General features: G+C 44.0%; 1 protein-coding gene across 3 annotated transcripts; it reads left to right on the top strand.

The window, feature by feature from the left end:
- Positions 1–3,566: 3,566 nt before the first annotated feature.
- Positions 3,567–57,932, top strand: IGSF5 (immunoglobulin superfamily, member 5). 3 transcript variants are annotated; one of them, XM_010834945.1, is made up of 9 exons: positions 3,567–4,047; positions 7,838–7,917; positions 17,081–17,398; positions 23,449–23,748; positions 39,444–39,581; positions 43,001–43,025; positions 44,565–44,665; positions 45,791–45,864; positions 55,767–57,932. In XM_010834945.1, exons 2-9 carry the CDS (start codon positions 7,857–7,859, stop codon positions 55,860–55,862), a joined length of 1,113 nt encoding a protein of 370 aa, XP_010833247.1. In that variant the 5' UTR covers positions 3,567–4,047; positions 7,838–7,856; the 3' UTR covers positions 55,863–57,932. The 3 variants fall into 3 exon arrangements, with proteins under 3 accessions (XP_010833247.1, XP_010833248.1, XP_010833249.1); XM_010834946.1 differs by lacking the exon at positions 39,444–39,581 and having other exon boundaries at positions 3,574–4,047; positions 55,767–57,926; XM_010834947.1 differs by lacking the exons at positions 23,449–23,748; positions 39,444–39,581 and having other exon boundaries at positions 3,582–4,047.
- Positions 57,933–62,228: the final 4,296 nt, after the last annotated feature.

Here is a 62,228-nt window from a genome sequence, read left to right as displayed (position 1 = left end):
TAATCTTTGTGTTATACTGTTTTTGTTAAAAATTGATCACTAAAAGAATTTTACCTATAGACTGAAACATATAGGATAGTCCATTCTCAAGGCTCTGACCTTTAAAGGTATAACATTTTTTGAAAAATTCCTATAGAGATAAAACAATGTGAGAGACCTGGGTTCGATCCCTGGGTTGGGAAGATTCCCTGGAGAAGGAAATGGCAACCCACTCCAGTACTCTTGCCTTGAAAATCCGATGGATGGAGGAGCTTGGAGCAGGCTACTCTCCGTGGGGTCTCAAAGAGTCGGGCATGACTGAGCGACTTCACTTTCACTTTCACTTTATAGAGATAAAAAGTTGCAGAACAGAGAAAAACATTTATCTTGTTACATTGTGGCCAGACCTTTGTATACAGGGGCAATAACAAAGGATTCCTGCACCAAGAAGTTTACAACAACCCCACCCCCACCAGCCCTGCCTTTAGTATAAAAGATGCCTGAATTCTCACTTGGGTAAGATGGTTCTTTGGGACACTAGTCCATCATAGTCCCAGTCTGCTGGCTTTCTGAATAAAGTTGCTTGCCACAACAACTCATCTGATTTTTTGACCTGTTGTATGGTAAGCGGTATGAGTTTAGACTCAGTAAAACTTTAATGATTTGACCTGTTACTTTTAATATTTTAAAAATATTCTACAGAGATCATGCCACCAGTTCACTTAATTTCTCAAAGGGCTGTTAAAGGGTCTAAAACCATAGCTCTCATATGAATCGAAAAGAAACATATGTCTCAGATTTTATTTAACTCATTAATTAATGAGGGAACCAGCAAGACATTAACAACAGATTCAAAGGATGATTCAAGGGACACACATCTATGTGCCATCATGAATGTTAAAAAAAAATTTACAAATAGATGCAGAACTGGTCAGTAGCTTCAGGGCAAAAATCAATTGCATCTGTGGTCGAAGTTCATTTGCATTTCTAAATACTAGAATCATTTATATTACTTTCAGTTTCTTACAACTTTTTATTAGTCAGTGCCCTACAAAAACAGCACCAATAAGTTATTTATTCGTTAATCAATTATGAGAAATTGGTCCACGTGATTACAGAGGCTGAAGAATTCCTTGACCGTCTGTCTGTAGGATGGAGACCTGGGAGGGCTGGTGGTGTGGTTCAGTCCACATCTGAAACCCTGAGAACTAAAGGACTGATGGTCTAACTTCCAGTTTGAGTCTGAAGGTCTGAGACCAAAGAGGGCCAGTCTCTGAGATCAGAAGAAGACTGATGTCCAAGCTGAATAGTCAGACAGAGAGGAAATTCATCCTTCCTCCACTTTGTGTTCTTTTTAAGCACTCGACCCTGATGCTGGGAAAGATTGAAGGCAGGAGAAGAAGGGAGAGACAGAGGATGAGATGGTTGGATGGCATCACCAACTCAATATACATGAATTTGAGCAAACTCTGGGAGATAGTGAAAGACAGAGGAACCTCGTGTGCTGCAGTCCATGGGGTCACAGAGAGTCAGACATGACTTAATGACTAAACAAGAACAGCAACAACAAGGTTAGATGAAGCTCAAATCTGCCTGCAATATGGGAGACCCAGGTTCAATTCCTGGGTCAAGAAGATCCTTTGGAGAAGGAACTGGCAACCAACTCCAATATTCTTGCCTGGAGAATCCCATGGACAGAGGAGCCTCATGGACCATGGAGTTGCAAAGAGTCAGACACCACTGAGTGACTAGATGATGTGACCCACAGTGGGAAGGAATCTGCTTTCCTCAAGTCTACTGATTCAAATGCCAACATCTTCCGGAGGTGCCTTCCCAGACACACTGAAAAAGATGTCTAACCAACTATCTATGTGCTTCCATCCAGTTGACACATAAAATTAAGAAACTTAGAGTTTCCAGAAGCTCAGAGACAGCTCAGGTCCTATTAAATCAGATAATCCCATAATCTTTTTTCCCCATTTCAAAGTTTTCACCACTCTTCTTGATGTTTCTTTCTGTATTAGAGTTAAAGACAAACCTCTTGTCTGAATCCTCGGTCTGGACCCTGCCTCTCCTCTGCATCCAAGGCCACCCCCCCACACCCTCCCCCGACCCCACACCTATTTGCATTCAGGTCCCATAAGGCTCTTCAATGTCTTCAGGGTACCAGGTCTCCTGCCATTCATCCTGCTGCCAGCAACCATGAGTTCATTTCTCTAAGTCTGTGAATCACTTTCTGTTTTGTAAGTAAGTTCATTTGTATCATTTCTTTTTGGATGCCACATATAAAGGATGCCTGGTGACTGATATTCTAAATGTCAGGATGGAATGAAGCCAAGAAAACAAAAAAGCACATTGGGCAAAATGAGTTATGTTGGCCTTTGATTTTTTGGTTCCTGTGACTCATTGCCTTGGAATCATTTGAGTTTTGAATTATCTCAGTCCTTCAGGGTCACAGCTCCTAAATAAGATGCTTTAATCCTGTGTATATTTGTGAGATATTTGACAAATATATTGACTCTCCAGGTCTACCTGCTTGTTTACCATTTTTCTGACCAGCTCCTAGCCCCAAAGCCTGGTTGAGAAGCAAAAAAAAAAAAAATCTTTTCCTCTATCCTCTTAGGTTCTGAGCCTGAGGCCTGTGAATTAAACTGACTATAGCTGGATTAAGAGGAGAAATGTTTATTTTGTATGCATATGGGAGCCAACAAAGGAGGTAACTGTCTCATTGAATGGTTAAAGACTTGCATAGCTAACTTACTAGGAGAAAGGAAGCGGTTGAGAAAAGTCATCTTAGGCAAAAAACACAGTTTTTTTAGGATAGATGGGATTTAAGAAGTTTGTGGTGACATTTGTCTACACAGGCATGAGTGGTCTTTCTGTCTTCCTTAGCATCATAAACTCCCCTGGAGACAGGACTTGGAGTAGGTCATTTGTGTTTTCTCTTCTGGGAGTAGACCTACCCTGGAGAGAAATTTATGGCAACCTAATTTCCCAGAAGGTGCTGTTTTCAATCAGAAAAGGAAAGCTCTGAGAAGGTTATTTTTCCCTTTTTCTTTTTTTTGCATCTGTTGCATCTCAATCTTCAGCTTAAAAATAATCTTTATGCCAAAGTGGCATGTTTTGGGGTGGTGTGTTCCGAATCCCTTCATCTGGAAGGCACAGTGTTTCTCCCATATTCATTGCTTTCCAGGGTCTTACTCTCAGTATAAGATCCACACCTTTGCCCTGAGTTCCGTGACTGGATTAGAAGGTGATGGAGAGCAGCCAGAAACTCAGAAAGAACCGTAAGAGAGTAGACAATTTGGTACGATGTTGCTTCATGATTTGGGGGGATGACATTTTTTTAGGAATTATCAGTGCTCCGAAAAGCGAAGTTCCTTGATTCGCTTCCAAGGGGCTGGGGTCTGGGACGTCTGTAGAAAACCTTTTAGCAGTTCTCCAGCGAACCCTCCATGGGAAACAGGACTTGACTTTTAAAGCTGGCTCTACTCCAGAGGACTTCACCCTCAGGACTTTGTTTTTTTTCTTTCACAAAAGAACCTGTTCTTGTGGACGTGGAGGAACCTGGCTGGGAGCAGGAACCGGCTTTGCCAGCCCCAAGCCTGTGCCAGAGCCCAGGGAGCAAGGCTGGCTGGCGGCCGGCCGGGTCCGCGTCCACATCTATATCCACAACCATGCGCAGAAAGGGGCTGCTGTCCTCCCGCTGGGGCAGGAGGGCTCGGGCCTGGCTCTGCTGGATGTGAGAAAGCTCGTGGGCGGGAACCAGGGGTGGAGGCCAGGTGGAAGGGCAGCCGTGGCCCTGAGGCGGGGCGTTGTCCGTCTGACCGGCCCTCGGGCTGGCTGATGGTTAACTGATAGTCTGCTGCTCTGGGCCCGAGGCGGGAGGCCACCTCTGTGTGCTCGGCCTGTGACGTGAGCCACTTCCTGGTAACAGCTGAGCACCGTCCAGATTCTCTAGTGGCCGACAGATTTGCTCCTGCGTTTGTGTGGGGAGAGCTCGGAGGCAGGAAAGAGGGGACCGAGAACCTTCGCTGAAGGCCTGAGGGCCAGATCCACCTGCCACAGGTGAGACACCCCGTGGGCCTGGTGTGTGGCCAGTGGACTCCCCGCAGGTACCGGCTTCCTCCGGGGAGCTGGTGCTTAGCTCCTGGAGGCCCGCTAGCTGGCCTTGGGGGAAAGAGCAATCTGAGGCATATCTGTTTCCCAAATTCCACAGAGTTAAAATGAAAACACCGGGATGCCCTGTGAGTGTAGGAATTTTAGACTGTTTCTCAATTCTAGCTTCATTGGGAGCTGTTCTTGGGTTGCGTTGAAAGCTGAGACTCCGCTGGAAAATTCCTGGCATGCCTGTTATTCATTGGACAGACTTTAAATGCCGTTTATTCTTCCCCAAGTCTTCCCCAGTGGCTCAGCAGTAAAGAATTCTTCTGCAATGCAGGAGATGCAGCAGACTCAGGTTTGATCCCTTGGTTGGGAAGATCCCCTGGAGGAGGAAATGGCAATTCACCCCATATTCTTGCCTGGAGAATACCACAGATAGAGGAACCTGGCAGGCTCCAGTCCATGGGGTCGCAAAGAGTTGGACACGACTGAGTGACTGAGCATACACACATATCTTTCCCCAGTGAGAGGGTTGATGGAAGGGAAATTGCTCTAAATCTCTGGAAGTTCTAAGACTCCCCACATCTGGCTGGCAGAGTAAGCGCCCCTCTGAATATGGGGGCACCCTGAGCTGAGGTACTGGGTGGAGGAGGCGCCTTGGTGCCTTTGTATGTGCACAGAGGTTTGCAGAGAGCCCCTTGTGTGCATTTAAATTCTCACTGTCTTCCTTGTTTTGGGGTTTAGAATTTATGTTGATGCCTAAAGACAGGATGTCTGCAGCCCCTGAATTTTGTGGTATCAGGCTGTTTCTAAGAACCCAGCCAAAAGGGTGTGTGTGTGTGTGTTATGGGTAAATAAATCAGATGATCAAATTCAACAATTTCCTTCCTGAGATGACGAGCTTGCTGGGTGCAGATGGGTCTGCTCAGTGTTTCTGCCTTGTCTGGGCAGTAAAGAGTGGTTGGTATTTAAATCCTGTCCTGATGCAGTTTAATAAGATTTGAGACTTTTAACATTGCAGTTCTTCAACTAAAAGCAGGTAATGCAAGTCTTCTGTAATAAAATGAATAAGAAGTGAAATCTCAAATTACTCCACCAAGATATGAACTTGCAAATTACCTGGCAGAGATTTCCTTTAATTAAAGGGACTTGTCTGAGCTCAGTTACAACTTGAAATCAACCTGATGACAGTTCTTCTCTATACCCACCCTTTGAATAGGGTCTGCTCACAAATCCACATCTGGGTTCCTGTAGCACTTGGGGTGTTCCCATACCCCAGCCAGGGGGCTGATGCTGAGCTTTTAGGAATGGCCTCATTCTGTCACACAGAGAATAAGTGAATTGTCATCTGGTCCTAGTTGGCAGCTCAAGTGACCCTGACCATCAGTGATTAGAAATACTTCATGGTGGACCTTAAGCTCTTGCTGCAGTTTCAGTGATGCTGGGTCCACACTTCACATTTATTGCTTTTGGTAAAATGTGTGACTTTTATAACTCGGCAGCTCAATTTCTCCTCCATCCTCTGCTCTGGCCTAGATTCTAGGTGACTCGCCTAGCAACTGACTTGTCCACTTGTGTTCATCGAACCTTGAAAAAATTAGTAAATGATTTATTTGGTGCTTGGTAATTTGGGATCTTGGATCAATCTGGGAAGCCTATGATTTTAGTTTGTGTTCAGCTGCTGGACAGCTTGGTGAAAGTGAAAGTGTTAGTTCTTCAGTCATGTCTGACTCTGGGACCACCAGGGATTGTAGACCTGCCAGGCTCCTCTGTCCATGGAATTCTCCAGGCAAGAACACTGGAGTGGGTAGCCATGCCCTTCTCCGGAAGCTTGGAATCAAAGCATATTTGCAGGGATTTGCTGAGTCTGTTTTCGATGATGGAAGAGGCTGAGGTGGGATGCTCCTGCTGCACAGGTACCATGACCCCTTACACGACACAATTGCACACAAGTGGACATGGTTTCCTACACAGGCTGAAATTTACTTTCCAAAGTCATCAGAAAACAAAGAGGGGGAAATCCCACATTCCTTCTCGTGATCTCGTGAGCAACCAGTGACATGCTACCATGTAAAGAGGGGGTCACAGGCCCAGGGGTCCTCAATCCTTCCCACCCCAACTCTGATTCAGCAGCTTGTATGTGGCGCCTTTCACAGGTGGAGGTGATGCAGTTATTACCTGTGTCTATTTCAGTTCTCGTATTTCTGCTTATGCGTTGTTGTGGGGCCTGCCTCCTACGTCCTGTAAAAGAAGACAGGATGGATCCCAGGGTGGGTGGGTCAGTTCATCACAGAACCCTGTGCAGGGTCTCTGATGGAACCTGTTGCCCCCCAATTTGGGGGGATGGGTTGTATCCCCCAAGTGGAGGTTTGAAATTTGTGTGGATGCCAAAGCCAGAGTGAAAACTCCTGGCAGGTCAGGTCACTGTGCTAAGGATGGGTGAAATAAAGAGCCCCTTCCCTGGGGCTGAGGAGCAGGTGTTTCTAGAGACAATTCAGAATACATTCAGTGGACGACTAAAATGCTCCAAGCAGTGCTGGTGACAGTCTTGGACAGGCCTGTCCCAGGGAGAAGGAAAGAATAAAACTAAAAATGAGGGGACAGGGAGTGAGCAAGAGGGTTATCACAGAAAAAAGGATGGGCTGAGATATGTGCATGACAAGACCGCCTTGTGCTGCAAGGGGCCAGCAAGGCCTCACCTGGTCTATGCTGACCGCTCCCCTTCCACTCACCTTCATTCTCTGCCCAGGCCCCAGAGTCTCTCTGTAGTTCCGCAAACAAACACAGAGGCACAGTTTCACCCCAGGGCCTTTGCACCTGCTGTTCAGCCTGGGAGGCCCTTCTGCACTTACCCACCTGCCTGTCACCTCACCACCTTCCCTACTCATGGGACACCTTCTTGGGAGCCTTTCTCCGATCTCTCCTCTGAACCATCAGCCAGCACATCCCCCACACTCCCTCACACACACTCCTCTCCACTGTTTGTCTTCATACCTCTTAACACCTTCTAATAAGCTTATGATCTAGGTCTTCATTTTGCTATTTTTATTCTGATAATGTAAACTTGTGGGTAGGATTGTTTTTTCTCAGTGATTAGAGCATCCATTCCCATCCATATAATGGAAGGGAATAACAGTAAACCCACACTCAGACCTCTCAGTCAGTGATTCTGTGGTCATTGTAGAGCATAGTAGGTGTTTCCATGATTTATGCATGGGCTTGGGAGCAAGATCACTTAATACAGTGATTCTCAGACATGAGTATGTACCAGAATTGGTCCCATGCTTAACTTTGGGCAGAATTCTTCCTGCTCACCCCCTAGACCTAATCCAGTAGGTCCAGGGTAGGCCTGAGAATCTGCTTTTCTAAGAAGTTCCTTGGTGGCTCAGCAGTAAAGAATCCACCTGCAATGCAGGAGACTCCCTGCGAGGCAGGAGGTGTGGGTTTGATCCCTGGGCCAGGAAGATCCCCTGGAGAAGGAAATGGCAACCCACTCCAGTATTCTTGAGAATCCCACGGATAGAGGAGCATGGTGGGTTACAGCCCATGGGGCAAAGTCTCGGACACGACTGAGTAACTAAACCACCACCACCAGGTAATCAAACCACCGACAAGTTCCCAGATGAGGCTGGTGCCCCTGCTGATCAGGCTGAGAAGTGCTGATTCATCTCTCCAGGGACACATGCGCACTGGGAGGGTCCCCTTGGGTCTCTGCAAGGGGACCAACTGTGACCTGCCTATTTTGCTTTCCCAGGTGAGGAGGAACATGTGAGATGGAGGGAGCTGCCGAGAGAGGCGTCCTGGCCGTGCTGGTGGTCCTGGCCGTGCTGGCAGGTAGGGACCACGGAGCTTGGTGGGATGTTCTGGGGTATCCTCCTGGAGTGGGCAGAAGGCACCTGGAGTGGGCCACTGGGGAGCATGGCTGCCCAAAGATTCTTTGTTGAGCTCTTCGCAATGGGTCCCCGTCCTCCCTCCACTTCCTCCTGCCTGTGCCTGCGTGTGCTCAGTTGTGCCCGAGTCTTTGTGACCCCAGGGACTGTAGCCCACCAGGCTGCTCTGTCCATGGAAGTCTCCAGGCAAGAATACTGGAGGGGGTTGCCATTCCCTCCTCCAGGGCATCTTCCTGACCCAAGCAATGAACCCAGTCCCCTGCATCGCAGGCAGATTATTTACCACTCAGAGGGGTCCATTGCCTGCCATGCCAGCCCTACTCCAGAAAGGTCCTTCATGTGCCTGTGAGCCCACAAATCCTCCACTGCGGGGTCCTCGCCTTGGGAGTCTTGCTGTGGTCCCTTCCCAAAGTCACTGCTCTTGTTAGAGCATTACATTCTCCTGCCTGAACTTTCTCCTCTGATTCTACCTGGTCTTCAAGGAAGACCTGACTCAGGCATCACTTCCTCTCTGAAGCCTTCCTGACCTTGCAGTTTTCAGGACAATCATCCTATTTCCCATTAATGACAGAGTAAGGGGCCCATCGCCTGTGAGACCTCCTGGTCCTCCCAACAGCTCCTTCTCAGCCTGGAACTTTCCCAGGGTGTCAATCAGAATGAATTCCAGGTGTCCCAGACCAGGGTCTCCCAGTCAGATTCTGCATCGCAATAGATGGAGAGTGCAGATCCTGGGGTGCTTAAAGTAACCAGTTTATACTTCAGCTTTTTTTTGACTATGTCTTGTGCTGATTTCATTGCTTCTGGTGTGTTTTTCATGTTTTCCTAGCTAGTTCTAAACTCCTCAGGGTATTCTTACTGCAGTGATCTTAAGGTGCTGTATTGAAGAATACAGAAAATTGTGCAAGTCGTAAAGGTATAGCTTGATGAAATTTTACAAACTGAGCACTTTTGTGTATCAACAAGGAGCCCAAGAACGTTTCACAAATGTTTCCTTTAGCCCCTCCCCTACCCCTTCCCTAGAGAAACTGTTATTCTGACTTCTAGCTGTGTAGATATTTTGCTTGCTTTGTACCAAACACACCTATGGGCTTCCCTGGTGGCTCAGGCTGTAAAGAATCTGCCTGAAATATGGGAGACCCAGGTTCTATCCCTGGGTTGGGAAGACCCCCCTGGAGGAGGAAATGGCTAGCCAATCCAGTATTCTTGCCTGGGGAATCCCATGGACAGAGGCACATGGGGGGCTTCAGTCCATGGGGTTGCAAAGAATCAGACATGACTGGGTGACTAATGCTTTGACTTTGATATACACCTATAAACTCTGTTTCAGAGGGCTAGATAATGTTGTTGTGTTTTAAACTCTGTCTATGACAGCAGTGAAAACATAACTAAAACAGAAATAAAATAGTACAGGGACGATCAGAGTGTGTGAGGTGCAGTCAGGACTATTCCATAAATGTTGGTTTCGGGTGTGTTTACACATTAAGACAAGGGAAGCTGGCTCTGGGGTGTTAACACGTATTTGGGGACAGGGATGTTTGGACGGCCTCTGTCTTGTGCAGGGTGTTAAGCATTTTTTTAGGTGCTTGATGTGCATTTGTCTGTAGGCTGGAAAGAAGACATTTTCTCTGCTTGTGCAGAACTTAGGGACTCATGGGGTGCAGAGCTTAAGGACTCGTGGGAGTAGCAAACCAGGCTCAACCATATTTCCAGGATATGGCTCCCACATGACTTTCTCAGTCACAGTGGCAAAAACCTCTTCCAATGGCTTAGCAGGAAATTGTTAAATTCCATATCTACAATTCTTCTGAGCCATTTACCCTGGTGGCTCAGATGGTAAAGCGTCTGTCTACAATGTGGGAGACCCGGGTTCAATCCCTGGGTTGGGGAGATCCCCTGGAGGAGGAAATGGCAATCCACTCCAGTACTATTGCCTGGAAAATCCCATGGACAGAGGAGCCTAGTAGGCTACAGTCCATGGAGTCGCAAAGAGTTGGACACGACTGAGCGACTTCACTCACTCACTCACTCTGTTTTGAAGGCAGGATTGGCTTGGGTTGAGGCTTGGGTGTGGCTATTCCAAGAGGGCAGAAGTTGTTGTTCAGTCGCTAAGTCGAGTCTGTTTGCGATCCCATGAACTACAGCATGCCAAGCTCCTCTGTCCTCCACTGTCTCCCAGAGTTTAATTTATTCATGTCCATTGAGTCAGTGATGCTATATAACCGTCTCATCCTCTGTAGCCCCCTTCTCCTCTTGCCTTCAATCTTTCCCAGAATCAGGGTCTTTTCCAATGAGTTGGCTCTTCACATCAGGTGGCCAAAATATTGGAGCTTCAGCTTCAGCGTCAACCCTTCCAGTGAGGATTATGGGTAAATTCTAGAGCCCCATGGTGGGTGGGGATCCATTGCAAAATTCTGACCCCCTAGGAGGCTTGAAAAGTTTTGGGTAAAGACTCCTTCTTTTTTAGACTTAGCTTTGAGTAGCTAAGGGCAGCCTCCATGTGTACGCAGAGGGCTCCTGCCAGCCCTCTCCTCTCCACCTTACACCCAGCATGGCGGATTATACAGAACTTGACCATCCTGTTTCTTCACTTGGTGAATATTCACTTGGGGCTCTTATGTGCCATTTAGTTGCAGGCACAGGGATGTGCAAAATCGGGCAGAGTCCCTGCTAACCAAGAGCTTAGACATCAACTAATAGAAAAATCAATACGAAATCACCGCCGTGACAAGTGCTTCACTGATTCAAAATCCTGTTCTGGATAATTTGACTTGTGTAAAGTGGTCTGGGAAGGCTTCCTGAGGGGGAGACTACTTGGCTGGGAGCAGAGGTGTAAATGAGACTGGCTCTCCAGGCAGTCTCTGCCTGTGCAAAGGGAGCCAGAAAGAGCTGGTAAGTTTGATAGATGAAAGATGATCTGGTGGTCAGAGGGTGGAGTTGGGGAAAAATGAAATGGATGTGAAACTAAGCAGGGTTTTAAGATATGATAATGTTAAGGATGATCTGGTCTATATTCTAAAGGGTGGAAATATTTTAAACAAAGTCTGGGATGGGGGTAGGGAAGGGTACCCGATCATATTGGCGTGTTGAGATCTGTCTGGCTGCCACGTGGAGAGCAGTCTTGGGTGACGGTGGCGACAGTGATGCTGGCACCCCCTGCTGTGGTCAGCAGGATGCGGCGGGCAGCTCAGATCCACCTCCGGACCCCTTCCTCACTCCTCAGTCTCCTTCTGATGGCCCAACCCTCCTTTTGGTTTTCTTTTTTTTGAAAGTCTTTCTGACGTGGACTGTTTTTAAGGTCTTTATTGAATTTGTTACAACATTGCCTCTGTTTTATGTTTTGTTTTTTGGCTGCAAGGGATGTGGGATCCTAGGGGCTTCCCTGCTCAGGTGGTAAAGAATCTACTACAATGCAGGAGACGGGGGTTCGATCCCCATGTGGGGAAGATCCCCTGGAGAAGGGAATGGTAACCCACTCTAGTATTCTTGCCTGGAGAACCCTATGGACAGAGGATCCTGGTGGGCTACAGTCCATGGGGTTGCAAAGGGTCGGACACGACTGAGCGACTAACACTTTCTTTCATGTGGGGTCTTAGCTCTCCAACGAGGGATCAAACCCATACTCCCTGCATTGGAGGGCAGAGTCTCAACCACTGGAACAGTAGGCAAGTCCCCTGCCTTGATATGCTTTGACTTCCATTTTCACCTTTGGAGCTGCCTCACCAGGGCCCTTCCCTTCCACCCCCTCCACTTTATTTACCTTGCTCCATTCTGTCTTTTTTTCCTCTTTATTTATTTATCATTATTATTATTTTTTATTTGGCTATGTCTTGGTTGTGTCATGTGGGATCAAGTTGTCCAGGGATTGAACCTGAGCCCCTTGCATTGGGTGGATCCCTGCACTGGGTGGACCCCTGCATTGGGTGGACTGAGTCTTAGCCACTGGACTGCCAGGGAAATCCCTCCCTTCTGCTTTTAACTGTCTGCTTTTCTATTCATTTCCAATGTTAAATAACAGATGGGAGCAGGTTAGAGGTCTACAGGTACAGGAGGGAAGCTTGAGAAGAGGTGAGTGGAAGACTAGAGGGGTCGGTTTGGGCAGACCCGCTGTCCCCCCATGCTTGGGAGACACCAGCTGCTACCCTAGGGGGCTGAGAAGAAATCACTGTAGAAGAATGGCACTCATGTTCAGGATCTATCCATGGAGGACTGGAAGGGGCCAGGCAGCTGGCCACATGTTCCTGTGTGAGTGATTTTAGTTTTGCAGATGTTAGTGTGGTGGCAGTTCAAGCATGGGTTGGAAAAGAGTTTCCAGACACAGGCAATTTCAGAAGGGAGCGAGTTTATTAAGAACAAAGAGCAGAGATAATGTGGATATCACGAGTACAGTGAGGCGACCTCTTGACAGACCAGGGATAGTCAACAGTTTTGTGGGTTAGTAGCCAATTTTTATAACCTCAAGACAAAGAAAATTCCTGCTGGAAGGTTGGTGTTAGGTGAGTAGTAGGGTACGATAGGTGAGCACTGGGTGGGTACTTTTGCCTAACGTGGGGTCAGGGAGCTGGTTGGTGATGATCAAGGGGGTTTTGGGCAATGGTTACAAAAGGGTTCAATCAGTTTTGGAGGTGACCTTGGTTCTGGTTCCACTTCTGTGGCCTTGGGGCAGGACTCCACAGTTAGGACACAATTAGTTGGAAGGGGAACTTCTCAATTCTGAGGGGCAGCCAGTCATTTACATGGAGATGCTTGGTGGAGCGGGATTTGCAAAGCAGGAGGAGAGAAAGGGTCGGGGTGGGGGCAGGGCAGGAGCCCTGGATTTGGAGTTGAAGGCTGTAGACGTGACAAGCCTCAAACAAGTGGGTCAACTCTGGCAGGGGAGGACTCGGTGTTGGGTGACCCCCAGAGCTGGTCACTTCAGCGAGCGAGGTGGGTGGGGACACTGATGGTTGGTTCCCATGGCTCTGCCTGTGGTTTGGTCCTTTGCTCTACAAACTGAAAGAGCAAAGGGGAAGGTGAGGTTTTGCATCGAGATGGGGACTGTTTGATGACAATTTTCTCATGTTTGTCATGTGCGGGGCAGGTTACACAAACCACAGCTGATAGGATGCAGGTGAAGAGCAGTGAGAATTCAGGGCCTCATGTCACCTAAAATAGAGCTTCTGAGTCACAGGGCAGAGCTGGGGGGAGTCAGTTTGTGGTGGTAGCAAAGATCACTGGCAATGATGTCAGAGGGGTCTAGTGATTAGGGTTCGGTGCCTCCTGTTTAGCTTAAAGGCCAAGTTCAAATGCGAAGTCTCCGTTTGGCCCAGGTCCCTCCCTCACTCTTGCTTCCCTGCACAGTAAGGTCTGGACCCTCATGCGTTCTTATTCCCACCTGCAGTCCGCAGGGAATTTAAAGACTGTTTTGGAGTGAGCATGGTTTTAGAGTAAGCGCGGTTTTGGAGTGAATAACCTCCCTGGTGCCGGGCAGTGATGGGACCAGGGTTTCAGACGCTTTGCTTAATCCTGTTGGAGTGGCCTGGACTGAGATGCTGGCAGGGCGAGCCTGGGTCTCACCCCCTGCCCTCCCACAGCCAGCCCCACAGGCTGTCTTCCAATCTGCTTGCACGGACTTGAGTCTGAATGGGGAAGGATGGTGTTATCGTAGTATGGAGTATGACAGTGTGTCTAGTCTTTCTTTCCTCGCAGTATAGATTTGGCCCTTTCTTTTCTTTTGTGCTTCTTCCTAAGATGAGATTCAGGGCTCATGGAAAGATCCAAGTTGGCACAGTGGCTGTGGCTTCCCTGGGGAATAATCTCTGACTTTCCTTCCTCGGGCTTTCCCCGCCCCTCCCCCCCTTAAAAAAAAAATATCCCATATCAGAGGGATCCTCGGATCAGAGAAATACGCCCACGGTTAAGGGAGAAGACCCACTCTGAGTGGTTATTTAGGATCTTACTTTTTCTCTTTTTATTATGCCCAGAGGCAAAATAAAGAATAGTGATCATGTTTATCCCTATCTGGGATTAGTTTAGTTAATTTTGATCTTCTTTTATTTCTGCCTCTTTGAAGCCTGGGGGCCCCCTCCTTGACTCTACCTCGCAGGCATCTGGGTCCCTGTCTCCTATCCTCTCCAATGGACCTGGCCCTGCAGTGGGCACATCCCCTGCAGTGCATTTTGGGTACTTCAGTGAGTGATGGGCAGGGAGGTTCCTCCCCAGAAATCTTTCATACAGTAATCAGATTCCTTTAGAATCTTCCTTACAACTTGACCTTGTAAGATTGGAAGGGGGGAGCCTACAGTTCCAGAAGGTGATAGGAACATGTAGTCTTTACTGATGGTGGCAGGCGTGGCTGAGAAGAAACCAAGGGTGTGGGCTGCCAGGGCTCTGTTTGCCATAAACTCTGAGATCAGAGAGGAAAGAGTGGGAAGAGGGAAACTTCAGAGTGCAAAGAACTGAGTTTATGTCCCAGCAACATCCCTGTGCTCACAAATCCCGAGATGTTGCTGGTCTTCATTTCTTCACTATTAAAACATAAGAGGGGTGTTTTCTCGGTGGTCCAGTGGTTGAGAGTCTGCCTCCTAATGAGGGGGACATGGGTTCAATCCCTGGTCCAGGAAGATCCCATGTGCCTCGGAGCAACTAAGCCTGAGAGCTGCATCTACTGAGTCCCAATGCTGCAACTACCAAAGCCCACGTGCCTAAAGCCTGTGCTCTGCAACGAGATAAGCCACTGCAACGAGAAGCAAATTCACCGCAGTGAAGAGCAGTCCCTGCTTGCAGCAGTGAAGACCAGTGCATCCAAAAAAACAAAGGAAAACAAACAAGCACACACTAGAGGCAGAAGATGAGAAATCACGAAGACTCTTGGTTGCTATGCAAGTTCTACTTTGAATTATTACTACATACATGGGAAAGTCTAGGAAAACTCTGGCCACCACCTTGCTTTTCCTGGTGATAAGAAAATCAACTAAATGACTGAAAGATTCTTGAGTTCTTCAGGAGCAGAACACACTCCGTGTTGAGTGATTCTGCCCGAGTTCCTGTTAGCTAGAGTGGTCTTGGTCCCCTCCCTGGGGAAGGCCAGTTAGAAGTTGTCATTTCAGTTAAAGCCAGTGTCAGAATGCATCTGGTGAGGGAAAAGTACAATGCTGTGAAAAGTGTGAAGGAAATAATTTTACTTTCCTCTATGATTTTCTTGGTTTTCTTGCAAGTCACATAATAGTGACTGCTTCCTGAATGCTTGAGTGTCATTGTAAAGGCTTTGCATGGGTTGTCTCATTTGGTTCTTAAAACTAATTGCTGCGGTACTGTAAATCAATCTTGGGTCTGCTCGCCCAGCACATAGCCAAACCAGACTGCTGACACCAGGTTGTGGTGAAGGAAAATACAGCATTTATCGCAGGTGCTGAACGAGGCAAACAGGCAGCTAATGCTCAAAAGACCCAAACTCCCTGATGGCTAAAAGGCAGTTGAAGCGGGGAGGTCACAGAGTACATGAGCAGCTCATGGACATTCTTCTGATTGGTAAGAAAACAGGGTGGTATTTCAGATATCAATTTTATCAGCCTTTTGGTTCCAACTGGTCTGTGGTCTCTGTGCTTGTGAGCAGCAAGCAGCAAACTTCTTTCACCTGGTGGGGGTTTTGGACTCTGCAGAACAACTCAAGAATTTGGCTCAGAACATTATCTAGAAGACTCTTGAGAGTTCCTTGGACTGCAAGGAGATTAAACCAGTCAATCCTAAAGGAAATCACTGAATATTCAATGGAAGGAAAGTTGTTGAAGCTGAAGTTACAATACTCTGGCTACCTGACATGAAGAGCCGACTCATTGGAAAAGACCCTGATGCTGGGAAAGATTAAGGACAGGAGGAGAAGGGGGCAACAGAGGATGAGATGGTTGGATGGCATCACCCACTCAGTGGACATGAATTTGAGCACACTCTAGAAGATAGTGAAGGACAGGGAAGCCTGGCATGTTGCAGTCCATGGGGTGGCAAAGAGTCAGACATGACTTGGTGACTGAACGACAACAACAAATGATCAATAGCCCTGGAGGAGGAGCTAAGGGTCCTTGACTTTGTTTTATGGCTAAACTATTAATATTTTGTCTTGTTTGACTGTTTTCGTGTGTGTGTGTTTTCACTTCTCTGATTAAATCTGTTCTTTGGGACTTGGGCAAGGCCTAGAAGGCTAAAGCTTTTCTACAAACAAGGAGGAGGAGGGGGTGGGGGAGGGGAGGACCTGTACCTGGGGAGACCCTGCAGCACCCTTCTGGGTTTCAGTACCAGTGACCCCCCCTGGTTTACAGTGAGAGGAGTGGTCAAGGAGAAGTGTGATAACTTGCCCAGTGGGCCAGGACTCGCTCCGGAGTCCACAGTCTTATGCCCTGGAACTACATGCTCACGTGTGGGAGTTTTAAACCGGACACTAGATGCTGTGAGACTCTATGAGGCTGTAAATGCCTCCCTCGAGTGTTCTTGCTGAGGGATCCTGCTCTCCAACATCCTTCTATGGATTTTCCCTCTCTGTGTCTCCCACATGGGTCTCTTCTCATCTTTGGAAAAGACCTGCCTCAGTGACAGGTCTGTCCTAAAGGTGCTGGGGGGGTGTGGTGGACCATGATCATGGCAAGCTAGGGTTTCCATTCTCTGTGCAAAGAGACACTTCCTTCCACTCCCCGCTTTGAGCCTTGAAATCTCAGAGGTGGAAATCATCTGTCTTCCCCATTTCAATGGGAGGAAAATTCCCACTTCATAGTGAGGCTGAAGAACTTACCTGAAGTAACAGAATTGGGCTAGTGGTGGCTCTCTGGACAGGCTGGGGTCAGATACTTCAGGGAATGTTCCCTCTGGAGGAGGGGCATTGCTCCCCCCATCCCCAATCTTGCTGGGATTTCCCATAGACTGTGGAGTTGGGGGTGTGAAAGGAGGGCTGTGGTTTCCTGTCCCCATGGCTTCCTGTCCACTGGCATCTCCTGATCTACTGGGAGCCCTGGTGTTGGGACCAGCAGGACATGGAGTCTGAGCCATTGGATGGTCCCGACTGGTACACAGAAGGGCTACAGTGTACAGCTGACCTCTGTAGAGTCATCCCCTCACCACCTGCAAACCTGGTTGTCTTTCAGCCTGTGGATCCAGCAGTGAAATCATAGAGGGTCCCAAGAATGTCACAGCCCTGAAGGGCTCGGAGGCTCGCTTCAACTGCACCATCTCCCAGGGCTGGAAGCTCGTCATGTGGGCTCTGAGAGGCACAGTGGTGCTGAGCATGACACCTAATGAGACCATCATCACCAGTGACCGCTTCACCTCGGCAAGCTACCAAGAGGGCGGGAACTTCATCTCTGAGATGATAATTCATGACGTGCAACTCAGCGATGCCGGGCAAGTCAAATGCAGCCTTCAGAACAGCAATCGGGATGGAGCCGCCTTCCTTTCTGTTCAAGGTGTGTATGCAGGCAACTCTGATGAGGAGCACTTGCAGTCCTCTGGATAAAACATCAGGTTGCAAAGAAGCTTCTGAAGCTCATGTCATGTGGGGACATCTAGGGTCAGCCTTCTGTTGGTACCATGCTTGGAATTATTCTGAACTGATGGATATTTTGCTGTTTATTTATCATCTCTCCCTCTCTCTCCCTTCTTCCCTGCCTTCCTTCTTCCATGTGTGGACTTGCCTTTGGCTGATATTATGCTTCTAATTTCTCTGAACTAACTAGTGTTTGTTGTTTTCTCATGTGTTTATTTCTCTCCTCCCTTCCTCACTGTCTTTCTACTTTCTTTCTTCCTGCTTCTCTTCCCCTCCCCTTCCATCTTTCCATTCCTTTATTTTCCATTTTCTCTTATTAAGGCTATGAAAGACAGGTGTTTTTTTTTTTTTTTTTAATCACTTTCCCATCTGACCAATTTCAGTTTGAACAGCTTTTCTGGAAGTGTATCCTGGAATTCTAAGGCCAGTTGTGGTCGTTCGTCTTTGACTTAGAGAGAGAGTTGACAATCATTGCCCTTTTCCTAGTTTTTCATATCCTGGCTCTGTTTCTTTACCTGAAATCATGTATCAACTTTGAATCATGCTTTAACTTTTTCCTCTTTCTGGCTGAATTTTCCTAATCTCTTTCCTGCCCCTAGTGAGTCTTACAATCAATGGTGCGTGTTCACTCAACCCTACCATGTCTCTTAGAGAAAATAAAACAGTAACAAAATTTATAACAATGGACAACTTACTTTTCCTTTTATCGTTCATTTTCATTATAGGGAAGTTGTGGCATCAAAGGTAATTTTGAGGTGCTGAAGATTATGCTACATAGTGAACAAAATAAAAGGATACTTTACAAAGATTCAGAATATCTTTATCAAAGTTTAATCATTTTGCATTCCTTGAAAATGTAACTATGTAATATTTGTAGATGTATTGGAGCTTTTAGAGTTCCTGATTTCTATGGCAGCATCTCTTTTAACAGACTACATTGTGGCTTTGAAATTTTTTCTTATGTATATTTATTTGTTAGTTCAGGAGAAATTTCCGATGATTTGGTCTATATTTGCACTGCTATCAAATCAAGTTTGATAATGTTTGGTGGAGATACAGGTCTACCTGTTTCTACTTGCTTATTTTTAAATTTAGCCAAATTGTTTTATCTTTATTTTTATGTGTCCTTGATTTTGTGTGGCTTAATTAAGGGTACAATGATACTCTCTAAAGAAGTGATCGTGTGAGGCTACCTGGATTATTGGCCTAGTTTGCACAATGAAATTGTTGCTCTATTACTTTGTGGTAAAAGGAAAGAGCACAGGACAAGGAATCAAAGATATGAGTGCTGGTTTTGTTGTCATCCCACCTTGGAGACTCCTGGAATGGCTCAATTTCTTTATCTTTAAAGTGGAGATAAGGCTCCCCTGCTCACATCACAGGTTTACCCTGAGGATCAGATGAAAAACTGGCTGAGGGTGGTTTGAAGACCCCCATGCTCTGTCTGTTTCAGTTTCCTGCCTATGAAGCTGGGGGCCAGAGAAGTCTGGGGGTTAACAGCAGAGGCGTGGGAGCCTGGCTGCCAGGTCAAATTCCAGCTTTATTGCTAACTGTGTGACCTTGAACATACTACTTAGTGACCTTGTGCTGCAGTTTCCTCATCACAGGGCAGTTGTGAGATCAAAAGAGTAGGTCTATATAAACACCTTTAGGTCAGCACCTGATTCAGAGCAATCTCCATGTAGTCATTTGCTATTATTTATTGTGTTCCCAATAGGAGCATGCCATTGCATTAGGCATTTAAGGAAGACTCAAAGGTAAGTGCAATAAGACACAATCCTGTCCTCAAGAATTCAAGAAGAGTGGATAGGGACTTCCCTGGTGGTTCAGTGGTTAAGAATCCACCTTGTGAAGGAGAGGACTTGGGTTTGATCCCTGGTCAGGGAACTAAAATCCCACATGCCACAGAGCAGCTAAGTCTGCCTGCCACAACTACAGAATCTGTGTGCCACATGAAAGATCCTGCAGGCTGCAACAAAGATGCTGTGTGCAGCAACTAAGACCCAACACAGCCAAATAAATATTAAAAAAAAAAAAGAGTTGATGCTGGAGCTGAAGCCCCAGTACTTTGGCCACCTGACACAAAGAGCCGACTCATTAGAAAAGACACTGATGGTGGGAAAGATTGAAGGCAGGAGGAGAAGGTGGCTGGCAGAGGATGAGACGGTTGGATGGAATCACTGACTCAGTGGACATGAGTTTGAGCAAACCCCAGGAGATGGCGAAGGACAGGGGAGCCTGGTGTGCTGCAGTCCATGGGGTCACAGAGTCAGACACGATAGAGTGACGGAACAACAACAACAAAGTGGATAATGCAAGGGCATAAACAACAGCGGTGCAGTGTAGATGCTGGCCAGTGCAATGAGAGGGAGACAAGGTCAGGTTCAAGTTGTGAAGGGAGATGAGAGACTCAATGAAGTATTCTAGGTTGGCTCCAGGGAGCAGGTGCCATATGAGAGGTGCTTTGAAGGTCTGTAGAAAACAGGCAAAATGGAGAAATACCTCTGGATCAAGGAAACAAGGTCAAAGACATGACTTGCTGTTGCTATGCTTTTGGCATATCAGATTCTTAAATCCATGTGGTTTTATAGCATCTTGCTGGAAGCTATGAATCTATAAAGTTGCCTGAACACTGCAAATGTGCATTTTTTAATGTTGATAATTACTGTAGCCTTTGGTTTTTAACACAAATGGAAGAACAAGCATCTAGGGAAGATACAGTCTTCCCCAAGATCGCGTGGAAGGAACCCACAGATTGAGACAGAACTGCATCCATTTATCTTGATTGTAATGATCTGAATGGCACTTCATTCAGTTTACTTCAAAAGACTGTTTTTTTCCCCTTCCCGTGTATCCACAAGAAAAATAAAGAGAGCTTACATAACTGCATGTTGAGTCATCCTAAATCTATGTGGATGTTCTAGCTATCACCTTGTGAAAAGTGTTTCACACCACTGGATGACCTTTGTGAAAGCCCGTGAGTGGGAAAAAGTGGATCACCTATACATACTGAAAAAGAAAATGCTTCAGATTGAGTGTTTCTATTTACTGCCCAATCCACCAATTAATCACACACTGAAATCTAGACCTTAGGTGTTTTGAGGGCCACTAAGACTGGCGTACAAAATCACTAAAGCAGCAGTATTCCACTCCAGTTCCTGTCTTCTTAAACATCTCCATCATGAAACAATGAATGAAATGAAAAGAATAAGCACAAACCCCTGCAGCCTGCAGAGGGACAAATCCGTTCCTCTCTCATTATATTTACAGTAATCCTTGAGATAACTAATGTGCTTCACTTACTCTAAGACACTATCCAAGAAAGAAATAATGGGAAATCTAACATTTCAGAGTAAGAAGGGCTTTCAGAGCTGATTCCATTCAGTCTAGTCTGGAAACTCCCCAGTGTCTTCCCATGTTCTTTCAGGGTGGTTTATGAGAATACATGTTTCCACAGTCATACTAAGATGTTATTGCCTTTCTCACGCATTGTCATGAATGTACAGGGAGTTTCCCACTGTACACTGGGAAGGTCTGCATAATTTAGTGGACCGGCATTTTCCAAGTGGCTGATGTATGATACAAAATCATGCAAGGATAAAAGATCCACTCAAAGTGCCAGCTAAAGCAATGAATTTTAATGTAACGGAATAAAAGTTTATTTGTGTGGTTTCAGTTTATAGCGTGTGTGAAAGTCGCTCATTTGTGTACGACCTTTTGCAACCCCATGGACTGTAGCCAGCCAAGTTCCTCTGTCCATGGAATTCTCCAGGTCAGAATACTGGAGTGGGTAGCCATTCCCTTCTCCAGGGGGTCTTCCCAACCCAGGGATTGAACCCAGGTCTCCCGCATTGCAGGCAGATTCTTTACCATCGGAGCCACCAGGGAAGCCCTCCACAGAGTAACTAAACTTTAAGAAAACACTACTTGTCAAGTTTTGGTGTAGTATTAAAGAATAGCCATGATTATCTGAAAAGCCTCCTTACCACTCCAACCATATATCTGTGTGAAGTTAGATTTTCATGTTTTCTTTATATAATCCAAGAAAGCAATATATGCCAACAGATTGAAGGCAGCCACATGATGTTAAAGAGATTTGCATAAATAGAAAACAATGTCATTTTTCTTACTAATTTATTTTGGGTTAAATATATTTTTCATAAAAATATGTTAATCCATATTAACCAGCAAAAGTGTTAGTTGCTCAGTTGTGTCCGACTATTTGTGACCCCTTGGACTATAGTCCCCTACGCTCCTCTGTCCATGGAATTCTCCAGGCAAGAATGCTAGAGTGGTTAGCCACTCCCTTCTCCAGGGGATCTTCCTGACCCAGTGATCAAGCCTGGGGCCTTCTGCATTGCAGGCAGATTCTTTATCTTCTGAGTCATCTGGCAAGTAATGGGTTACTGATGTTATTTTAAAATATGTGTTTGAAAATAAGCAAATATTTAATTCTAATTTCAAATATGGGAAATATAGATAGACCCCACCTAAACCAAAGGTCTTTGGCATCCTTAGCGGTTTTTAAGAATATGAAAGGTATTAAAACCAAAATGTTTGGGAACCACTGATCTAAGTTAAAGCCTCTTGCTCACCAGGTAGTAAAAAGAGAGCCTGAGAATTTCAGTGATCTGCCCAAGGTGATAACAATTTTGTGGGAAAGTCAGGATCCAGAACAGATTCTTTGATTCTTAGTCCAGTGTTTTTTCCATTATAAAATGTGAGAGGGAGTTTTAGGAAATTTTAATTTGAATGTTTCAATGTCTATGTAATTCACTAAGGCTGTGTCTTTTCCGGGGCCAATCCTCAGGTTATGTTAGTAATAGTAGCACATACAAGTGCTATTTTCAAATGGGTTATTTGCAATGTGAGCCCTGGCATATGCAAGGGAGTCTTTACTAAAAACTTTAAAATAATTGATCTAATATATTTTGATACAGGATTTAAGGTAATTATTTCTATGATGAGATTAGATTTGTATCTAATTTGTACCTAGAAAAATATTATAAGGCAATATCATAGGAAATTATATTTTAAAATGTGTTGTCCCAAAATAAAGAAAAATGAATCAAAGAAGGCCAGGAGAGACTTGCTTCCATCATGAAACTCTGAGATGTGTTCTCTCTACAATGAAAAGAATGTAAAGGTTCTTTCCCTTTTTGCATTGGTTTTCAGGGCAGCCCAGGACAAGTTTGCCACTCTGCTGCAGTGATCCTGTAGCCCTCTGTGGTGGGCACATTTATCTCATCTTTCCCGTGTAATTTATATTTCCCTGGATCCTGATTTTTTTTTTTTAAGAAAATGCTTATTGTTTATTGCCTGTGAAATTTAACAAGGATATTTTCAAAAGGTAATAACAATCAGAGAATATTGCTTTAAGACAATTAAACAAACCCTTAAGTGAAAAAATGAAAAAACATGGAAAGATGTGAACTACAGATTTGTTATAATTAACAACAAAATAAATGATCAGTGAAGATGAAAGACAAGTCCCTAAAATTTTCCAAGAATTTGGTGAAAGAATACAATTAAATAGAGATATAAATAGATAACCACCTGAAGAATGAATCCCAGGGTTTCTATATGCATATAATAGGGATTCTAGATAAATGGAATAGAACAGAAAGAGGAAATGCAATCAAAACTAATAGAAAAAAATTATGTGTTGAAAGAGAACACGAGTGTTTGAATTAAGTATGCTTCCCAAGTCCCTGGATCCTGATTTTTTATTTATTCATTTTCTCTGGACTCTGTGTTTTCTGGTGAGCCACCTCCCCTTCTTCCATGAGCCTGACAGGTGTAAGCTGAATACACAGATCAAACCTGACTTACGGCTTCCGGATACAGACACAGTCAATTTGGGCTGGGGAAGACAGCGCTCATGCAATGTGATCTAAAGGAAAATTTTTGGAAAAATCTGGCCCTGAGAGGCGTGATCATTCCCTCGAACATTTCTCTTTTCTCCTTTAGTCATGGGGCAGTTGCTCATTCCTGGAGGCAGCCTTGTAGTCATTGAGGATAAGCCTTGTAATGTGACTTGCCGTGCACTGAACTGGACCCTGCTCCCAGATCTTTCCTGGGAGATAGGGGTTCCCGTGAGCCATTCGAGCTATTATTCCATCCCGGAGCCTGAGGACCTTCAAAGTGCAGTGAGCGTCCTTGCTCTGACACCCCAGGGCAATGGCACTGTGACTTGTGTGGCTGAGATGAAGGGGCTAGACGTCCGTGAGTCTGTAACTGTCAATCTCACTGTGGTTCAGCCTCCCTTGGGTAAGTGAAGACTTTTTGCTTCATATAAAGTGAATTATTATTGCATGCTTTACATTTTATGTACTGTGCTGCTTAATCAACGATGCCCAGGAAAATCGTATGGTGACCTTGATCTCAGGAAGGGATGGTGATGGAGACAAAGGACTTGTGTCAGCTTCTTGACCCTGTAATTTCACGTTTAAATTCCCTCTTCAAGTGTTTTCTCTCTTTTCTACTTACATATGGAAATCACTGAGAATCTTGACAGCTACTTAAAAAAGAGCATTAAGTTTTCAGATATAAATTCTTGAATTCAGTGTTTTTCTCTAGCTCTCACCTGTTGTTCCTGTCTGATCCCATCCCCTGCGCCAATAGGAAAGGATTCTTCTAACTTTTGAGGAAGGTGTGCATTTTCTCAGGGATTCCTTCCAACCTTAGTGGAATTAGGAGGGATCACTTTTTTTACACAGCAAATCTAGTATATCTGAAAGTACCAGGTCTATGCATTTTTTAAAAAATGTACAAGATGACATCAGATCAGATCAGATCAGATCAGTCACTCAGTCATGTCCGACTCTTTGCGACCCCATGAATCGCAGCACGCCAGGCCTCCCTGTCCATCACCAACTCCCGGAGTTCACTGAGACTCACGTCCATCGAGTCAGTGATGCCATCCAGTCATCTCATCCTCTGTCGTTCCCTTCTCCTCCTGCAAAATTTAGATCCAAAGAGAATCTGCTGTAGGGTCCTTGTTGTTCAGTCACTAAGTCATGTCTGACTCTTTGCAACCCCCTGACCCCATGGACTGCCGCACGCCAGGCTTCCCTGTCCTCGGAGTTTGCTTAAGTACATGTTCACTGTATTGATAATGCCATCATCAACAGGGTCCTTGGCAAATGCCAGATTCTGACCACATATCTTCATGGGGCCTCTCTGAGCCTGCTTGGGCTCAGAAAGCACAGGGGTCGGGGCTAGAGGTTTGCTTTCACACCTACATTTTGGAAAAGTGAAAGGAAAGGAGGCCCAGAGAAGGACTACACTCTGTTCCAGGTTGTATGCTGATGGCACAGAGGGATCCCGAAGCCAGGATGAGTTCTCCCATGTTGCATAACTCTTCCCACTATGAAAACATCTTCACTTAAGATCTTCCAAAGTTTGGAACAAAGTTACAGCCATAGCAAGATTAATAATAACAAAAATAAAAAACAGTATTACATATCACTTATTAAGTAAAGACTATTTTTTTCCAGCTCAGTGTTTTACTTTATTATTTTTTAAAATTTTTATTGGTGTATACTGATTTAAAAAATGTTGTGTTAGTTTCTGCTATACAGTTAAGTGAATCAGCTATATGTATACATACCAAACAATGTATCTCCTCTTTAAATACACTAGTTTAAGTGGTTCTCAAATATTAACCAAATTAACCTGCACAGCTTTCTCATGAGTGGATGCTGTTATATTCTCCTGTAAAGATGAGATGACAGGGGAGCATTGTTTGGAACATGTCCATGTTTATAGTAGATGGCAGAGGTGGCCTTGCCAGTGTGTGTCAAATCTGCTTACCTGTCCACTCTGCCCTCCCACTGTGAGCAGCCCTGGAAGGTGTGTGAGTGTCCTGGGGCCATGTAACCTCAGACTGGGTGCTTAAACAACAGGCATGGTTTCTCTCAAAGCTCTGGAGGCTGGGTGTCTGAGATCAAGGTGTGGACAGGGTTGGCTTCTTCTCAGGACCAGTTTGTTCCAGACCTCTCCCCCAGCTGTTACTGAACCAAGGTCACTCTGCTCACTGCACAACAGCCGGATAAATCCAAGAGATGAGATATTGAGGCAAGGAATATGACTTTATTCAGAAAGTCAGCTGACTGAGAAGGTGGCAGACTAATGCCTCAAAATAACCATCTTATTGGGGTTTGGATGCCAGGTTCTTTTACAGAACAGAGATAGGGGGTTGGGTGAGGAAACAAAGTATAAAGAGGCCATTAATCTTGCAAATATCTCCTAGAATGGCAATCCTCAGGCAGGGGATGCATTTATTTCTTTCATCCTGCCACCCATATGTGGACAGGGGCCTGAACAAAGGCATTTTGGTTTAACATTCAGGTAGAGGGGCAGGGTTTTCTGAGGCAGGCCACTTTGTATGGGCAGTGTCCTTTCAGTGAACAAAAGCAGCAGGAAGCAAAGGTTAAAGAAACAGATCCAAATGAAGCTGTAATTGGTTCTTCCCTGTAACACAGCTTCTGGTGGCTTGCTGGCCATCTGTGGTGTCCCTTGGCTTATGGACACTGCCACTGATCTCTGCCTTCGTCTTCACATGATGTTCTCCCTATGTGTGTGGCTGTGTCCAAACTCCACCCACTTCCTTTTTTTTTTTAAAAAAAAAAAAAGACACCAGTCATATTGGATAAGGGGCCACTCTATCCAGTGATGTTAAGATGACCTCATCTTAACTAAATTCCATCTTCAAAATACTGTTTCCAAACAAGGTCACATTCTGAGGCTCTAGAATATAGGACTTTAACAAATGAATTTTGTATGTGTGCATGCTAAGTCACTTCAGTCCTTTTCAACTCTTTGCAGCCCTTTGAACTGTAGCTCTCTTCTCTGTCCATGGGATTCTCCAGGCGAAAATACTGGAATGGGTTACCATGCCCTCCTCCAGGGGAGCTTCCTGACCCAGGGACTGAAACCAGGTCTCTTATGTCTCCTGCATGGGCAGGTGGGTTCTTTACCACTAGTGCCACTGGGGAAGCTTGGGGAGAGACAATTCACTGCACAACAGATGATGTCTCTGTGAACCTGTAAAAAGCCATTTAGAGCCTAATGTGTTTGGATCCTGTTACCCTGAACTTTATACTGCAGGTGATCATCCCCAGTGTAGTACCAGCACAAGCCCACGCTCTTGATGTTTGGCCCTTTTCTCCAACTCAGACACCCCCAGAGACCAGGCAGACGACAAAAATGAAAGCATGGGTGAATACACGTGTCAGGTAGGAGACAGATCGTAGGGGCTTGTTAGGAATCAGACAGCATGCCCTATCCACACAGAGCAGGTGGACCAGCTCCAGCTGGTGATTGCCAACAGAAATGGGAGCTCAGGACTGCCAGAGCTTTGACCTGCTTCTGTGAATATCTGTCTTTTTGATGGTAAAGATCACAGAGATCTGTGGGTTTTTTTTTTTTTTTTTAAGTCAGGGTTAACTTATTTCAGCTTATGAGACTCCAAAGAATTTAGTTTATTTCCTACTAAGACTATATATGTATATGAAGAGGAAGCTAGAATGCAAACCTAACTTGCTTTCCTTACTAGTTTGGACAATTAAAAACCTTTAGAAGAGTTGCAAGAATAGTACAAGGAGTACCAATGTATCTTCACTTAGACACAACAGATGTGAACACCTTCTCACGTTTGCTTCTCTCTCTCATCTTTTCTTTCCCTCCCTCCCTCCTTGTCTTCCCCCTCCCTGTCTTCTGTCCATCCTTCCCTCCCTATTTTTACAATTTTTTTTCCTCTCTCTCTTTCCTTCCTTCCTTCCCTTCTTTCCTTCTTTCCCATGTAAGATTTGCTTGGAGGTTTATGACACTTTACCCCTAAATACCCCAGGATATGTATCATAAGAACAAGGCCATTCTAATTAACTCCAATGTTCTTGCAAGTCAGGAACTTTAACATTGATACAATACTATTATACAATATTCAGTTCATATTTAAATTTCTCCCATTGTCCTTTCTAGATGTTTCTCCCCCCAAGCCAGTATCCAGCTAAAGACCATGTGTTACCTTTGGTTGTCATGTCTTCTTCGGTCTCCTTTAATATCCAGTGGTACTCCCACCTTTTTTGTCTTTTCTAATAAAAACATCTTTGAAGGATCCAGACCTTTATCGCAAGAAGCCCTTCGATGTGGATTTGTCTGAGTTTTCCCAACATTCTTGATGAAGGTCAAATATTTTTGCCAAGTTATGAGTAATGTCATGTGGGCGCATGATGCCAGTTTTATTGATTACTGGTAATAAGTTTGATCATCTGATTAAAGCACCATCCCCCAGATTTCTTTATTGTAAAGGTACATTTTAGCTTTTATAATTAATATGTAATCTACAAGTACTGTGTGAATATCTGTTTCTTGACAGTCTTTCACCTAATAATATTTGCATTCATGAATAAGTCATTGCCCAAATCACTTATTTCTTTGGTGGTTGTAAAAGAATGATTTTCTGGTTCCACCATTTTTCTATATTTTTTAGTTGTCATTTTTCTGTAATGGGTTTCTTAGGTGACACAGTGATAAAGAATCTTCCTGCCAGTGCAGGAGACATAAGAGATGGGTTCCATCCCTGAGTTGGGAAGATCCCCTGCAGTAGGAAACAGCAACCCACTCCAGTAATCGTGCCTGGATAATCCTGTGGACAAGGAGCCTGGCAGGCTACAGTCCAGGGAGTCACAAAGAATTGGACGTGACTGAACAAATGAGCACACACATTCTTCTGCAAAGAAGAGACATCGCTGTCTCTTTCTTCCTTTTCTTTCTTCTTCTTCTTTTTTTTTTTTTTTTTTTTTACAGTTTGGTGTGGACTTATTTTTATCCAATACATTGTAATTTACTCCCATCACTATCCATTTTGATATTCCAATTTTGACCAGGGGGAATCCTTTCCAGCTGGCTCTGGTGTTCTGACGTGTCCCTCTTAGTTTCTGAGCACTTGGCTCATTCAAATGTTCCAAATTTTCTTTGCATTACCCCTGTTCTGGCCTGGAATTGACCATCTCTCCAAGGAGCCAACCCAGCTTGCTTTCAGGCAGTTTAAATGTGACAAAGTATGACCCAGGGTTTGAAAGGGAAGATTGGAAAAAAAGTTCTATTAGCACCAAATGGTACGAAACTGTTCAAACCACACACTTTATTAAGGCAATAATGCAACAAAGAGCTCTGGTCTGACTAATGATGCCTTGGAGAAATGGATCTGGAGATGAGCTTGTCTGCAAAGTTTGTCTTTTTTTTTTAAAACAACTTAAGATCTTTTACTGACAGCCTCAATGTAACAGTTGGAATGTTAAGACACTTACTCGTATAGAGTTGAACATTTCTGTTTTGGGTTTATGTCCCACAGCTTCTTATTACGGACAACATACTCATTACTATGCTGTTCATACAGAGCTTCAAATTCTATATCCTGCCGAAGGTGATCAGGCACTACAAAGGGGCCCGCAGAATTTAAACTGCGTTTGCTGAAGTGACAGTCTCATTGTTTGGTGTGACTGAAGGTGTTCCAGATCCAACTAACATAGGCTTTGAATCTTTTGGCTTCTCAAAGTTTGTCTTTTGTAGGGAAAGGGGAGGGGCATTCACTTTCCCTTGATAGGGTTTAACTCGACTGAATTCTTCTTAGCCCGGCACCAGTGAAGTGAGCAGCTTAATTATGGCATCTGGAGATCCAACAGCTTCACAGAGGAGAGCGTGATGTGTATGTTGCAATGAGACCCATTTTATTGGACTCATCTGGAGATGGGTAATTTGTTTCTAAATTATTCATCAAGATCGAGAGCAGCTGGTGGCTGGTGGTGTGTTGTGTGTTTTATGCAAGTTTTAGTAGCTGAAGACCTCGTTACCACCTGGGCTAGGGGAGTTGGCTTCTGGAAGCCAAGCCACGTTTATGAAGAGCTGAGAGTGCATGAGGCTGTGCTTGTTCAAGCTTCCTCAGGAATCAGATAAAAGCATCAGTTCTGCCACCCATTTCCTAAAAGTGCAAGGAGTTTGTGTTCATTTGGGGGTAATCCTTTTGAGCCCTTGAGGAAAATGACATTGACAGCTTAGGAAGCTTGATGAGTTTAAGCCAAAAGGTTGCATGAAGTACTTATTGATTCTATAAAGAAAAGTGTATTGAAAGGCGCATGCTGGTGTCTTTTTAAATTGATTTTCTTGATTATAGAGGTAATACAGACTTTAAGATCGCAGACATAGAGACAGCGAGAAGGTGAAAACCCCCCTCACTCCTGCCTTGGGCCAAGCTCCCTCAACCCTCTGTCTGACCGTCTGGGTCATTTTCTCTGCAAACTTACAAGTGTTCAGGCTGTAGACTGAGCAAGTGAAGCCATAGTTTTAGGACACACGATTGCCTTGTAGACTGGTAATTCCTGGTGAGATCTGAGTTCTGTGGGACGTGGTCCTTTTGAGAGCAGACAAGAGTGGTGGGTGTGACCGTCCTTGTTGGAGTTTGGGCACTAGTTGTGTGACATTGGGCGAGTCCTATGTCTTCGTGGCATAGTTTTCTTGTGGGTAAAATGAGGGGCAGGGAAGAGAATAGGATATGCATTTCCCCTCCTCAGCTGCTTGTTAAGGGAGCTTTAACACTGATGCTGATTCTCAGGCCCCACCCCAGAGTTCTGTCTCAGTCTGTGTAGTCTGGAAGCCAGCATTTATTATTATTATTATTTTAAAAAGCTCCCAAATTACTGAGCAAGCAGGATTAGGAGCTACTGAAATGGAAACTTTCTAAGGCTCAGCCTCCCAGCCCAGCCTCATCAGATGCTACTCTTCACAGCTTGATGCCAGACAGCGTGGACTCAATTCCCAGCTTGCCTTCTTACTCACAGTGTGGCATTAGGCAGGTGACTTAACCTCTCTGAGCCTCAGTTTTCTCATCTGTGAAACAGATAATAATAATCCCTACCGTCTAGGGTGGTTATTGGTATGAGAAGTAAGTGGGTTAAAACACCCGGTGCCTGCACCAGAGCCTACAGGACAGGAGAGTGAGCCACGGCTCTCATTTATTTGTGGCTTCAGTGATCTCCCATGTCCTTTCTGGTCCACGTAGGAGCATATTTTGCACATTCTGGTGGTGACATTTTGCAGTCATCCTGCTGGTTTTGAGAAAGTCTATGTGCCCTTTTAAAACTCTGAGCACTTCTGTGAGAGCACCTGGGATCTATTTTCCTTTTCTTCACAGATGGGAAAAGGACAATCTCGGATCTGAGATTAAAGTCACAGTGTAAATTCAGTCTTGCAGTCCTTGCGTGCACGCAGTTATGGGAGGGAATGTAGGGAGGAAGGCAGGTGGTGTTGAACTTGGAGGTAACCTTACTTAGTCACTGTTTGTGGGTAACAGGTAACAGGTATATACCCAGGGATCGAACCTGGGTCTCCTCCATTTCAGGCAGATCCTTTATCACCTGAGCCACCAGAGAGGCCCGTAGTATATCCATCTGTACCTGCAAATCTGCTTTCCATCTTGAATCATTGTGCCCACACCCTTTGCTAAGACACAAATCAGGGACTGGTGTCCACTGAGAGTCCCTAATTCTTATAGGACCTGGGCTGCAACTTTCCAGGCAGGAATTTTCCAGATTAGAGACCCAACGTGGCAGAATAAAGAGTCAGAGACTCTGGGGCTTCCCTGCTCTGAGCACCCTTGGCTAACCTTTAATGGAGCTTTATCCTGAGTGTCTTATTTGCACGATGAAGGGGTTGGGTAATGGATGAGATCATTCCAAGATTGTGTTTTCTGTTCACTGTCATGATTTTCATTTTATCAATATAGGACTATTGTTTCTCTTTCTTTCAACCCACTGTAAATGTGCTCATTTAAAAATTGTTGTTGTTTAGTTGCTCAGCAGTGTCTGACTCTTTTGAGACCCCAGTGGACTGTAGCTGGCCAGGCTCCTCTGTCCATCCAATTTTCCAGGCAAGAATACTGGAGTGGCTTGCCATTTCCTTCTCCAGGGGTCTTCCTGACCCAGGGATTGAACCGTTCTCTCCTGCATTGGCAGGTGGATTCTTTACCACTGAGTCACCAGGGAAGCCTTGCTCATTTAAAACTTAGCCTCATGCTAAACATAGATACCTGTGATATATATGCATGTGTGTACATATATATATACATACTGTGATATCAATTAAAAGTTATTATTAAAGTAAGGAAGGAGAGCTATGATTAACCTAGACAGCATATTAAAAAGCAGAGACATTACTTTGCCAACAAAGGTCCGTCTAGTCAAGGCTATGGTTTTTCCAGTAGTCATGTATGGATGTGAGAGTTGGACTATAAAGAAAGCTGAGCACTGAAGAATTGATGCTTTTAAACTGTGGTGTTGGAGAAGACTCTTGAGGATCCCTTGGACTGCAAGGAGATCCAACCAGTCCATCCTAAAGGAAATCAGTCCTGAATATTCACTGGAAGGACTGATGCTGAAGCTGAAACTCCAATCCTTTCTTTGGCCACCTGATGCGAAGAACTGACTCACTAGAAAAGACCCTGATACTGGGAAAAATTGAAGGCGGGAGAAGAAGGGGCTGACAGAGGATGAAATGGTTGGATGGCATCACTGACTCGATAAACATGACTTTGCAGAAGCTCCAGGAGTTGGTGATGGACAAGGAGGCCTGGTATGCTGCAGTCCATGGGGTCGCAAAGAGTTGGACATGACTGAGCGACTGAACTGAACTGAAGGAAGTTTCCTCTCTGTGGCTCCAATCCTAAATTATATCTGTTTAAAACGCACACCCCATGCTTTTCTTGGGGTTCCCCTGGAGCAGACAGAGGGCATAAATCTTTCTTAGGTGGGAAACTCTGTGGGAGATTTGACCCCCAGTGTAGCGAGGTCACAGCCAATAGGAAGCAAAAATCTGAGCTGTGTGGTTTCTGATGTAAGTTGTCATGTTGGTGAGAGCCTGGGGCTTTTAGGTGAGTGCAGGCATCCCTCTTTTGAAGTTGGTGGTTAAACTAAGGGACACGAGAGGCAGGCAGGGTGCAATATCACCCTCTCTCTTTCTTGGTTCTGTCTCCCATGCCAGTGAGGTGGCCTCCCTTCCTTCAAATAGGCCCTCCCTAGGGTTATCTTGCTGTACAAGATTAGGGGGAAGATTGTCATGCTAAGAAACAGCTGACCCAAGTTGGCATGCTGAGAGTTTTTTCCAGCAGCAAAGGAAACGCCCCGATAGAGCGTTTGAGTAAGTCAACAGTGTGTTGACTTTTCCAGTAAGGATTTCATGCCTTTCTCTTGAATCTTGAACCAGACCCACCTACACTGGCTCCCTTCTTATAAAAGCTTCTATTTTTTTCAAACTTCAGTTTGTAAAAAGAGTTCATCAGACTGAATTTAAGATGAGCACTGCAATCTGGAACACACGCGCTGGACCTCACAGTGTTTGGCACTTTGACCCATGCCTCTTGAGTTTCTGAACAGCCTGGTGGGCTGAGAATTGTTACTAACATGTGAGCCCCAGGCTAAAGGGAGCATAGACACACGGTGACCATGAAATTTGATTGTTCTATTGACATGGAACCCGAAGCTCTCTAAGTCACAAGGCTTCTGAAGAGTGGACAGAGTGTGAATATCCTAAAGCAGTTCTGGGTTTAATAATTTTGTCATCATATCAGTGGGAGGGAGAATATAGGGGTTCCCTGGAATGTGGCAGTTTGCTTGGGCAGTATTTATATCTTGACTGCACTCAGGGATTCTCAAAGTGTGGATCACCAACCACCTGCCTCAGAATCACCTGGGGTACCCCTGACTTGGCATCGAGGGAGCTGGCTCTGAATCCATGAGCACAGCAAGCATTTCAGGTGATGCTTGGGAGTCTGCTTTCTGTGGAGCAAGGGGATGAGTCATGTTACTCTCTGCATGTGACTGATGTTAAGGGACTGGCTTGTTTTTTGACCATATACTGTATTTTATCTCATTTTTATTTTTTTAAGTTGAAGTGTAGATGATTTACAATGCTGTGTTAGTTTCAGGTATACAGCACAGTGATCCAGGTATATATTCTTTTACAGATTATCTTCCCTAAATCATTATAAAATATTGAGTATAGTTTCCTGTGCTATACTGTAGGTCCTTGTTGTTTATCTATTTAAATATAGAAATACCCATTTGAATGCAGAATAGCAAGGAGAGATAAGAAAGTCTTCCTCAGTGGTGCAGTGCAAAGAAATAGAGGAAAACAATGGAATGGGAAAGACTAGAGATCTCTTCAAGAAAATTAGAGATACCAAGGGAACATTTCATGCAAAGAGGGGTTCAATACAAGACAGAAATGGTATGGACCTAACAGAAGCAGAAGATATTAAGAAGAGATGGCAAGAATACACAGAAGAACTGTACAGAAAAGATCTTCACTACCCCAATAATTATGATGATGTGATCACTCACCAAGAACCACACATTCTGGAATGTGAAGTGAAGTGGGCCTTAGGAAGCATCACTATGAACAAAGCTAGTGGAGGTGATGGAATTCCAGTTGAGCTATTTTAAATCCTGAAAGATGATGCTGTGAAAGTGCTGCACTCAATATACCAGCAAATTTGGAAAACACAGCAGTGGCCACAGGACTGGAAAAAGTCAGTTTTTATTCCAATCCCAAAGAAAGGCAATGCCAAAGAATGCTCAGACTACTGCACAACTGCACTCATCTCACACGCTGGTAAAGTAATGCTCAAAATTCTCCAAGCCAAGCTTCAACAATACATGAACCATGAACTTTCAGATGTTCAAGCTGGTTTTAGAAAAGGCAGAGGAACCAGAGACCAAATTGGTCCAGCATCCACTGGATCATGGAAAAAGCAAGAGAGTTCCAGAAAAACATCTATTTCTGCTTTATTGACTATGCCAAAGCCTTTGACTGTGTGGATCACAACAAACTGGAAAATTCTGAAAGAGGTGGGAATACCAGACCACCTGACCTGCCTCTTGAGAAATCTGCATACAGGTCAGGAAGCAACAGTTAGAACTGGACATAGAACAACAGACTGGTACCAAATAGGAAAAGGAGTACGTCAAGGCTGTATATTGTCACCCTGCTTATTTAACTTATATGCAGAGTACATCATGAGAAACGTTGGGCTGGAAGAAGCACAAGCTGGAATCAAGACTGACAGGAGAAATATCAGTAACCTCAGATATGCAGATGACACCACCCTTATGGCAGAAAGTGAAGAAGAACTAAAGAGCCTCTTGATGAAAGTGAAAGAGGGGAGTGAAAAGTTGGCTTAAAGCTCAATATTCAGAAAACTAAGATCATGGCATCTGGTCCCATCACTTCATGACAAATAGATGGGGAAACAGTAGAAACAGTTTCAGATTATTTTGGGGGGCTCCAAAATCATTGTAGATGGTGATTGCATCCATGAAATTAAAAGACACTTGCTCTTTGGAAGGAAAGTTATGACCAACCTAGATAGCATATTCAAAAGCAGAGATGTTACTTTGCCAACAAAGGTCCGTCTAGTCAAGGCTATGGTTTTTCCAGTAGTCATGTATGGATGTGAGAGTTGGACTATAAAGAGAGCTGAGCACCGAAGAACTGATGCTTTTGAACTGTGGTGTTGGAGAAGACTCTTGAGAGTCCCTTGGACTACAAGGAGATCCAACCAGTCCATCCTAAAGGAAATCAGTCCTGAATATTCATTGGAAGGACTGATATTGAAACTGAAACTCCAATACTTTGGCCACCTGATCCGAAGAGCTGACTCATTTGAAAAGATGCTGATTCTGGGAAAGATTGAAGGCAGGAGGAAAAGGGGATGACAGAGGTTGAGATGGCTAGATGGCATCACCAACTCAATGGGCATGAGTTTGAGTAAACTCCGAGAATTGGTGATGGACAGGGAAGTCTGGCGTGCTGCCGTCCATGGGATTGCAAAAAGTCGACATGACTGAGTGACTGAACTGACTGACTGATATGTTAATCTGAAACTCCTAATTTAAGGACTGACTTGTTTTAAAGCTCCATTTATGGGGCTAGGGAGGATGATATGGGGAGTGATAATTCTGTTACCTCCCCCTTCATTTTTTTGGGGGGGTAAATCTCTTTTTACCTCTATCTGTCCTAGCTTACCTCAGAAGAATGATGGCTGATGTGGAGATACATATTAGTTTTGACTTTTCTAAAGTCCTGTAATCCTTGTCCAAGCATCTCAATATGAGGAGAAATGTGAGTCCCAGTTCTGGCTCAGCTGCAGCTGACAGTGTAGTGTACAGATTTCTCTTCTCCATGCAGAGTCAGAAGGAAACAGTCTCTTCATCTATCCATCCATCGATTGATTCATTGGTTCAACATGCCCAATTTTAATATGCCTGTTGCTTGGGGTATAAGCAGAATAAGATGCAGTCTTTGTGGGAACAATTTAGTTTAGATAGAAGGAGAAGTATAGGAAGAATGGACCTTATAGTGGCCAGTTTCACAGACATTTAAGGTGGCATTGAATATGAGATGTTTAAAAAAGAAAGAAATATAAAAAGGCCATCATAGGTAATGCAGAGAAGCTTTGCATGAAGGACAAATGGAAAATATCTTTTTATATTATATAGTTCTTCAAAATTCAGAGTTCTCTGGATTTCAGGGCTTGTTTTGAGATAAGTCTATGGATTATTCTGCAGTGGGATCATTGCTCATCCAGAGGTCAGCACCCAGAGGTCAGCACCAAAGTATTGCTGCTGCTGATGCTAAGTCGCTTCAGTCATGTCCAACTCTGTGTGACCCTAGAGACGGCAGCCCACCAGGCTCCCCCGTCCCTGGGATTCTCCAGGCAAGAACACTGGAGTGGGTTGCCATTTCCTTCTCCAATGCATGAAAGTGAAAAGTGAAAGTGAAGTTGCTCAGTCGTGTCCAACTCCTAGCAACCTCATGGACTGTAGCCCACCAGGCTCCTCCATCCATGGGATGCTCCAGGCAAGAGTACTGGAGTGGGTTGCCATTGCCTTATCATCAAAGCATTAGTGATCATCTATAACCACTCATGCAACTTATTCTGAGCCTTTAACTTTTAAACTATGATTTCAAGGAAAACTCTAAGTAAGAAAATCCAAGAGACATTTTTCAGCTAGAGTCTCTGGTTCCAAAGTGTGGGGAGACCATTGATTTACAAGCAAATCCTATTTTTCTTCATAGAAAGTCTCTTGTTTTAATATTTTTCTAATGACTGATATCTAATAAAATAGCACACATTTACACTGAGATGCTACCCAAGAACCCAGAGTTGAGTGACAGACTTTCTTGAAAAGCAATTCACATTTAAACAGATCAACTTAAACATGTTGTTATAAAGTTGTTTTTTAAATTTATGTTTAATTAGAGGATAATTGCTTTACAATATTGTGTTGGTTTCTGCCATATATCAACATGAATCAGTCATAGGCATACATATGTCCCCTCCCTTTTGATCCTCCTTCCCACTTCCCATCCTGTCCCACCCCTCTAGGTTGTTACAGAGCATGGAGTTTGAGCTCCCTGTGTCATACAGCAAATTCCCACCCACTATCTATTTTACATATGGTAATTTTTAAAAATTTTGTTTCCATGCTACTCTTTCAATTTGTCCCACCTCTCCTTCCCCCACTATGTTCATAAATCTGTTCTCTATGTCTGCGTCTCCATTGCTGCCCTGCAAATAGATTGATCAGTACCATCTTTCTAGATTCCATATATATGTACTAGTATACGATATTTGTTTTTCTCTCTCTGACTTACTTCTGTAATAGACTATAGGTTCACCCACCTCATAGAGCTGACTCAGATGTTTTACTTTTTATGGCTGAGTAATATTCCATTGAATGTATGTACCACAGCTGCTTTATCCATTCATCTGTCGATGGACATCTAGGTTGCTTCCATGTTCTAGCTATTGTAAATAGTGCTGCAATGAATATTGGGGTACATGTGTCTTTTTCAATTATAGTTTTCTCAGGGTATATGTCCAGAAGTGGGATTGTTGGGTCATATGGTAGTTTTATTCCTAGTTTTTAAAGAAATCTCCATACTGTTCTCCATAATGGCTGATCAATTTACATTCTCACCAACAGTGCAAGAGGGTTCCCTTTTTTCCACACCCTCTCTTATTGTTTGTAGATTTTTTGATGCTGGCCATTTTGACCAATGTGAGGTGATACCTCATTGTAGTTTTGATTTGCATTTCTGTAATAATGAGCAACGTTGAACGTCTTTTCATGCATTTATTAGCCATCAGGGAAAGATTGGGAAGGTGGTGTGATCCCACTGGACTCTCCCTGATGAAGGTGAGGTTCTTTATTTGGGCTAACTGAGCCCTGAAATGTGCTGGTATGACTGGTGCTGAGTATGTAATTGTATATAATTGTATGTAATTTAAATTAGATTAAATTTCAATTTAGACAACCATACCACATGTATTGGAAAGTGCCCACTAGGGCATGGCCATGAAAGATCAAAATGGCTTTTCTTCTCTCTTTCTTTCTCTCCCCAGCTCTCCTTTTTGTTTTGATTGCACTTTTTAAAATTATCTAGACATTTCTAGAATAATTACAAATTTTCTTACTACTTCTGGCTTGCTTAATTAGCACAATGTAGTTTGCATGATCATGATTTCAGAACCCTATTTAAAGCTGTGTACATCAAAACTCTTTCTAAGGAACATGACTTTGCCATGAACAACTTGGAAATCACATCATCATTGTCATTACTTTCTGGGGGGAAGCACCTTTACAATGTTATAGTACTGCTGGATACATTAATGTAAATAAAATAACAGCAACTCCAAGAGTTTACCGGTTGTTTCCATTCCTGAAAATAAATCGGTGATGAGGCATGACTTGAAACACTGAATAGGTCAGTCCAGTTCAGTCACTCAGTCGTGTCCGACTGTTTTCGACCCCATGGACTGCAGCACACCAGGCTTCCCTGTCAATCACCAACTCCCAGAGCTTGCTCAAACTCATGTCCATTGAGTCGGTGATACCATCCAACCATCTCATCTTCTGTCGTCTCTTTCTCCTCCTGCCTTCAGTCTTTCCCAGCATCAGGGTCTTTTCCAATGAGTCAGTTCTTCACATCAGGTGGTATATGGTTTATCACAGGGCATTTTGATTATATTTCCCTGTACTATATAGTAAACCTTATTGTCTATTCATTCTATATGTAATAGTCTGTATCCACTATTCCCAAACTCCTAATTCATCCCTCCTCCACCCCCTTTCCCCTTTGGTAACTGTAAGTTTGTGTTTGAAGCTGTCAGTCTGTTCCCATTTTGTAAATATGTTCAGTTGTGTTGTAGTTGAGATTTCACATACAAGTGATATCATATGATATTTGTCTTTCTCTCTCTGGCTTACTTCACTTCGTATGATAATCTCTAAGTCCACCCATGCTACTGCCAGTGGCATTATTTCGTTTTTTTTTTTTTTTTGTGGTTGACTAGTACTCCATTGTGTACCACATCTTCTTTACCCATTCATCTGTTGATAGACATTTAGCTTTCTTCCAGTCTTAGCTATTGTGGATAGTGCTGCTGTGAACAAAGGGGTGCCTGTTGCTTTTCAAATTAGAGTTTTGATCCAGCAATCCTACTCCTGGGCATGTATCTGGTCAATAAGCATTTCTTGAGTAAGTAAATGATATCAGAGCATGGAAACCACTGTTCCAACCTTAGGGAGTGGCACAGCCTAGCTTATCCACCTCTCAGGAATGTTAGAGGCATTGACCAGAGAATGTTTGGACTGTGTTACTAGGCAGGTATTTATTAGTAGCAGTAAATGGATGAGAAAGTAATGGAAGATACTGTAGAACATTGAATATTTAATCACACTGAAGGGAACTTGGCCTTTGACATCTGGCTGTAGCAGATCCAATAGTTACAATATTGTCGGAAAATGTATTCTAATTTATGGTGTGGCAGATTCAGTGATTATATACCCTTGACAATGGCAAGCAACACTAAAATATATTTTTTTCTCCTTTCTACCTTATAGACAGTATTGATAAACCAGGTACATCATTGCCTACCTGGGCCATAGTTCTACTTGCTGTGTCATTGTCATTGCTTTTGATCCTGATCATTGTTCTGATTATAATATTCTGCTGCTGTGTCTCCAGGACAGAGAAAGAAGGTAACTTACTTTTGTTCACATAGATTTGTATGTGTTTTTAAATTTTTGGTACAAGGATTTGTAGTTCATTAGCTCATCTGCTCTTTCAAAAGATACATTGGCTTTTAGAGTCCTTGAAAGGAAATGCATGAAATTAGTAGAGAAGGAAAGGACTTTCTCATGGAAGGAAGCCTGAGCCAACCCCTCAAGGAAGACAGATCTTCACACCCTGAGAAGGTTAAGAGATGGTTGTGTGTTTATTTGCAAGGCGTGTGTGCTCAGTCATGTCCGACTCTTTGAGACCCCATGGACTGCAGCCTGCCAGGTCCCCGTGTCCATGGAATTTTCTAGGCAAGACTGGAGTGGGTTGCCATTTCCTACTTCATTATTTGCAAGGATATAAGGCTATTTTGATGTGTCATTCAGATGCTATGCCTTTTTTTCTTTCTAAAATAATATCTACCTATCTGAGTACATCAAAAGATTATTTTCTAGTTTGTAGGATTCTGACTCTCCTTTTCTAGGTGAATATCAATGCAGTGGTAGAAAGAAAAACATGGTCTTTTGTTAACAAAAATAGTACAAATAAAATTAATAAATATAAGTACACATCTTCTAAATGAAGTCTTTTGAGATACTCCAAGATATGTGAAGGCAGTGGCCTTGTCTGGGGGCAGGCTCAACCTCAGGGTGAGTTTATCAGTGTTAGGGTGGGAGTAAGTTCATGGTTTTGGAAACCACAGGCACTTTATTGTATGGACTCAGGACTACCCAAGGGATACCTCAAGGTGCCACTCAGGACTACCCAAGTGTTGAGTGTGTGTCCATCTTTGTCTTTCTTTCTCTCCTAAAACCTCCATCTACTCTTATTTGAATTTTTTTTCTTAAAGTCAGAGTTTTGATGTTTGGCTACATGTCAGTTTAATTGTACTTTTAATTTTACTAGCACTATATGATTTGATGAGCACTTTCTGCGTGTCTGCCAGGCACCATGTTATCTACCTCTTTTACTTGGACTAGCTCTCTTAGTGCGATATTTCACGTGACGTGCATTGTCCTGCCTAACTGGGCTACTTGCCTAGACTTAGCTCCTGTTGGGTTTAGTTTGTCCTTGGAGAATTACCTCTGTGCTATACCTCTATTCAGACTTCTGTGGTGGCTCAGTCACCTGCCAATGCAGGAGACACGGGTTCGATCCCTGGGTTCGGAAGATCCCCTGGAGAAAGAAATGGCAACCCACTCCAGTATTCTTGCCTGGAGAATTCCATGGACAGAGGACCTGGCAGGCTACAGTCTATGGGGTTGCAAAAGAGTTGGACTTAGCAACTAAACAACAACATACTTTTATTCTCCAAGAAACAGAAATGAAAAGTAGTGAACCCCTGTTGACCCATATTTGATGGAAATTTGTTTTTCCTTGGAAGTTATCCTGTATGTCACAGATCCATTATTAACCCCACTGAATTTTAATGAAAACTATGGATAACTTAAATTTTAATTCAAAACAGACAAGGATTGCTTGTTGCCTTCAGATGATTATTTTTGACATTAGCTATTGTGGTATGGTTGAAGAACATTCTGGTTATTTGGACTTCTGAATCTCCTAGGCTTTTGTCTGCTCCACACCAGCCTAATAAGAAGGTCTGGTCCACATGGGTTGTGCACCCAGAGATCCTCTGATTCTTAGTTTCCTCGTTTACAAAATGAGGATAAGTCCTATCCTAGAGATTGGTTGTTGCTGTTGTTGTTGCTAAGTCATGTCTGATTTTTTGTGACCTCATGGACTGTAGCCCACCAGGCTCCTCTGTCCGTGGGATTTCCCAGACAAAAATACTGGAGTAAGTTGCCATTTCTTCCTCCAGGGGATTTTCCCGACCCAGGGATCAAACTCACGTCTCTCTCTTTACAGGTAGATTCTTTACCATTGAACCATCATGGAAGCCCAGAGATTGGTTAGGAGAATTGAAGAAATTAACATAATAAAAGTTTATGTGATCTGTCCTAGAGTTTATCTTTTATTTATCTCTTAAAAGCTGATTCACAATGGACACTACACTTCACCTTGACATAAACGTAGAGGATCCAGCAAAGTCTTGGACTTCCACATGATAATTATTTCCATGCTTAAAACTGTTAAAATTCCAGGATTTTAAAAAGTATTTTCAGGAAACTTCCCTGATGGTCCAGTGGTTAAGACTCCATGCTCCCAATGCAGGTGGCACAGGTTCAACCCCTGCTTGGGGAACTAAGATCTTCATGCCACATGGTGTGGCCAAAAAAATAAGTAAATAAAAACAAAAAAGTTATTTTCTGGTGCTCCACTTTTTTGGTGCCTGAAGAATTCTCAGTGCTCTTCCTGGTTTCTGGGGACTGACTGAGGATGGCTGGGGACCCCACTCAGCATGGCCTGGAGGCTTTGGGAATCCATGCTTCTAGAGCAGTGGGACCAGGGGTCCCTCTCCTTCAGACTGAACCTGACTGGAACACAACATCCTCTATCACCGCGGGGAGACCAGTCTCTTCCTTTCAACTCAAATAAGATTGCTTCTGAGGTTCAATTTGAGGTGTCAATCAGTAATGTTGTTAGAACTGAAAATAAGTGAGAACATTATCCAAAAAACAAGGAAAATGAATATTTTTCGGATCTTGATAAAGCAAGATGCATAGGGGCAGTAGACAGGAAGGTGAAGATGCAAAGCACACTGGTTTTAGAGCCAGGTGGGCTGGGTCTATTGTGGGGGCTGTGCTGCCCACCATGTTGAAATGCTAGATTACTTCCAGCCCAAGAATCCATTGACTAAAAACACTAGCATTGTAACAAGAGCTTTTGAGGGGTGGGCAGAACTGTGTGAATTGATACTATTGGTACATATTGACTGAAAACGTATTTTAGAATGAAGAACTATAATGCTTAAGCAATATAATTTCTTATCTGTTAAAAACATAGTTACCCTTGTGCAATAGTATCTAGTTTGTTAAAAATATGATAATGCTAACACTTACCTCTTGGATTGTTGTAACGATTAAATGAAATAACAGCTTGCATAGCACTGGCATGCTGTCTGGACAGGTAAGCACTGAATGATCAACAGCAGAGACTGGGAACACAGAGTCCTCATGGTGAACTAATGCAGTCTCCATAACCTCAGGAATCAAATTCAGTACTCACTAAGTACATACTCGGCCCCTACTGTATTTCAGGTACCCAAGTATCATAAATATATCTATTTATGATAGTGAACAGTGAATTCTACTTTCCTTATGTTTGAAGTCATTTGGTAGTTCACTGTAAGGGAACTAAATACCTGTTGGATCACAAACACTCAGTAATGTGAATGTTTAAAATGAGGGGCCTATAAAAATTGATGTGATTTTATTTTCAGAATAACTACCCTGATTTTGCTAATGTAATTTTGTTCCTTTTATTTCTCTTTTTGCAGAATCCAGTTATCAGAGTCAAATAAGGTAAGTCTGAGATCACAATTTTCTGAAAATAAAAACAAATGAAAATCAACCAACACACACAGCTCTGGGATTTTAGGGCTATATTACTCAAAATAAGGCACTAAAAGTGGACAACTCTGAAAAACATGTATGCCAATCACCAACTCATAGGGCGATATTAACTGTAGAATAAAATAGGTGGGTTCCTACTGCCTGTGTTTGACTGCTCACTTAAGAAAATGGAGTAGATTTTTACTTGGTGTCTGGCATTCGCCACTCTTTCCACAAGAGGACACTCTGTACCATGACTGGTGCCCTCTTGCTTTAAGTCATGGCTAGGGTTCTGAGGTGTTCTTGCCTGGAGAATCCCAGGGACGGGGGAGCCTGGTGGGCTGCAGTCCATGGGGTCGCACAGAGTTAGACACGACTGAAGCGACTTAGCAGCAGCAGCAGGGATCTGAGGACCATTTTAAGAATCAGGCAGAGGTCCTACTGGAACTTCCAGGGCAGTGGAGACAGACAGACCAGCTGGGTTGCTTAAGGCAATGAAGCTGACTAGGCAGACAGGTTAGGAGTGTTCACTGCTCACCCCCCCGGGGGAGGGATGGAAACATTCCTGCCTTTCTCACAGCTGTCCATATATAGCTGCAAGCATTTTTAAGATAACTACATCAAGGACTTATAATAACTAGTTTAAATGTCTGCAATATTTACATAATTATAAATGCAGTCAAGGGAGGGATTTCTAGACAGTGGTGGTTTTGTTGGGAGTGTTAAAACCACATCCAGCTTTCAGTATCTTATTAGACAATTTTAATACGTATAATGCTACAATTTAAAATATCTCTGGCTACATGTGATGAAGGAAGTTGTATGTAATCATCATTAGCTCATGAATGGACATCCTTTCAGGTAAATATTTGCACATACCCTTGCTTATTTCCCTTGCTTGATAATCAATTCTTAGTGGTAAAGCATAAATATTTTAAAATCTTTGGATATCTACTGCCAAACTTCCTTCCCCTGGGAAGCTGTACCAATTTTTGCTTTATTTCAGAGGCAGACTTTTTCTATGAAGGGCCATAGTAAATCTCTTTGGTTTTGTGGGCCACATGCTTTCTGTCACAGCTACTCAACTCTGTTGCTCTAACAGGAAAGCAGCCATAGACAATATGGAAGCAGACGAGTTCCAATAAAATTCCATTTATAGAAACAGATGGGGGCCCAGATTTGGTCTGTGGGTCACAGCTGGCCAATCCTGCTTTATTTAGTCACTGGTTTCTGAGAGTTGAGTATCAACCATGTGGGGATTGGCGTTAATGGACCTGTCATGATAAAGTTCCATTTCTTCCCAGAAGGGGAGTGTGTGAGCATACAGGAGTCTACATAGCCATCCTGGTGGGTATGAAAGTCCATCCTGATGCTGGCCACCCTCCAGGATCCAGGGCCTGAACTTCAGCCTTGCGTTAAGTTCTTTGTGTGTGAATGCACTGGGTGGGCAGTGAGACCCGAACATCTATTGCTGATGAACATTGGCTTTTTCAAATGGTCTAATTCTAGGAAATCTGCAACTGTGAAGACAAGCAAAGACACTGCTGGGACAAAGTTGAAGAGTGCAAATGAAAACTATGGCTACCTTTCAGATGAGTCAAGGACCACACGTGAGTGGCTGGGTTTGGACAGGGAGAATGTCAGAGGAGGAGCTGGCCCACCGAACACCATTTCTGAAGGCATCTGCTTAGCTCTTGGCGGTCATTATTTGGGGTGTAATTTTTAGAAGAAGTCATTCCAGAACTAGAAATATTCTAGGAGACAATAACAGTAAAAATCCACCTGTTTATCTAAAGTTAAAAGAAATTGAGGTGAAAATTTGTTTTTAAAAATAATTTTGTTAAAAAAATTTTTTAAATTATTCTACCTTAAAGTATGTGAGGAGGCACTTTTATACATTGGAGTTACTTCCCCAAAACTTCAGTTAAATCTGAAATTCAGAAGAAATCTTTCCTTTTCAATTTGATAGTCATATAGGGTTCTTTGAAGCCACTGTCACTAGTGAAGGGCACAGGTAGGATCTGAACCAAGATCCTTTTCAAAGCAGTTGAGAGACAGACTGTACAAATTACCCCTTCGAAGTTGGGGGCTGGCCCTAACAATTTGCCCGCAGATCAAATTCCACAGGAAGATTTTTGGTTAATCGATTCTTGCAGAGATGCTCAAAACTGTTTTCTCCACTAAGACTGGGACTCTATTCTTGGTAGCTCTTTTCTTCCCATTCTTTTGTGCCTCCCTCCTATGTACCTTCCAAATTGTATGCCTCAGATTCAAAGGAATATCACCAAGCATGGACAGTTTCCTCGAATAATCCCATCATAGTCTCTTGCAAAATTTCCTGTGATAGAATATTTACTCATTAGTATTTAGAGCAATGAATCAAGTCCCTTGACCAAAATTGTGGCCCAAACTGAATCTCTCTGGCCCCCTTTTCCCACTGTGTCTATTTCCCTCCATCAGACGTTAAAGCTATGGATTCGTCTTGTTTCTGAATGCGACTAACTTCTCAAGAAAGGAGTCGATTTTGAGTCCTTTTGCTATATTTTTATTTCATTAGAAAGATAAATCTCTAAAAACATGTCCCATCAAGTAAACTTTAAAAAAGCCATTTGTGATTAGGAATGATTGATGCCAGGATACTACATAAAAGTATTTCTTTATGCGTCAGAGTTGTTAGAATAGGCAGTGGGGTTTGGGTCACTTCTGACTCTAAAAACATCTTCTTTCTGTTGCAGAGCCGGCTTCCCTCCATGCCAAGTCCTCTGAAGCCGGTGTTCCAGAGCAATGCAGCAGTAGGCAACCTCATCAGGTGATTCAGACCTTCTCCCCCTTTTGGACTTTTTTTTTTGTGCCATCAAACAGCTTTGCCTCATGGCAGGCGATTATGTTATATTCACCATGGACAAATGTGGCATTTGCCCACCTCTGACTCAATGGGACGGTATTGGGGAATGGGACCAGAACACGTAGTATCTCTCCCTGTGGAGCAGGGTTTTTGGGAAAAGACCAAAGTGTAATTGTTGACTGGTAATATTGAGGAGTCTGTTAGACGTCCACACAGAGATGTGGGATGTGCAGACAGATGTGTGAGCCTGGGGCACCAGGAAGAGCATGATTTTTTAAAAAAATTTATTTTTTCTCATATGTTTTTCAAAAATATTTATTTTAACTGGAGGGTAATTACTTTACAATATTGTGATGGCTTTGGCATAAATCGACTGAATCAGCCACCAGTACACATATGCCCCCCCATCCTGAACTCCTGCCCACCTCCCTCCCCACCCTTTCTCTCTGGGTTGTCCCAGAGCACTGGTTTTGAGTGCGCTGCTTCATTCATTGAACTTGCACTGGTCATCTATTTTACATATAGTAATATACATGTTTCAATACTGTTCTCTCAAATCATCCCACCCTCACCTTCCCCCACAGAGTCCAAAAGTCTGTTCTGCTTTGCTACCTTGCATATAAGATCATTGTTTCCATCTTTCTAAACTCCATATATATGCATTGATATATAGTATTTGTGTTTCTCTTTCTGACTTACTTCATTCTGTATAATATGCTCCAATTTCATCCACCTCATTAGAACTGACTCAAACATGTTCCTTTTTATAGCTAAGTAATACTCCATTGTGTATATGTACCACAACTTCCTTATCCGTTCATCTGCCAATGGACATCTAGGTTGCTTCCATGTCCTAGCTATTGTAAACAGTGAGGGAAGAGCACAATTGACTGCAGGTATTTCTGGTTGCTAGGCAACTTTTGATGGGCACTGCCCTTCCAAAGGACATTAACATAAGGGAAACCATCCATGAGGAGCCATGGAGACACAGTTCATCATTTTCTGACACTGAGCCAACATTGCTTATTACTCGAATGAATTAGAGTTTATATGCAGGATGTATGGTTCTTTATATCCAAAAATTATATTAAACAAATGTGTATATGTCAATCCTGATCTCCCAATTCATCCCACCCCCTCTTCCCTCCTTGGTGTCCATAGGTTGTTCTCTGAATCTGGATTAATATATATATTCTATTCATACTATGTGTAAAACAGACAACTAATGAGAACCTACTGTACAGCTGAGGGAGCTCTACTCGGTGCTCTATGGTGACCTAAATGGGAAGGAAATCCAAAAAAGAGGGGATGTATGTATATGTGGGCTTCTCAGGTGGCTCAGTGGTAGAGAATCTGCCTGCCAATGCAGGAGACATAGGATATATGGGTTCGATCCCTGAGTTGAAAAGATCCCCAGGAGAAGGAAATGGCTACCCGCTCCAGTATTCTAGCTTGGGAAATTACAGTCCATAGGGCTGCAAAGAGTCAGACATGACTGAGCAACTGAATACAGACACGTACGTATATGCACGGCTGCTTCACTTTGCTGTACAACAGCAACTAACACAGCATTGTAAAGCAACTATAGCCTAGTGAAAATTACTTCAAACAACAAACAAAATACAAATGTGTGTCTAACCAGGGCCATTGTCTAACTTGTGCATCTTCAAAGGAGAAGCACTTAGATGCGATTCTGCCCTAGTATCCCCAATGGGTGTTCTCCTCTGCTAGATTTTGGGGAAGCCAGACTCGCAGCTTGGGGCTCCGACAGCTTATGGATCACATAGCCTTAGCTCTTTCTGGCCTCGGAGTTGGTACCTGCCTGAGGCGCTACTGCTGAGTGCATGCCTTCGAAGCCCCATCCTTCTCTCCTGGCATTGATGTTCACTTCAGCTTCCAGCTGGCTGCCGGCTGTAATATGCCTCCCTGCAGTTGAGACCCAGCTCCATACGTACATCTTGCCAGAGACATGTGCCTCCCAGGCCTGTGCAGGGAAGGGGACCTTGATGGATGTTTAGCCACGTATAGAGAGGAGCTAAATGATGCTGTTAGCAGCAACTAAGGTAGCCAGGCAGGAAGATGTATGAGGGGTTCGAGGCACAGAAGCAGATGGACCTGCGTGACAAATTGTGAGCTCCTGGTATGAGTTTGAGCTACTGCCTCAGGCTGGGTGGCAGGGAATAGAGAGGTAAAACTCTTCCCATCAAGCTGCTCCTGTGGGCACATGCATCTATTGTCTGTAGCAATGCAACAGTTTCCCCTTTGAAGGGCCAGTGTCTCTTGACTTAAGAGGTGGTGGGTGAAAGGGAGCAATTGCCAAGCTGTGATGGGCGTTTCCTGTCCAGACCCCACGACCAGACCTGAGTGGGCACTGCGTGCTGATGAAGGGGCTCTCCCTCAGTGTCAAGCATGGTCATCCCAAGGACACATTTAAGCTGGTCATTACTTTAGTGGCCTTCCTGTGGTTACATGGCATGTGTCTTTCCACCAGAGAAGTCACAGGGCTCAGGTCTGGGATGGAGGATGGGGCAGCGGGGAGGAGATACAGAAGTGGGTCGTGTCCCATATCCCTGATATAAATGAAGAGAAAGGGGGACTATGGGTGTGCTTGTATACAGGAGGATGGCATTCAGAGCTCTGAGGGGACACTCAGTTCAAAGCGTTGTTTTGAAAATATACAGGGAGACATTTCATTTAGTATGTTTTCCAATTTCTCCATCTCTTCCTTTTTTTTTTTTTTTGATGTTCTTTCTCAAGCACAGTAGAAAAGCTTTTTCGTACATATATAAATAGTATGTATAATATATATCTTAGAAAACTTATGAATTTTTGCCTAACTAAAAAATTTATGACATTTTGACTTCACTTATTTGACTTAGTATGAATGAAATGCTAGATTCCAATAAAAAAAAATAGATGCACAACAAGCAACAAAGATTTACTGTATAGCACAGGGAACCATAGTCAATATCTTATAATAATCTGCAATGGAAAATAATCTGAAAAATAATATATGTGTATATGTATAATTGAATCACCTTACTGTGCACCTGAAACATTGTAAGTTAATGGTACTGCGATAAAAAATACATATGATGAAAAAAATATACAGGGAGAGAAATTTAGGATGTTTCTTCTGCTTAAACGTGTAACCAGTTAGATAATCTATTGGTGGAAAAAGAACAGTGGCCATCAAGGTGCTGGGCCCTGGGGGCTGGTAACACACCCCCACGCTTCTTGAAGTGTTTGTAAGGTTTCTAGGCAAGCAGGGCACCTCAGCCAGAGGACCAGGTTTCTTAAAGATCAAAAAGGATGCAAGGAAGATGAGCTATTTTTGCCTGAGCTAGAAACTGACAAAGGGTTTTTAAATAGCTGGATTTTTCTAAGCGGGGGAACTTAGGACAAACACATTTCTGAAAAGGTCCATCTTTGATCCTTAGGCAAAAGGTGCCTTGCAGGTGTGGGTCCAGGCACTGTGTCCTCATTGCCCATTTGGGAAACCTGGACGTGAGGTGTACCGTGGATTATGCTTCCTGTGAGGCCCTTAAAGGAGGGAAGAATTGTGTTAGTTGCTCAGTCGTGTCAGACTCTTTGCGACCCCATGGACTGTAGCCCATTAGGCTCCTCTGTCCATGGAAGTTTCCAGGCAATAATATTGGAGTGGTAGCTATTCCCTTCTCCAGGGGAACTCCCTGACCCAGGGATCAAACTCTGGTCTCCTGCTTTGCAGGTAATTCTTTACAACTGGGCCACCACAGAAGCCCTAAAGGAGGGAGGGAACAGACAAATATCATATGATATCGCAACTATATGGAATCTACAAAGTGATACAAATCAACTTATTTACAAAACAGACTTGCAGACATAGAAAACGAAATTATGGTTACTAAAGGGGAAAGTGAGAGGAGGGATAAATTAGGAGTTTGGGATTAACAGATACACATCACTCTATATAGATAACCAACAAGGGCCTACTGTAGAACACAGGGAACTATATTCAATATTTTGTAATAACCTATGAGGGTAAGATAATCTATAAAAAGAATCTGAAAAAGTATATGTACAGGTGAACCACTTTGCTGGACACCTGAAACGAGCATGACACTCTTGTACTCCAACTTAATCAAAAAAGGAGGAGGGCGGGAAGAAGAGGGTCCATAGAGGAAAGGCCTGGGCCTTCAGTAGTCCCCTCCCATGTCCTAGTTCCAAAGAGGACACAGTCCTGCATGTGGTCATCTGGGCCCTGGAGACCCACCAGGTGGTCAAGCCACAGCTTGTAGGAGCAGGTCCAGGCCACCCTTAGCGAGAGGTTCCTTTAGAACTTGCCACAGCCAGGCCTGCAGCTGGTCTGTGTGGCCACGTCGCCCACTCTGCTGGGGCTGGGGACCCTCCTCAGAACTTCTTGGGCCACAGAGCAAGGACAGTACACTGTTATTTCTTTCCTTGTAACTTTTCTCCCTGTGCAGTGACCCCTGCTCCCTGGAGGGCCCAGGACAGGCAGCTGAGAGTCAGAGCCCCGTCCCTTGTCCTTCTGTCCTGCCCTCCTCTCCCTGGGCCTCCCTGTGAGTCAGTTTGTTCACTCTGCTGTCTGTGCTGCTGTCGGGGGGTCGCCACCCACCCCAGGGGCCCAGAGTAAGTGACCAGTGAGATTCCTGCCCAAGAGCTGGCTGGTTAGACTTCAGGGTGGTTGACTATGGATGACACAATTGTAAGGAAAATCTGAGCTAGGCTCAGGTCCTGAGCAGCCTGTGAGTTAAACGGAGAGATCTCAGGTTGTGAGTCAGCCTGCAGCAAAAGTGTGGCCCGGGCTCCTCACCACAGAGCTGGTTGGGTCAGATGCCTGTCCCATGGATTGAGATAGGCCGTGTATGTGAGAGCAGCTGAGGCTCCTGCCCTGGGTCAGCGGGTCTCAGAGCAGGGCCATCTTGCCTTTGACTAGACCAGCATCTCATGAGTCTACCTGTGTGTGTTCTCCCCACTCCGCCTTCTCATCTCAGCTGATGTCTTACTTACCCTCCACATCTTCAGGAGGTCTTAGGTAGTGGGAGGCCGTGGACTCCGTGCAGTCTGGCGTGGCATTCTGGATTGCTCATTAAACACTAATTCCCTCTACTGGAGAACACCCAGCATTACGCTGTCACGAGTAAAGTGACACCAGGAGCCTGAGTGCTTATAGAGTGCTCACCACAATACAATCAGGACAAAAATACTATTTGACTGGAGTAGATGAGTATGCAATGTTTTGTTTCGGGTCCTTGAAGACAGGTGCATGATTCCAGGTCAAAAGGTCATCTTGCTCCTTTGTAATTTTGGTCCCTCAGGGCTTCCTCAAGACTGTCTTGTTCAAATGATCCAGGGAAGGGGGAGCCTGAAGGGCCCTGGGTGCAGTGCATAGGAGAGTCATCGGTGTGGCCTTTGGGGTACCCAGGTTCCTGGTCCCCCCCATCGTGGATCTCCTGGCTCAGTCCAGCTGGTGGTGGGGCAGCCTGGGCATCTCTGCATTTTAGAGCCAGTGGAGGGGTTTCTGACACGTGGCTGGATTGAAGGGGTTATTGCCTAAGACGGAAATGACCTTGTAGGTGGGGAGAGTGGGATGTTGCCAAAGATTGACTTGGCTACTTTGTCATTTCACCCTGGGCAATACTTATGATATGCTCAGAGTCCCAAGACATTCATGTTAACCGAACTGGGCTGGGATTTACTGGGCCGCTCTCCAGGACCGATGCTGCCTGCACACCATGCGATTCCCAGGTGGCTCAGCGGTAAAGAATCTGCCTGCTAGTGCAGGAGATGCAGGTTCCATCCCTGGATCAGGAAGATCCCCTAGAGAAGGAAATGGCAACCCACTCCAGTATTCTTGCCTGGAGAATCCCATGGACAGAGGAGCCTGGCAGGCTACAGTTCATGGGGTTGCAAAAGAGCTGACATGACTGAGCGACTAAAGAAGCAGCAGCACTCTTGCTGGCATCATGTGGACCCCGCTACAAGGATAGGAGGCCCTGGGGTCTGAGACCACACCTGCTCAGAGTTGAGCACAGGCGCCGAGGAGCAGGCTGTTTGGGGAGTTAGTCTCACCCTCCCTTCAGTCCCACCCAGAGTTCTACCATCTGTATCTCTATCCCCAGGCTGCTGAGAGCATCCACATGCTGTGTCCTCATCGTGCATCACCAGGCGTGAATTTAATTACACCTTACGCTCAGCAATTACTGAACAGGAGCCTGGCTCCTTAATACTTTGTGTGTGTGTGTGTGTGTTAGTCACTCAGTCATGTCCAACTCTTTGCGACCCCATGAACTAATCTCAGGTTCCTCTGTCCATGGAATTCTCCAGGCAAGAGTACTGGAGTAGGTCATCATTTCCTTCTCCATGGGGTCTTCCCAAACCAGGGATTGAACCCGGGTCTCCCACATTGCAGGCAGATTCTTTACTGTCTGAGCCACCAGGGAAACCCTCTTCATACTGTGAGTGGGTGAGTGACAGTCGCTCAGTCATGTCCCACTCTTTGCGACCCCATGGACTGTAGCCTGCCAGGCTCCTTTGTCCAGGAAGGGGTAAAACCCTATCTGCCGTGGCACCAGCCCCCGTAACTCTCGCTCCTTCGACACCCTCCCTGTTAAGGTCCAGAACACCGGAGGCCCCCACTGCCATGGGAAGGTCGCCATAGTTGTCGTGGGGAAGCCCTTTTTTCAGATCCCCAGGTGCCTCCAATTCTTTCAGTGGTGACGGTCCTTGAGGACTTCAGAAGCAGGGAGGGCTCAGCTCTGGGGCAGTGTCACTGGGGACAGGCCGTGGGCTGGAGGTTGCCTCCACATAAGGCCAGCCACTGTGCTCTGGAGCTACCAGAGGCCATGGCTGATGTAGGTCAGGTCCACTGGGAGTCGCAGGCTTTTAAATCAAGGGAAGTGGCCCCCTGTGGCCTCCTGGAGCACTTCCCATGCTCATCCCCACCTCTCAGCCCACTGCCCTGCCGGGTCCCCCCAAACTTGGAACTCTTTACCAGGGGCTGAGAGAGAGAGTCCTTATTACTGCCACAACTGGAAGAAGTGGGGAGTGCTTCTCCCGTATTCTGGGTCCCGAGGAATGCTCGCTGAGTGTGGAGATGAAGCCGGCACCTAGAAACACGTTAGTCTGGGTACCAGCGGACCGAGCAGTGGTCCTCAGGACAGAGACACACTTCAGGGGCTTGTTAAAATGCTCCCTCCTGAGTCTCTTTCAGACTTTCTGGGCCAGAATCTCTGGGAGATATGGCTGAAGAATGGACACTTTTACTGCGCTCCTGGGCAATCTGCTTTGAGGAAAATTCATTTGTGGCTCAGCGTGAAAACATAACAGACATGCACTGCATCGTTCCTAAGGGGACATCATCCCCGAGTTTGGGAGACTCACTTACATCTGTGCGTTCAAAATGACCCGTGTTCACGACCCCACTGCAGGGAGCTTGCTGCAGAGCACAGAGGATTCAAGATGCTTGTTGAGGGCTGTGAGGGGGGTCACATGGAAGTGGCCTGACATTGACGTACTCCATAACCATGAGGCATCGTAGTTGGGGAACACTTTTTAAATCTCCCATGTTTTATGTGGGTCCGAAGGCACAACGCTTTCAATATGAATGAATAAAAGAGGATTTTAGGCTGTAGAAATCCCAGATCATGCACTGAATTTTAGGAAGACTCAGAAGGTAAAACAAGACTGATTTTCAAAATTTGCATTAATCAAAACATGACACTTTTCTTTCTGATTATTTCTATTCTGGTTGAATCTCCAGTTAAGACATATAACACTGATATTCTTTTCCAGACAAGAATTTCTGTTGGTGAGGTACAGTTAATGTAGGTGTCACTGTCCATTAATTCATTAGCACAAAACTGATAAAGTCAGAAATTTCTTTTTGAAAATTGCAGTCAATGAGAAAGGAAAGCTTCTTTTATTTTGATACAAAACCATGGGGTTTGCAAATATTTCGCATCATGATGAATATTTAAAACAAACAATCCTCCTTTTCCTCTCCTTGACTCACTGGCAGTCCATTTTTTTCTGGTTATTTCAGGCAATTCTGTCTTTCCTTCCAAGTCTGTTAGTTTTGGGGGATGAGCTTATGAATAATTCGAAACCTGGGTTATGTCTTCCCCGCTTATCTCTCCTGTGCTGAGACCAACAGAAATAAACTCTTGATAAATTTAGAAAACAACATTGGTTGGTGCAACCATGTCATGGGGAAAAGAAAAACAACAGCAAAACCCCAGGCATCATCACAACAGAAGCACCATCCTTGTGGCACGATGCAGCCCCCGTCAGCCACAAGGTTCTCCTTGTGTGACCGGGAATCAATGAATTAAGACCAGGAGTCAGAGTGGTGCCATCCCCAAGACTCGCTGCAGTTCCATTGTGACCTTAATTATTCATGGTGGCCAGTTACATTATTTAAGATGTTAAATGCAGCCCCAGGGCCCTGCAGTCTGAGCCAGTATCTTCAGGATGGGCAGGAAAATACACTGCATGTAATTTATTTTTTATTTTTTTAAACCTTTTTATTTTGCATTGGTGTATGCATGTGTGCTAAGTCACTTCAGTCGTGTCCGACTCTTTGCAACCCTATGGACTGTAGCCTGCTAGGCTCCTCTGTTCATGGGATTCTTCAGGCAAGAATACTGGAGTGGGTGACCATGCCCTTCCTTCTCCATGGGATCCTCTGGGTCCAGGGATTGAACCTGCATTTCTTAGGTCTCCTGCATGGGCAAGTGGGTTCTTTACCACTAGCACCACCTGCGTAGACAATTAACAATGTAGTGATAGTTTCAGGCGAACAGAGAAGGGACTCAGCCATACATATACATGTATCCATTCTCCCCCACCCCATCCTCCCATCCAGGCTGCCACATAACACTGAGCAGAGTTCCCTGTGCTATACAGTAGGTCCTTTTTGGTTATCCATTTTAAACATAGCAGTGTGTACATGCCCATCCCAGACGCCCTAGCTATCCCTTCCCCCTATCTTTTCCTCTGCAACCATAAGTTTGTTCTCTAAGTCTGTGAGTCTGCTTCTGTTTTGTAAGTTCATTTGTATCATTTCTTTTAGATTCCACATATAAGGGATGTCATATGATATTTCTCCTTCTCTGTCTGACTTATTTCACTCAGTATGACAATCTCTAGGTCCATCCATGGTTCTGCAAATGGCATTATTTCATTCTTTTTAATGGCTGAGTAATATTCCATTGTATTATGTACCTTCTTCTTTATCCATTCTTCTGTTGATGGACATTTAGTTTGCTTCCATATCCTGACTATTGTAAACAGTGCTGCAATAAACACTGGGATGCATGTATCCTTTCAGATCATGTTCTTCTACAGATATACTGCATGTATTCTAACAGGGAATTACTCTTCCACAGGCATTGGCCCCTTGGAGGAGTGAGTGATCTGCTTGGGAGTGCATTTCAGAAGGGGAATGTAAGAGCCAGGAAAACTGTCTGAGGAGATAGATGGGTGATCTACATGGAGTCAGTTCATCAGTTTTGCTCCTTTCCTTTAGCAAGGAGAGTGTTATTTAAAGAAGGTTGAAAATATTCTATATTTTCACATAATGGTGAGATTTAGGAATATTAAAAAACAAAATTGTGAATTTTTGCTGTAATTTGCCTTCATACACATTCTAGATTCTTTGAATTGGATCTCTCTTTAGGCCCTGAATTTGGGAAATGTCTAGAGTGTTGTACTGAAAATCATAAAGGAAGGACACATGCTAACATTGGTATTTCTTTCTGCATCCTCATTTTACCTTCGCTGATGAGTAGAGCTTTCTTCTCAAATGTGCCTTTTATGGTGATCTCAAGCAACTCAATGCATCTTTTTTTCTTTGTCTTCAGGAGTCTGATCGCCGCCATCTGGGCCCAGCAAATCACCCACAGGTTTCCTTTTACGTGGCCAGTCCTAAGAAGGTCAGGAATGTGACTCTGGTATAGTACAGACATCCCTTTGGCTTCACATGGCTCTGACTGAGGACCTACATCTCATTGCTCATGACGTCATCATTGCTTACTGTGATGTCATCACTGCTGTCATTCTAATGCTGGGCTCCCACTTTGCAGCATGACCTGGAAGAAGCAATGTTGTCATCATCAGAATGGATATTTTATTTTGAGAGAAGGAATCCATTTTCCCAGCTTCTAAAGTGGAATTTGGCTTTTAAAATATTTCAAGATTTCAGCGAATTCCATAGTTACTCAGTAAAAGTTGCACATTCATTATGATAATGCTTCTCATCACTCAACACTCCTGCTTGCTAACCCAGCACATGGCAGATATGTCTACATCCCATTGTGACGTTGAAGACATCTTTATTATCTACAGTCTCTTGAAGATAATATTTATGTATGTTTACTATATGGTTATTATTGCATATTATCTGTGGAAAAAAAGAGGATTAAACATTAGGATCCATTAGATGAGTGAAATTGCCCAGAAAAATCCTAAGTTGTAGGTTATAAATAATATTACATTCTAAAGCAGAAGTGCACCTTGAGAAATATCTTATTATTGGATATTGACATGAAGACATTCATTTTTATCTGCTCCCTTATCAATCTTTTTCTCACGTCCTCAGATGAGTTAGATGTGGATTTTTCTGTTTGGGGGATGTATCTCCAGCTATGAAAAAACTGGATATGGGCAATACATTCTTTCATAAATAAAAGGGAAGACACCAAAAAACCTTTTATTGTTCTTCTTAACTCTTTACTGTTTAAATGATTTAAATAATCATAGAGTTTAAGAATCAAGCATTTTCCAAGAAACAAAACAGGAGACCTCTACTAAAAATTCTTTTTTCATTTTTCATGTAGAGATTCTCAGTGTATTTTGCTGACAACCCCATCTCTTCATATTTAACGTAGAGGTTGGACTATGATTTGACTGAGCTCTGTGCTGGTTGATGCAGATTACTATGATGGCTAGCAATTAGTAACTGCCCTGCGCCCCCCAGACCGAACCATGCTATTGTCAAGATAGAATTTGACTTTTCAGAAGTGTTAGGATTTTAGTAAATTCCTTACTGGTAAAAGACACAAATACATTGTGATGATGATGTTTTTCATCATACACTCCTGTGTGCTAATCCATTCACAAAGAAGTCTGTACAGGCAGACCTCAGAAATGTTGTAGGTTTGGTTCCAGACCACAGCAGTAGAGCAAGTCACACAATTTTTTTTTTTTTGATTCCCAGAGCGTGTGAAAGTTATATTTACATATACTGTAGTCTATTAAATGTGCCTTTGTGTTATGTCTAAAAGAACAATGCACACATCTTAATTAAAAAAATATTTTCTTGCTAAAAAATGCTTGCCACCATCTGAGTGGTCAGTGAGTTGCAAACTTTCTGTAAGAGTCACATCAGAAATCACTGATCACAGGTTATTGATTGAAAAAAACTGCCCAACCTAAAAACTGAGAATTTTTTAATTTGGAAAATTTTCTAAAGACATCAAGCCTGAAAGGCAGACTCCTAGTGAGCTCCGAGGGATTACTCCCAAGAAGTAAGGGAGGAGACAGGATATGTAAGAGTTTTTGCAACAATGACCAGATAGTCATCAAAAGATGACTGTTAATTAAAGAAAACCAGACATCTCAAGTTAAGCAATTCAGTGTTTTTCTATATATGGGGAGATACAAGAGCCTGTGCTTGCTGAAATCATTCCTATTCTGTGCATCTCAGCTGTCTGGAGCCAGGATCTTGTTCTTTCCTATCCTGAGTCCCTTCAGGGCTCACCTTCGGGGCCGACTGCAGTGGCTGTTGGCTTGATGGCCACAGCATCCTTTGTTTGCTGATACGGCAGGCAACGTTTTGCATCCACAACCGCAACAAGTATAATGAAAGTTTGAAATACTGTGAGAATTTCCAGACTGTGACACAGAGACAGGAAGTGAGCAAAGGCTGCTGGAAAAATGGCACTGATAGACTTCTGCTGGGTGTCACAAACCTTCAGTTTGTAAATGCAATATCTATGAAGCACAATAAAGCAAAGCATAATAAAATGATGTGTATCTGTATATTATCATGATATAAAATACTTTTTAAAATCTTAAATTACATTCAGCCCCTACCCTAGACCCTCTTCTATGAATTGATGACTAACTCAAGGGAGATTTGCTGGCACAACATGGGACTGTGTTCTGCTCTGTACCTGTTCTGATTGGCTGGTTCCCATATATTATCCATTCTGATTGGTTGATGTACGTACAATACCTTTCTGATTGGGTGGTTCCCATGCACTATGCATTCTGATTTGTTGGTGTACCTAGACTAACCATTCTGATTGGTTGGCTCATCTACCCTGTCCATTCTGATTGGGTGGCTTTCCTGCTTTAAGTTCAATTCGGTTGCTCAGTCATGTCTGACTGTTTGCAACCCCAAGGGCTGCAGCATGGCCATGCTTCCCTGTCCATCACGAACTCCTGGAACTTGCTCAAACTCATGTCCATTGAGTCGGTGATGCCATCCAACCATCTCGTCTTGTCATCCCCTTCTCATCCTGCCTTCAATCTTAGGTTGTCAAATACTTTGAATATCACCACTACTTAGAGGATCCTGAAAAAAATACCTCTTATAAGACTGTGTCCATAATGTGAGGGAATTGGTCACCTATGTTCTTGAAGGGTGAAACTGAAAGTGCAAAATTTCAGAAAGCCATGAATATTGCTATCACTTTCCTGAGAGAACTTTTAATGAGAAACATTAAATGTTTTTAATGAGAAACATTAATTGCCAATACAACTGCTTAAAAATGAGATTCTTTGTTTGTTATCAAGACTTCTTTACTTCCTGTAAACATGATTCTGTCTCCCGCCACCATCCCTGAATGAGAAAGAAGAAAGACCAGAGTTTTCATGAGACCCTTTAAGCAGAGGTGTTTGATGAGTGAATTCTGTATTTTTCACTTCATGGTTTGCTTTCCTTAAATTGCCACAGAATTTGGATCCTGGGACAAAGCAAATATTATGTCCTTTATGCCTTTTGTAACATTTACAGAATCTAGCATTCTGTAGGCATTAAGTAAATACTGACATCAAATAGTTCAATATTGAGAAAGATAGTATATTGAGGTATAATGAATATTTGCCATCTGCCTGCTATAAGAATCATATTCTTGTGGTTATTTTAGGAGTTGGGGGGGGTTGCATGTAGAATACAATTGAACTTTAAGTTTTAAACTCTGGAGAATGATGCCAAATGATTTCCATAGAAATATCTCCAACTTGCTACATGCTTGGTAAATCAGTCTATAATATTTTTTCATTCATTGGATTCTGGGAAGTTTTCCTATATTATGAGTAAACAGGTTCTAACAGTAGCTTATTCCATGAGTAAGTTTTCTCAAAGGGATCCTTGGCTAGTTTATTTTTTTAAAAATTTATTTATTTATTTGGCTGTGTTCAGTCTTAATTGCAGCATGGAGGATCTAGTTCCCTGACTGGGAAGGAAACCCAGGTACCCCTGCATTGGGAATATGGAGTCTCAGCCACTGGACTACCAGGGAAGTTCCCTGACTAGTTTTTATTTTACAAGAGGTATAAACATTTTATAAACAGAACTATCTAGAGTTGACCTATGCAATACCATAGGCACATGTGGCTATTTGCATTTAAATTATTTGAAATGAAATATGATTGATTTCCTCAATCCCAGTGGCCACATGTCAAGTGCTCAATACCATGTGTGGCTAGTGGCTGCTGTGTCGGACGTGTAGATTACAGATTTCATTGCTGCATAAAACTTTTTGGGTAGTGCTGACCTAGAGCTTTCTACTTGGAAATGACCTTGGTGTGTCAAGGATGAGCTGTTTTACACAAACATGCAATCTGTGTTTGCTCTCAGTGCTATGTCTGTGTACTTGCCAGTTTCTATTTAGGAATCCTGCAAACCCCAGGGCAGCTCTCAACTGATAATGGGATTGTGCTGATGTGATAAATCTCTCTCTCACTCCTGCAATGCACAGAGCTGAAGCAGCCTCAGGGGAAGGGGTGAGAGAAGTTAAAGCATCGTGTCCAAGGATGTTTCTCTGAAAGATACATATGCCTCTCTGCCAGTGAAAGACCAATGAAGCTACAGATGCATTTAAAGAAGTGTCCCTCAGAGCCTTGAATCATAAAATGATACCCAGGGAGACCACACCTGCCCATCCTTCCAGGGTTCTTTGATGTTGGTTACACTGTCAGATTCCAAGCCTGCCCCAGGGAGTTAAGGATCTTCCTTTGTTTACTTAGGGCTTCCCTGGTGGCTCAGCTGGTAAAGTAGGACTCAACTCATTCAGGAAATCAGCCCTGAATATTCATTGGAAGGACTGTTGCTGAAGTTGAAGCTCCAATATTTTGGTCAGCTGATGTGAAGAGTGGACTTATCAGAAAAGACTCTGATGCTGGGAAAGATTGGGGGCAGGAGGAGAAGGGGATGACAGAGGATGAGATGGTTGGATGGCATCACTGATTCAATGGACATGAGTTTTGAGCAAACTTAGGAAGAGAGTGAAGGACAGGGCAGCCTGGTGTGCTGCAATCCATTGGGTAGCAAAGAGCCAGACAGGACTTAGTGACTGAACAACAACAACAACGACTCAAGTCATAATGTCAATACATCGAAGATAATTGAAGAGGTCCAACAGAAGCACTTCCTGTGCTCTGTGTGGCTCTGATCTTGGAACACCGTTAGGGATCTTAGAGCTGGGATGCTGGGTTTTGGGTGGTGATGACCTGAAGGTGAATGGATGCTGTTGAGGATACAGGAGATGCTGCATCAGCATCTGAACCTACCATATAAGTGTGTATCATGCCCTTGGAGGGGCTTCCTTGGTGGCTCAGTCAGTGACGAACTCCCCTGCCAATACAGAAGACACGGCTTCAATGGATATAAGTTTGAGCAAATTCAGGGAGACAGTGAAGGACAGGGAAGCCTGGCGTGCTGCAGTTCGTGGGGTCGCAAAGAATCGGATATGACTTCGTGACTAAACAAAAGCAACAACAACAACATTCCCTTAGATAGAACATGTGTCCTATGCAAAGAGGTAGGACAGTCCTTTTTGTGGGTGGACTGACCCAGGTGAGACCCAGATGAGAATGTGGGTCTCAGACAGAGGAAGAGATGGGCTATTCCAGGTGAACGGGTTCAGGCAAGTAGAACGGGATAGATGGTGATCCAGCAGGCCTTTGTAGGACATATAGGTCAGAGGAGCTATCACCATCCACAGGACTGACGGGGCATGAGAGGTGGCCAGGCCTGCACAGAGAAGACCCCTGACAGTTGCCGGGGCACAGGTAGGGGGACACAGCCAAGCTATGGACAATTGACCAGGAGGGAGTCAGGTAACAAAGACACGGTCTCCTCACTCTGCTGCTCACCAAGCCTGACCAGAGCCAGGACTTCAGGGAGCTTGCTGCTGGCATCCACGCAGGATGGAGAGGGGTGAGTGTGGCTGATGGATGGGAGAGGCAGGGAGAATACACCTGTTAACATTTAGGAAACAGAAATTGAGGCATCGAGAATGTGCTTGTCATGTCACAGGGAAAGATGTTGTGCCTGGCAGGGTTCCACTTCTTCTTCTTGGGGTGAATCCATTTACCCCAAGAGGACACAGGTTGGAGGAAAGGAATTTGGCTGCATTGAACTTTAGTAGGTTTTATCTTTGGTGATGCATCAGTAGAACAAAGGGATTGAATGGTGAACTCCTGAAGTCCCTTCTGGAAATGCCCACCTCCCCACTCCCCTGACCTGTCCTCACCTGACATGGTCCACTTCTTAGGACTGAGGTCACCCTGCTCCAAGTGCGTGCAGACTTTCCTCATCCCTGCAGCATGGAAGGAATCTTGTTCCCCTGCAGTTGGTAAATATTTAATTCTCACCCTGCACAGCCTGTAAATCATGCCGCAGGCCGCAGCCTCGGGTGAGGCTCACGGTCTAACATTTATGAAGCAGGTGCCCTGGGTTCTCAACTTGGGAAAGGCAGAATTTGAGGCAGCAGCCTGGGTCCAGAGCTGAAACAACCCCACAATCGTCTTCTTTTGTTGAGTGAGACATGTTATTTCTAAGACTATAATGAGATTCTGACCCTGCAGGCTGGTGGGAAGATTTGTGAGAATCATCGCTCACCTGTGGCTTCAGACGGAGAGGTTCGTGTCTGGCCTCATAATCGTACTGGGTTGACAAAACAGACAATTTATAAGATTATAGTAACGTCTATGGGGGAAATGTAGCACAGGCTGTATTGATTATATTTCTTTACAGAAACCTTAAGAATGTAGGATGTTTCACAGAGTAACTTAATTTAGCAACTCTTGGTAAT

This window comes from Bison bison, unplaced genomic scaffold (genome assembly GCF_000754665.1).
Source record: "Bison bison bison isolate TAMUID 2011002044 unplaced genomic scaffold, Bison_UMD1.0 scf7180017864037, whole genome shotgun sequence".
NCBI lineage: Eukaryota > Metazoa > Chordata > Mammalia > Artiodactyla > Bovidae > Bison > Bison bison.
The sequence above is the reverse complement of the archived record's forward strand: the minus strand, read 5'-3'. Positions and strand labels throughout refer to the sequence as shown.

Coding starts and splice junctions, on each gene's coding strand:
- IGSF5 (XM_010834945.1), top strand. CDS start 7,857: ATGGAGGGAGCTGCCGAGAGAGGCGTCCTGGCCGTGCTGGTGGTCCTG. Junction 7,918..17,080: donor GGTCCTGGCCGTGCTGGCAG/GTAGGGACCACG, acceptor GTTGTCTTTCAG/CCTGTGGATCCAGCAGTGAA. Junction 45,865..55,766: donor GCAGTAGGCAACCTCATCAG/GTGATTCAGACC, acceptor CTTTGTCTTCAG/GAGTCTGATCGCCGCCATCT.